Genomic DNA, 72089 nt, shown 5'->3' with positions numbered 1-72089 from the left:
GGCCGCTGGGAACGTCAGCAGTGCTCAACCGGACCGGGAGCGCGCGCGGCGGCTCGTGGCGGCCGCTCGCGGTGGCGGTTCCGCGGGGGCTCGCGGCAGCTCGCGGTGGCGGTTCGCGGAGGTTCACGGCAGCTCGCGGGCTCACGGCCGCGAGCGGCGGCTTGCGGTTCCCAAGTATATGGGCTGACTCACCGCGGGCGCACTCCCTGGCGGCTTGAATGAGCGTTGCTGCGGTAGCTTCCTCCACACCCTCGTCTCTCAGATTCAAGTGATAACAGTCCTTTTGCTTTCAGTTTGTGTGGAACTCCGGAATGCTCCGAGGATAAATTTTTCTGTTTCTAGTTGATAAATTTGTTGTGATTTAGGGGAGAGCTGTCAGACGCGCTTCTCACGGCGCCATTTCCGTGACGTCCAGGAATGTTTTTTATAGATCCTGCAGACAAATGTTTAAGCTTGTTAATGATTGATTATTGTGTCATGTTTCCCCTTCCTTTTCTGCCCAACCTGTATGTGATTAAGTGTATATAACTAGCCTCAGAGCTATATTTGAGACTACATGATTTGGGTTAGCTATACCCTGTGTAAATCATATGCAGCCCACTTATTAATAAAGCTCCTCTTAAAAATTAAAAAAATTAGGCCCTGGCCGGTTGGCTCAGCGGTAGAGCGTCGGCCTGGCGTGCGGGGGACCCGGGTTCGATTCCCGGCCAGGGCACATAGGAGAAGCGCCCATTTGCTTCTCCACCCCCCCTCCTTCCTCTCTGTCTCTCTCTTCCCCTCCCGCAGCCAAGGCTCCATTAGAGCAAAGATGGCCCAGGCGCTGGGGATGGCTTCTTGGCCTCTGCCCCAGGCGCTAGTGTGGCTCTGGTCGCGGCAGAGCGACGCCCCAGAGGGGCAGAGCATCGCCCCCTGGTGGGCAGAGTGCCCCTGGTGGGCGTGCCGGGTGGATCCTGGTCGGGCGCATGCGGGAGTCTGTCTGACTGTCTCTCCTTGTTTCCAGCTTCAGAAAAATACAAAAAAAAATTATATCTAATTATTCTTTTTTTATGACATTTCATAATTTTAGTACTTTTCATCATTTTTCATTAGCATATTCTGTTTTTATCTAGTCTTTATATTTATTAGTAATTTTTATTTTTAAAAACTGCTATTTTATTTTAAATAAATATAATTTCTTTGTATAACTATGTAATGTACTCTGTGTAACAATCTTTTTTGTCTTGTTTTATCTTATTTGCTATTATCCTATTTTAAGTTTTAATATTAATTTTAATACATTTTAATTACACATCACCTTTTACAGATAATTTTTACATTATATATTTATGTACTTGGGTAATTTTATTTATTCTTTGTTGGTAACTATAATGCCAATGGCCAAGGCCAGGCAGGTTTACATTGGATTCGAGCAGACAGTAGAAAATCTGCAGAGTCAGAAAGGGTTGACTATTCCATTTAATAAAGTCGCACAACAGCAGGCAAGCACATAGGGGAAACTGCCTCTCAGGCAAACAAGTAGCAAAATGGCCCCTTACAGTGGTGTGCAGGCAACCCGCCATCCACAATCACCAATCTTTCTCTAGTGCAAGCATCCATAGCCTTATATAGGCTATATACACATGATGCTGCTACATACCCACACACCAATCAGGCAAAGTGCTTGCAGCTGGTAGCTCCACAAGCAGGCCTAACACAGCTGCCCCATAGTACCTTAAAAGAGATTTTAAATTCTTATATACCTAAAATATATTGAAAGTTCTTAGAAATGATGGTGTGAGAAATACTCCTAATCTCTCTTCTTGGAATTTCAACAAACTCAACAACTACATGCAAAGAAAAAACCCTAGGAGCACCTGAAACATACACACATCAGATAAAGGTGTGATTTGATAAGAAGGTTGGCCAAAGATAGAATCCAGTCATGGAGGAAAAAAGCTGGAAGACAGAGTTTTTCTCTTTCTTCACTGATCTGAGGGAGGGAGGCACTTTAAGCATGGGTTTTGTTTTGGAGCCAAGAGAAGAGGATAGACTGAGGGGTAGAGGGGAAGGAGCTGAATTAAGGTGGGCATGCAAACAAGAGCAGGAACACTGCTGTTTCTGGGGTCTGCTTGCATTGCCAGGCTCCATCTGTGATCCCAGGCACTAGGCATGTACATATGTGCAGCGCCTTCTGAGATACACATGAGAATAGCCCCTGGATATTGGCCTGCAGGGCTGCAAGGCATGCTCCATCTGCCCACGTGGCCCACAGAGTTTGGCCTGCATGATTCAGGGGCTGCTTGATCTGAGATCTGCATCCCACCCACCCAGCTCCCAAAATTCAGATGCCAGCTCCAGCATGCAGCCCCTGTCCTGCCCAGGATCATACTTTGTGTGATATCCTAGGAAGGACTTAGCTCTGTCTCCCCGGGTATCCCAAGTCTGGCACTGCTCTCTTGATGTGTGAACAGTAGCGGTTGCAGACCCCCCAGAGCTGAGTATACATGCCACTAGCTCCCATGAGAAGCAGAGATGATGGGTGTTTGATCCCCTGCTCTGTTGGGACATGGGGAGAGGCACTGGAAGACCTGAGACAGTCATTCCTAGAAACAAAATTGCAAAGCCCTAAAAAACAAAATACCTTCCTACCAATGCAACTGTGGTTCTGCCTACATCACTACAACAATGATGCCTCAGGACAACTCTGCCCAAGAACCTCCCAGAGGCAAAACCTATAGTACAGCACCACCTGCCAAAAAAGGGGAAAAAATTACTTCTCAAAACTGAAAAATACATTTTTTTTCTTTTTCTCATTTTTCTTCTTTTCTTTTTCTTCTTTCTCTTTTTCCCACTTGAACTTCATTATCCTTAGTTGTTGTATATTTTATTCTTGTTTTTTTGTGAGGGTTTAATTTCTGACATTTTCTCTTTTACTTTTCTCTCTTTCCTTTTCTTCTCCTTCATTATTTTTCCCTCTCATCTAAATGTCATTTTTTGTCAAATTATTATGTTTTTGACTCATACTTTTTTTGTGGTGTTCTGCTTGTTTTTTACTTCATTTTTTTCTCTTTTTAAAATTTTTCCTCAGTAACTGCTCCTTGTTCTCTGTAGTTTTGTTTTTCTTATTATTTATAAAATTTTAATTTTTTTACTGTATTTTTTCTATTTTTATTAGTTATCTCTTGTTATTATTAACAATACCACTCTCAAATTCCATCAAGGAAAAAGAAATCAAATATCAAAAATACACAAGATAGAGACATAGCTCAGACAGATGATGAAAAATGTCCAAAAAAACCCTCAATTACATGAAAACCTTGGAACTAAATGACAGAGAATTTATAATTGAAGTTCTAAAAATACTCAATGAGATGCAATAAAACACTGAAAGGCAATTTAGAGTCCAAAAAATAATTTAATGAACAAAATGAGTACTTCACCAAGGAAACTGAAACTATAAATAAAGAACCAAACAGAAATGAAAAACTCAATACATGAACTGAAAAACGAAGTAGCAAGCTTAGCTAATAGAACAGGCCAGATAGAGAGAATTAGTGACATTGAAGACAGGCAACTAGAGATATTACAGAGAGAACAAGAGAGAGACTTATGACAAAAATTTGAGAAAGCCCTACTAGAATTGTCTAACTCCATCAGAAAGAGCAATATAAGAATAACTGGTATATCAGAACAAGAGGAGAGGGAAAAGGGAATGGAGAACATATTAAAACAAATAATTGATGAGAACTGCCCAAGCCTATGGAAAGAGTTAGAACCTCAAATCCAAGAAGCAAACAGAACACAGAGTTACCTCAACCATAACAGACCTACTCCAAGGCACATTATAATAAAAATATCACAAATCAATGACAAAGAAAAAATTCTCAAGGAAACTAGGGAAAAGAAGAATATAACATATAAAAGAAGGCCCATTAAGCTATCATAAGATTTCTCAGCAGAAACTCTATAAGCCAGAAGAGAGTGAATCCCAACATTTAAAGTACTAAAAGAGAGGAACTAGCAGCTAAGAATACTATAGCCATCAAAGCTATCCTTCAAATATGAAGAGAAAATAAAAACAGTTATAGACATAGAGAAGCTGAGGGAATTTGTCACCAGAAAACCCCCACTTCAGAAAATACTAACAGGGGTTATCTAACCAGATACAAAGAACAAAACAAAACTACAAGCAAAAGCTCCAACAAGACTGCAATAAAAATACAGATAATCTGTGACAACAATAACATAAAAGAAGAGAGGACAAAGATCAGCAGTAGCAAAAAGGATGGAATACAGAAGCATTCTTGATATAATGGACACTAATGAATACGATAATTTTTCTTTTAATAACCTAATGGTAACCACCCCTAAAAATGCAACTACTGAAACACATAGCTTAAAAAAAGAAGAAACAGAGGAAAGAAGTGTGGAATACCACCAAACAAAAACAAATGACAGAAAAAATAAAAGAGAAGAAGCAAACAAGACACAGAGCTATCAGAAAGCAATATATAAAATGGCAATATGAAACCCTCAACTGTCAATAATTACACTAAATGTAAATAGATTGAACTCACCAATAATAAAGAGGCACAGAGTAGCAGATTGGATCAAAAAGAAAAACCCAACTGTATGTTGCCTTCAAGAAACACATCTAAACTACAAGGATAAAAATAAGTTCAAAGTGAAAGGTTAGAAAAACGATTCTCCAAGCAAATATATCCAAGGAAAAGCAGGTATAGCCATACTCATATCTGACAAGTCTGACTGCAAGAAAACAAAGGTAACCAGAGACAAAGATGGTCATTTTATAATGATAAAGGGAACCATTGTATCAAAAAGACTTAACAGTTCTTAATGTATATGCACCAAACCTGGGAGCACCAAAATATATAAGACATCTACTAACTGATATAAAAATAGAAACTGACAAAAGTACAATCATACTTTGTATATATCAATATACCACTGATGATTCTAGATCATTCATTCAAACAGAAAATCAAGAAAGAAATATTGGCCTTAAATGAAACACTAATACAACAGATATAATAGAAATCTATAGGACATTTTAGCTCAGAGCATCAGAGTATACATTTTTCTCCAGTATACATGAAAGAGTCTCAAGAATAGACCATATATTAGGCCACAAAGCTAATATCAACAAATTCAGAAAGACTGAAATTATACCAAGCATATTCTCTGACCAGAAGACTTTGAAACTGGAATTCAACTGCAAAAAAGAAGTAAACAAACCCACAAAAATGTGGAAATTAAACAGCATACTTCTAAAAAATTACTGGGTCAATAAAGAAATAAAAGCAAGCAATCAAGAATTATATACAGGCTCTGGCCAGTTGGCTCAGTGGTAGAGCGTCGGCCTGGTGTGCAGGAGTCCCGGGTTTGATTTCTGGCCAGGGCACACAGGAGAAGAGCCCATCTGCTTCTCCACCCCTCCCCCTCTTCTTCCTTTCTGTCTCTCTCTTCCCCTCCCACAGCCAAGGCTCCATTGGAACAAAGTGGGCCAGGGCACTGAGGATGTCTCTGTGGCCTCTGCCTCAGGTACTAGAATAGCTCTGGTTGCAAGAGCATCGCCCCCTGGTGGGCGTGCCAGGTGGATCCTGGTCAGGCGCATGTGGGAGTCTGTCTGACTGCCTCCCTGTTTCCTACTTCAGAAAAATACAAATATATATATATATATATATATATATATATATATATTTATATATATATAGTATACAAATAAATATATATATACATATATATATACACAAACATAAATGACAACACGATATACCAGAATCTCTAGGATGCAGCAAAAGCTGTAATAAGAGGAAAATTCATATCATTACAAGCTTACATCAAAAAACAAAAAAGATCCTAAGTAAACAACTTAATGTCACATCTTAAAACTAAAAAAAAAAAAAAAGGAACAAAGGCAACCTGAAACCAGCAGAAGAAAGGAAATAATAAAAATTAGAGCAGAAACAAATGAAATAGAAAACAGAAAAACTAGAGGAAAAATTAATACAACAAAGAGCTGGTTCTTTGAACAAAGATCAACAAAATTGACCAACCCCTGGCTAGACTCACTAAGGAAAAATGAGAAAGGACCTCATATAAACAAAATCTAAAATGAAAGAGAAGAAATTACCACAGATATCATAAATATACAAAGGATCATTGTAGAATACTATGAAAAACTACATGCCACCAAATTCAAGAATCTAGAAGAAATGGATAAATTTCTAGAACTATACCATCTTCCTAGACTGAATCATAAAGAAGTGGAAAACCTAAATAGACCCATAAGCAGGGAGGAAATAGAACCAACTATCAAAATTGTCCCCCAAAATGAAAGTCTGAGGCCAGATGGCTACACTAGAGAATTCTGCCAAACATTTAAAGATTTGGTTCCTATTCTTTTCAGTCTTCCAAAAAGTTGAAGAAGAAGCAATACATCCAAACACATATTATGAGGACACCAGAACCCTCATACCCAAACCTGGCAAGGACAATGCAGAAAAAGAAACTACAGACCAATATCTCTAATGAATACAGATGCAAAAATCCTAAACAAAATACTAGCAAATCTAATACAACACACATTAAAAAATAATACATCATGATCAAGTGAGAATCATCCGACACAAGGATGGTTCAACATATGTAAAATGATTAATGTAATACACCATATCAACAAAACAAAGAACAAAATCCATATGATTGGGCCTATCAACAGTTGCAAAAAGGGCATGTGATAAAAGACAACATCCTTTTATGCTTAAAACACTTAATAAAATGGGTATAGAAGGAAAATACATCAATATAATAAAGTCCATATATAACAAACCATCAGCTAACATCATACTAAATGATAAAAAACTAAAAAATTTTCTTGTAAAATTAGGAACAAGACAAGACTACCCACTCTCTCCACTCCTATTCAACATAATGTTGGAAGTTCTAGCCAGAACAATCAGACAAGAGAAAGAAATAAAAGGCATTCATATCAGGAAAGAAGAAGGTATCACTTTTTGCAGATGACATGATGCTGTATATAGAAAACCCCAAAAACTCCAAGAAAGACTATTAGAAACAATAAACCAATAGAGTAAGGTCGCAGGATACATAATTGATATACAGAAATCTATTGCTTTCATATGCCAATAATAAAACATTGGAAAATAAACTAAAAAAATAATTCCTTTTATAATTGCAACAATAAAATAAAACACCTAGGAACAAACATAACAAAGAATGTAAAGGAACTATATACAGAAAACTACAAAGCATTTTTAAGGAAATAAAAAAAAGACACAATGAAATGGAAAAATAACCCATGTTCTTGGATAGAAAGAATAAATGTAGCTAAAATGACCACATTACCCAAAGCAATATACAAATTTAATGCAATTCCCATCAAAATTTCAATGTCATTTTTTTTAAAAAATGAAACAAATAATTATCAGGTTTATATAGAACCATAAAAAACCCCTGAATAACCAAAGTAATCTTGAGGGAAAAAAAAAATGAAGCTGGAGGCATTAAAATTCTGAATTCAAATTATATTACAGAGCCAAGATAATCAAAACAGTGTGGTATTGGCTGAAAAATAGACACACAGACCAATGGGACAGAACCGAGAGCTCAAATCACCTCTGACAAAGGAGCCAAAAAGACACAATGGAGAAAAGAAAGCCTCTTCAATAAATGGTGCTGGGAAAATTGGAAAGCCACATGCAAAAGAATGGAACTTGACTACTGTTTGTCCCCTTGCATAAATATTAATTCAAAATGGATCAAATACCTAAATATATTGATAAGACCTTAAACAATAAATTACATAGAAGAAAACATAGGGACTAAACCCATGGACCTTGACCATAAAGGTCATTTTATAAATCTGACTCCAAAGGCAAGGGAAGTGAAGGCAAATGAATGAATGGGACTACATCAGACTAAGAAGTTTTTGCACAGCAAAACAAACTGACAACAAAACAAACAGACAACTAACTAAATGGTAGATAATATTTGCAAACAACAGCTCAGATAAGGGGTTACTAACCAAAATATATAAAGAACTCATAAAACTCAGCAACAGACAAGCAAACAATCCAATATAAAAATTGGGAGAGGACATGAACAAACACTTCTCCCACGAAGAAATACAAATGGCCATTAGATATATGAAAAGATGCTCATCTTCACTAGCTATTAGAAATGCAAATCAAAACTACAATGAGATACCACCTGGCACCTGTTAGATTAGCTATTATCAACAAGATAGGTAATAACAAGTGTTAGAGAGGCTGTGGAGAAAAAGGAACCCTCATTCACTGTTGGTGGGAATGTAAAGTAGTACAACCACTATGGAAGAAAGTATGGTGGTTCCTAAAAAAATTAAGAATAGAACTATCATATGACCCAGCAATTCCTTTACTGGAATATATATATACCCTCATAACTCGAAAAAAATTGGTATGTAAAGACACACATTTATCCCCATGTTCATTGTAGTATTATTCACAGTGGCCAAGACATGGAAACAACCAAGGTGCCCTTCAACAGATGATGATTTGATACAGAAGAGGTGGTACATATATACAATGGAATACTACTCAGCCATAAAAAACGATGACATAGTATCATTTACAAAAACATGGATGGACCTTGATAACGTTATACTAAGTGAAATAAGTAAATCAGGAAAAGCTAAGAACTGTATGATTTCATACTTAGGTGGGACACAAATTTGAGACTCATGAACATAAATAGGAGTGCAGTGGTACCCAGGGGGAGGGGAAGAGGGGAGAGGGAGGAGGGGCTTGGGGGAGCGAGAGGGCTATAAAGAGGGTCAAATATAAAGTAATAGAGGATGATTTTACTTTGGGTGATGGGTATACAAAATAATCAACTGTGCAAATGATGTGGAGACATTTGCCCCAAATCTATGTACTTTAGTTGACCAATGTCATGCTGTTAAATTTAATCATCTAAATAAAAATTTATATATATACATATAATATATATTATATAAATATAGCTCAAAAATGTCAATTCTCCACTCACTTTCTTTAAACGTATAAGATTTATGTTATTGTGTTTATTTTTTATTTTAAACCTTTGGAAACTCATTGTATTGTTTACTTTTAGTTTTATTACTTTTATTTTTTATATTTATAGTACTTATTTTTAATCCCGTTATGACCTATTGGTATATGCAAATATGATAAATTATACAAATATATGAATAAAAATTGGGCTATGAACTAACTCTCTGCTCAGATAAACCCTGTTGACAAATATTCATTCAATATGAATATTAAAACATTGAAACTGTATAAAGATCTAGATAATGAGAAGTAAACACAATTCTCTGTCATTTCCACCCTCTTGCAAGAGCTGACCACAATTCTATCCCCTAAAACCTTTAATATTAGTTTTCTATCACTCCAGATGTCTATTTGCACAAACATAAACATAAGAACCGAGACAATTTCTTTTTTACTTGAATTTAATAGAAAAATATGCCAATGTGAAAGCTTCATATAAAATAATATTATTTTATAAAAGCTTCCCTTTTGGTTTAAGAAATAACATTATAAAATAAAATGAGAAAGCTGAAGTCATTACTAATTAGTTAATATCATGTTTAAGTTTGAGACAGTAGTATTTTTCTCCCTACTATAAAAGATAAGGAAATTAGAAAATTAGATAAGGAAATACCTTTTCCCAAGTTTCTCCCAAATTCCATGCATTATATGATTAGTTCTTTTTTAATGGTTTCAGAGGCAGATTTAAGGGCAGGTGCACTGGGTGCGTGACCTGGGCCCCGACTTCTGAAGGGCCCCACAAAAGCCCAACTTTACACTTTTTTCTAATGACATCAAGTTTGGTTTCATATGCACAATTTTAACATTAATAGTACATAATATTTTTATTTATTTAAAAATATGGTTAACATGTATTTTTATTTTCCCTCTCTCTTTGTTTTAAAGGGGCCTAATATTTTCTTCTGTGCCTGAGGCCTCAACTGACCTTAATCTGCATCTGAATGGTTTAGAATACTTTTTTTGTTCTACCTTTATTGACATATATTTGACAAATAAAATTTATATTTTAAGGTGTACAGAGTGATGTTTTGATATACACATTCCTTGTGAAATATCACAATGAAGTTAACTAATACATCCATCACCTCATGATCTCCTTTTGTGTGTGTATGGTGGGAACACTTATGATCTACTTTCTTCTCACTTCTAAGGACTCTCATTTTTATAGATAGACAGCTTTGGGCTCCTACAGTCCTTGAACTGATGCTCTGCATGCTTCTTTCTGTCACATATCCTTAGTTTCTTCATTTTGTTTTATCCATGAATTCGTTGGGGCCCAATCTTTTGCCTTAAATTCTTTCATTTAAAAATTATTCTCTAGTTAATTTTATTTTTTTTTACAAAAGTTATCTTTTTTACTTGTCTTTAGTTTTTCAGTTGGTTCAATAATACATTGAAAAAGATGCTAGAAGGTGAAATAGACCTAAGAAAGTTCCATGCTCTTAGAAAAGCTGAACACTATATATTAAACAAAGCAGCAGAAAATAGGACTATCAACACCCACAACAGAGATCTTTGAGGGAAGAATAAAAAACCTGACTATCAGGCAAGACATAGTAAAGTGGCCCTTGTACAAATGAGATCAGTTTATCTGCTTCTTGGAAGAAATACCCTAGGCTCGTCCACAGTGTCGTAGATGGGTCTGACGGCCCTGGGCACCTTCAGCCTTCAGTGGCAAATCCCCGCATTCTGGGCAAGGTTAGGTCATAGGTGGTTGGAGCAGGGCTAGAAGAGACTGAACCCTCCCTTAGGGCAGTGAGGGAGAAGCCTACCTTCCAGTGTCCCTGTTTCCTCATAGCAGAGGCATGTAAGTCTGGCATGCTTTAGCTCAATGACCTTCCTTTCCACTATTGAAGCAGGACCCAGATGGCATCCTATGAGACCCCTTTGGGGCGTTGGAGCCTTTAAGGGCATATCCTAAAAGCTGGTAGTTCCCCTGATCTCTATTGGGTTTTTTCTGCCTCTAGGTATCTTAAAAGCCATGCTCAGAAGATCTTGCTGAGGAGTTTGAGGATCCCCATCTGTCTATATAAATCTTTTCCATATATCTGGAGCTATTTGGAGAAAGACAAAACAGTTTTATTAGCTGGATCAAATAAAGAAGGTAGTAGTTTGCAGGCAAAAAAAATTTGGCATCTCCTGTTCATCAGGATTCAAAAGAAATTAAAAAAAAATTTTTTTAAGTAAAAAGCATGATATGGTAGACCCATAGGAGTTCCAGGATATGACTACCTCCTTTTAAATTTTTTTTTAATTGACCTTAAAATATTTGCTGGGTACACTTTAATAATACCTTAACTTTAAAGATTGTAAGAATGAAAAAATACAGTAGATGCTTTTGCTCCATATGCAGGAGCATTTTCAGTTTATCCCAACGGTTCTCAACCTGTGGGTTGTGACCCCGGCAGGGTCACCTAAAGCCACTGGAAAATACATAATGCATATCAGGTATTTACATTCGGAATCATAACTGTAGCAAAATTACAGTTATGAAGTAGCCACCAAAATTATTTTTTGGTTTGGGATCACCGCAACATGAGGAACTGTATTGCAGGGTCACGGCATTAGAAAGGTTGAGAACCACTGGTTTAACCAGTTTAGGAAATCCAATAATAGAACAATGCATAGAGACAGTGAGCTATAACATGCTTAGCAGCCTCTCCTGTTCTGACAGAGGTTACTATAAATCCAGAATATGTATCCACTGTAACGTGGACATACTGGACTCCTGCTCCTTGTGACAGCTCATAACAGACTGAACTGAGGTTGGGTTGCATTTTTCAGGGATTTGGTATGGTGTTGGGGCCAACTTGGACTTGGTGAACATGTTAAGGACACTACTCTTTTATGGATTCTTGCTGTATTGGCCAAGAGTTTGCTTAAAGGCTTTAATTACTGTAAAAAAAATAGAAGACTAGATAAAGAAGATGTGGCACATATACACCATGGTATACTATTCTGCCATAAGAAATGATGACATCGGATCATTTACAACAAAAGGGTGGGATCTTGATAACATTATACAGAGTGAAATAGGTAAATCAGAAAAAAACAAGAACTTCAGGATTCCATACATTGGTGGGACATAAAAATGAGACTAAGAGACATGGACAAGAGTGTGGTGGTTATGGGGGGTGGGGGAGGGAAGGAAGGAGAGGGAGAGGGAGAGGGGGAGGGGTACAAAGAAAACTAAAAAGAAGGTGATGGAGGACAATCTCTCTTTGGGTGATGGGTATGCAACAGAATTGAATGACAAGATAACCTGGACATGTTTTCTTTGAATATATGTACCCTGATTTATTGATGTCACCCCATTAAAATAAAAACTTATAATAAAAAAAGAAAACCTGAACAGAACTCTCTCTGTCCAGTAACAGCTACAGTGTATTATAGCATGGCTACATTTCTACAATGTGAGACAATTAATTAATTATCTGATCACCATATGAGGCAAAGCATGATTGCAAAAATAAAATTTTTACACTGTACATGGATTTAATTAATTACTGATGTTAACACTTAATTAATACTAAGTGCAGCAGGGTGTAGTTTATGGGGTATGGAGAACTGGCTAGGCCTAGGATCACCCAACAAATGACACACAGAATGAAAACAGCTGAATTTGGGGCAGATTGCTCTCATAGACAAAAGCAGAATTCTCCTTTGGCAAAATTTTCTTGCTTAGAATACCACATAACCCTAAGAACACCAACCTCATCCCTGACTCTGAGTTTTAATGTCCCACTAAGCATTATCTGTTTACAAGAATGACAAACTTTTGATGGCAGACTCTTGGGCCCCATTTGCCCACCTACTAAAGAGAGAATTTGATTCCATTTTGGGTTAGAGTGGAGTCCTTTAAAATAAGTTTGACAACAAATTAATAATACAAAACCTCATTTGATCAATATTTGTTTAAATAGCTCCTACTATGTGAAAGGTATTAATTACACTACATACTTGTATGATAATTATAACTACAGTTGACCACTGGACAATATGGGGATTAGTTGTACCAACACCTCATGCAGTAAAAAATCTGTGTATAACTTTTGAATCCCCAACACTACTTGTCCCTTGGCTTCTGTGGGAGATTGGTTCCAGGACCAAACCAAGTATGAGTATATTTCCACAGAAAGGATTTGTGTTTCCAAAGACAAGGTGAGATAGTCAGCTCAAGCTGCCATAACAAAATACCTTGGACTAGATGAATTAACCAACATAAATTTATGTTGTCAAAATTCTGAAAGCTAAGCATTCAAGTTCAGGGTGCCCACACAATTAAGATCTAGTGAAGAGGCCCTGGCCGGTTGGCTCAGTGGTAGAGCGTCGGCCTGGCGTGCAGGAGTCCCGGGTTCAATTCCTGGCCAGGGCACACAGGAGAAGCGCCCATCTGCTTCTCCACCCCTCCCCTCCTTCCTCTCTGTCTCTCTCTTCCCCTCCCACAGCTGAGGCTCCATTGGAGCAAAAAGATGGCCCGGGTGCTGGGGATGGCTCCTTGGCCTCTGCCCCAGGCGCTAGAGTGGCTCTGATCCCGACAGAGCGACACCCCTGGTGGGCGTGCGGGTGGATCCCGGTCGGGCACATGTGGGAGTCTGTCTGACTGCCTCCCCGTTTCCAGCGTCAGAAAAATTAAAAAAAAAAAAAAAGATCTGGTGAAGGTTCTTCTCCTGACTTGTAGATGTGTGCTCACATGGCCAATCCTCTTGGTATGTGCACATGGGGAGTGATTGAGAGGTGTCCCTCTTCTCTCCTCATAAGTCTACCAGTCTTACTAGATCTGGATCTCACTCTAACAAGCTCATTTGGCTATAATTACCTCCTCAAGGCCTATCTCAATACACAGCCTTAATGGGGTTAAGGCTTCAACATAAAAATTTGGGGACACACAGTTAAGCCCACATCATAAAGAAATAGAATAAAAGTAATATAATAAACAAGATTTCACGATGCTTTGAACACCTATGATTATTCAGTATCTCCAGGTCCTCAAATGAACACAACAGATATGGGTACTATCCAATGAGTGGTATTTCATTTGACTACTGACAGTTAAATATTGGTTCTTGTGATCATACTATTTCTTAATACATGTAAATGCATTGCTCTGGATTCTTACTAAATCTGTTAATGTTTCTTAATTGTGGTGAAATTATAAATAAGCTATTCAAATAGTCAGAAAACCATCAGCTTCTTGGCTTCCTTAATTTTTTCTACCAGTAAAGTGTTTAATGTTGAAGGCAACATAAGAACAATATCATCTATCAGCACTATAAAGCTATTTTTCCAGGTCTGACCAGGCAGTGGTGCAGTAGATAGAGCACTGGAATGGGATGCAGAGGACCCAGGTTTGAAGCCCCGAGGTCACCAGCTTGAGTGCGGGCTCACTAGATTGAATGTGGGGTCACTGGCTTGAGTGTGGGATCATAGACGTGACCCCATAGTTGCTGGCTTGAGCCCAGGGTTGCTGGCTTGAGCAAGGGGTCACTTCTCTGCTGCAGCCCCCTAGTCCAGGCACATATGAAAAAGCAATCAATGAACAACTAAGGAGACTAAGGAGCCACAACAAAGAATTGATGTTTCTTATCTCTCTCCTTCCTGTCTGTCTGTCCCTATCTGTCCTTCTCTCTGTCTCTGTCTCACACACACACACACACACACACACACACACACACACACACAAACTATTTTTCCTGGTTTACCTTAAAAAAAATAGAGAAAGAAAGGCTTTAAATTTTCCAAAAATTTTGGGTGAAAAAATTTTATATAATTTTATTATTGTGATTAATTCATCTCTCCTGAAACAAAAAGTCTATGCAACTAAAGTTCCTTCAAAAGTATTACCACCTCACACCTATCAGAATGGCTGTCATCAATAAGTCAACAAACGACACATGCTGATGCTACCAATGGTGTGGAGAAAAGGGAACCCACCTACACTGCTGGTGGGAATGCAGACTGGTGCAGCCACTGTGGAAAACAGTATAGAATTTCTTTAAAAATTAAAAATAGAACTGCCTTTTGACCCAGTGATCCCACTTCTGGGATCCCAACAAGCCCAAAACAGTAATTTGAAAGATTACATGCACCCCTATATTCACTGCAGCATTATTTACAATAATAGCCAAGATCTGGAAGCAGCCCAAGGACCCGTCACTAGACAAGTGGATTAAAAAGCTCTAGTACAGGCCCTGGCTGGTTGGCTCAGTGGTAGAGCATCGGTCTGGCATGTGGGAGTCCCAGGTTCAATTCCCGGCCAGGGCACACAGGAGATGTGCCCATCTGCTTCTCCACCCCTCCCTCTCCTTCCTCTCTGTCTCTCTCTTCCCCTCCCACAGCCAAGGCTCCATTGGAGCAAAGTTGGCCCGGGCACTGAGGATGGCTCTATGGCCTCTGCCTCAGGCACTAGAATGGCTCTGGTTGCAACAGAGCAACGCCCCAGATGGGCAGAGCATTGCCCCCGGGTGGGCATCTGGGTGGATCCTGGTCGGGCGCATGCGGGACTGACTGCCTCCCTGTTTCCAACTTCAGAAAAAAAAAAAGCTCTAGTACATATACACAGTGGATACTACCCAGCAATAAATACATACATACATACATACATACATACATACAACAAGGAGATCTTACCTTTCAAAACAGTGAAACCGTCCTGAGGTCCAGCTGTCACAGTGAAAGCCAAACTTGTGAGACAAGTGCTGGTGGGAAAGGAAAGGTTTAGGTGCCAGTGACCTGAGAAGATGGGGACCTCTCACCCCAAAGACCACCTCACATCTCTGGTCAAGCTGGCCAATTTAATAGGGTTAAAAGAGGGGAAGGCAAACTGCACATGTAGGACATGCGGAAAGCGCAGGAAGCTCAGGGTGTGCAGGCTATGTAGGATGTGCAGGATGGGCAGGGCGTGTGGGGCGTGCAGGATGCACCAGATGCGCAGGCTGTGTGGGACATCTCGGATGCATGACGTCTTCCCAAAGGCCTTGCCTGGTTCTTTATGGCCAGCGCCTATGAGTTGGCCATCTGGGTTTTGTCAGCTGAATCCCTGTGACTAGGTGTCGGACGTCAGGCAGGACTTTGGGATCAAGCTGCTCCTTAAGTTCATCTGGGAACTGAAACAGCTGATTCCTGTAAAGTATATTTCAAAATAGTTTCAAGAGAAAAGATCAGGTTATAGTAACAAGCTGGGTTTAACACCTACCAAGCTTAATATGGGTAGCTTTATATATATTCTTTAATAAGTTTGCTTTGTTAGTACATTCTTATTTTAGTTATATTCTGTAGTTAGTTAGACTGATCAAAGTAGGATAGTATATTCATCCTTGTTACAAAAGCATGGATGGACTTGCAGATTATAATGCTAAGTGAAATAAGCCAGGCAGAAAAAGACTAGTACCACATGATCTCACTTCTGTGTGGAACCTAATGAACACAATTAACAAGCAACAAAATAGGAACATGTCAGGTCATGGATACATGGAACAGACTGGCAGCTGACAGAGGGGAAGGTGGATGGGGACCTGAATGAAAGAAGGTGAAGGGATCAAGCAAAAACACACACATGCATATCACCACACACAGACAACAATGTGGTGACAGTCTGAGGGAAGAGGGGCTGAAGGGTAAATGAGATGGACAAAAGAGGGATGAAAGGGAACGGAAAAAGACTACTTTGCCTGATGGGTACATAATGCAGTGTGCATATGATGTTTTGTTGAGTTTTACACTTAAACCTGTGTGTGTGTACACTTAAACTATATGTCACATAGTAAATTCAATAAAATTAAGTTTTTAAACTCAGACCCTAAAAAAAGCATTACTATATCTGCATCTGCCTGTAGTACAAGTTATCATGTTCTCTTATCACTTACATTGGATTCACTCAGATTTGTAGCCTAAATCAAGAACTGATAAATTCTAGCATGGAATGTTGTGACCCTCCAGAATAAGTAACTATCCTTGATCACTAAAGTGAGTTATTTCAGGTAAAAGTGGGAGAAAATAAGTACTATAATTAAAATAATTTATTCATCAGAATCTAAAGAATGTAAAGCAGTGTTTCCCAAGTGGGGCCCACACCCCACAAGGGGGCAATTCGATAGTTAAGGGGGGGCAATTTGAAAATGGACTCGACAGGACTTTAACTCTTTCACCCTGGGCCATTTAAATGCAATGCTAGATATCGGTGCCAAATTTAACAAAAAATGCAATTCTTAAATAATTGCGGTAAATATTTATTAATATTTTGTTTGATGAGACCAAAATATCAACTGGGTGATTGGCGTCGTCAAGTAAACTTCATCCTGGGTTCACCGCGGAGTGTGCTGTCTGCCGCGAGGAACCCCAGACGTTTTAAAAACTCGCTAAACAACGCAGTTATTCTCACCTAATTGACCCATCGCAACTTCTGTAGTGTTTCACATCATTCAGTTGGTGTTAATTTGAAATAATTGTCAGTCAAAACTGTTGTAAAAGCACGTTGATTTAATAAATATACATATATATATTGTATAGATATAATTGGTAAGTATTTGATTTTATTTTTATCAATATTAAACTCTTTATTAAGTACTTCTTGCATCGGGGCTAGAAAGCAATAATATTTTATAAATATTATTGGGGCTATAATAGTGCATGCATGACAATTTTAATTTTAGAAGCATAACTTTCCAGAAAATTTTGTTAAGTGGAAAAAATATACATACCTTTTGATTTGCAGTGGTAGTGTAGTAAATGTGTTATATACATTTAAATAAATATGAATTTTTAGTATACATTTACTCTATGTCACATTGAATATATTTTAACACATATTTTAATATTAGTTTTTAATTGATCTTATTTTTATTATAGCCCATAGTAAAATGAGTGGTGCAAGCAAGAAAAAAACTTGTCAATATTCGGAGGAATATTTAAAATTTGTGTTCATACCCGCTGTTCACGATGAGAGGATTCCTTTTAGTCTTTTATGCCAGCAATGCTTGACCAACGAATCAATGAAACGAGGTCGTCTTGAGGCGCATTTGAAGGCGAAACATAGTGCTCATATTAATTCAGATTTGAGTTACTTTAAAACTTTAAAGAAAAATTTTGAAAAAAGAACAACATTAAAGTCTCTATTTACTGCTCATACTTCAACTAATAATCGTGTTCTTGAGGCTAGTTATCAAATTTCTTTATTCATCGCTAAAACTGGAGAAAATCACACTATAGGAGAGAATTTAATAAAACCATCAATATCAGCATTTCTTAAAACGGTTCTTGAAAAAGATGACAAAGATATAAAAGCTATGCCACTCAGTAACAATTCTGTTAGCAGAAGAATAGACGAAATGAGTGAGGATATTGAAAAACAACTTATTGAAAAGCTGAAAACAAGAAAATTCTCCTTGCAAATGGATGAATCAACTTTGAGAGACAGTGAGGCAGTATTGATAACTTATGTAAGATATATTGATAAGGAACATTTTGCTGAAGAAATGTTGTTCTGTAAAAGATTAGAAAGCACCACTACCTCCAAAGATATATATAATAAGCTAAAAAACTACTTAAATGTCAATGATATACCAATGAAAAATATAACATCTTGTGCTGCAGATGGTGCTCCCAATATGATGGGCAAGAAAAATGGCTGCTTAAAATTGATGAAAGATGCGAATCCAGAAATGATTCTTGTGCATTGTGTTATTCATAGGGAAAACTTGGTAGCTAAAAACATCTCGCCTGTTCTGAATGAAGTATTACATACAGTAATAAAGTGTTTTAATGCTATTAAAGCTAGTGCCAAATGTGAGCGTCTTTTCAAGCTATTTTGTGAAGAACAAAATGAAGACCATATGAGACTTTTACTTCATACTGAAGTAAGATGGCTATCTAAAGGAAACTGTTTGAAAAGATTTATGGAACTGTTTGATACTCTTAGTGATTTTTTAAGCGACAAACCTGAAATGAAGTATCTGTTAACAATAGATGGTAAAGCATTTGTGAGTTATTTAGCCGACATCTTTGAAAAACTAAATATATTAAATAAGCAACCTCAAGGAACAAATAAAACTCTTGTTGATGCAAAAGCAAAGATATTTGGTTTCATTACCAATATTGAGTTATGTTAGAAACATATTAACAACAAAAACTTTAAACAGTTTCATTGGCTCCAAAATGTGAAGTAACTGATACCACTTAACTTGTTATTGTCAATCATTTGAATATTCTATCGGCTGATTTAAAAGAAAGATTTTCTGATTTAAAACAAATTGATTTCCCAACATGGATGATACAGCCAATGTCAGTGGATTTGTCTGATATATCAAATATGCAGTATCAAGAAGAACTTGCAGAATTGCAAAATGATGAGTCAGTTAAAGCTTTATTTAATATCAAAGGAGCGATGGCATGGCTTTGTGAGGAAACAGAAATCAAATACCCAAATTCAACCAAATGTGCAAGAAAACTATTGCTACCGTTTCCATCTTCATTTTTAGCTGAACATGGATTTAGTGCTGTAAATGATTTACTGGTAAAAAAAAGAAATCGGCTGGATATAACACAATGTGGATACTTGAGACTAAAGCTAACCAAATTGGAACCTAATATAAAATCTCTGTGCAGCAAGCATCAAGCGCAAGGATCACACTAAATTAAAATAATAAATTAATATAGAAAAATCTGTATTAAAATTATTTGGAATTTAAATTTCTGTTTTTCATTATATGTTTTGAAATTTTACTTACTGTGTTTTGTTAACAATTTCATAGTGATTTCTTCCTAGAACCTATCATTTATGTTTATTAAGTGAACAAATCAATTTTTTAATGTTAAAAATTATGTATGTTACATAGGGGGGACATAAAAATTTTAGAAAGGTTAAGGTGGGGCATGGCACAAAAAAGGTTGGGAAACACTGTAGAGACTCTGTAACATAGGGTAGTGATGAAGTGCTAATGGTGGTACAGAGGTACTGTTTGTTGTTGTTGTTATTGTTACAAAATAACCCACTCTCAGGAAGTCATAGATGGGATCTATGACAAAGGCTGGTATCCTTATGGAATTATTTTTCAGGTGGGAAACCTAGCCTTGACAAAGACAACTTCATCCCTGACCTAATGTAATTCCAAGTCTAACTCAAAAGTGAACTTACACCCTATATTTGAAAACATAATACAGTGGTACCTTGAGATACGAATTTAATTTGTTCTGTAACCGAGCTCATAAGTCAGTCAACTCATATATCAAACTGCCGATACTGGACCTGTGCACCAACGTGCCAACTAGCGGCAGCTTCCCAAATCACAACTCGTATCTTGGAATTTCACTCGGATCTCGAACAAAAATACAGCCCAAGTCGCAGCTTGTATCTTAAAAAATTTTTATGTTGGTCTGTTCATTATCTCAAGGTACTACTGTATTCCCTCATGGGTCACAAAATATTATATGCCTTGTCCCACCAAAGTGCCTATATTTATTTGTTTAACTCTATGATATAAACTGTAAAATGATGTTGCTGATGATAAGGACTGTATCTTACTATTCTTTGCTATGGTGATAAGAATCAGGATATAAAGGTAGTCCCTGTATTAGTCCAAACATATATAATTTTCTGAAGTTATAGAATGAAGTTCAAAATGGGCATAAATTTCATGCAATGACCACAAGGTGAAAGTAGATAGAGGTAGGGTAGGGAGTCAGACCCCAAGCAAGGGATTGTAACTTCTCAATTGAGAACAGAGTTTAACATTGCTGATTCAACCCAGTAGATATAGCACCCTGGTGGTGATTCTAATAATATTTGAGTGGAGCTTTTATCTGTAAAGAGCAGTGAATGATAGGCTGATGCTCTATGGTTGGCAAAAGGATCTCATATATTTATAATAAGCTTTGTTCTTATGAGTCTTGGGCTATGTTCTCACCACTCTTCCCCACCCCACATCACCAGCTTTTAATAACATTGTCAGAAGTGAAGTACAGGTCTGAATAACCACTCCAGCCAAATATGTACACCCTTGAAAGTATACAATTAATTGAAGAATGTTCTTTTACTTTTCAAGGAACCTTTTTGGCCTCCTTTATGTATGTTATATTTTGCTAAGTTGTAATAAGGACATTGGTCCTTAGATATAAAATGGACTGACAAAGACTATTTGGCTGCCTTCCCACAACTCAGCAGGCCCACAAATGATTCCTTCTGTGCATTCACAGCAAAGATAATACCTGTTATCTCAAGCCTATGTGCTGTCACACCATTTGAGGTTTCTGATTTTATTAAAAGAACCAACCTTATTATTATTTTTTTTCTTTGCTTCAAAACTTCCATTGTCTTTGTAGTTGTTCCTCCTAGTTCTTTTCTGCTTAATTATATAGCCTTATCTCTGGTAAATCATAACTGAGACATAGTAAATACATCATTAGGTAAACAACCTGAGCTGAAAATTGGCTATATTTTCGAAATGCTGATGTATAGGAATTTAAAGTCTTACCTTACCTGACAGATGGCCAAAGAAAATTAAAGAAAACGGTCATAGCCTATCCCTTCCTCCACACTTCAGTGCTTTGTTAAATAAGAATAAGCCTATTTAATTAATATTGATTTAACACTGACTGTCCTTGAGGCATATTACCCTTTGACACATTTTTACCTTCAAAACTGCCAAAATTGCAAAATATATAATAACAACATTCAAATCATTTCTAAGCTCGGGGTTATTATGGTTTGTTATCACCAACTCCCAGCTACTCTAGGAAGGTGCTACATGTCACAAAAAGTGGCAATGTCTTTATTTGTGACCTTCAGTGATTTGTTAGCTATATGAGACTATCCTCAGAGGATGGACCAGGTCACCAAGAAATGGCACTGTAAGGTAGGTGGGATAAAAGATTCTGACTGTTATTTGGTTTATGATCCTGGCATTTGTTAAAACATGACAACTTCACTTTGATAGAAATATGAGGCAGTTATTTCTTTCTAAGTAAATGACACAAACAAAGCATTTGTTTATCAGCTGGGAGAAGGTGGGGGAAGTTTACTATTCTTGATACCTTCTCTCTGGTCTTTTGAATTATGAGTCAATAACCAGAAATCCTTATTTACCTAAGGTAAGACCTTTTCATCTGGAAGATTGTTTATTCAGTTCTCATGCTTTGATTTCATCTGCATTTCAGGGAAGGCCTTGCATAATAGCCCATTCTAGTAAAATCACAATGCTCTGTGAAAGAAGATGTACACATTATGAGATCTATGAAGCACCTCTGAGATACACCTTTCATGTTTAATTGCAGAGTAGTAGACAAACATTTCACATATGACTTATACTCGACAATCTTAAGTAACCAATCCCCTCCTTTCTGTCATGGTGCAAATCATAATATGCTTCTTAACTCTGTCTCCCATTATGAATGAATGACAAGAAAGAAAACCAAATATCTGTTGAACTTTCCAAGTAGACACTGGTGGGGGAAGGAGATAGGAAGCACCCTTTCAGCCCTCCACCACCCTGGGAGTCATTTACCTGTGGAAGTTCTCTACTCAGATCCAGACAAAACCATTTTCAATAGGATTCCTCAACAGTGTGATCAGAGGCTCTCTTCTTAGGCAACGTAGAGCCCAAAGTTAGAACCCTAATGGTGAAGCATCTCAGCTGCAGTTTTCATTTACTTTCTTCTTTGGTAATAATGGGGTGCATTTGTAAGTAATAAGACAAGAAACATAAAAAATCCCAGCCCTAGGGTGAGCCATTGCTTCATCTAGTTTAAAGGAAGATGTGTGGTCACTCAGAAGGGTGTAATATTCTTGGTACTGTTTAGGCTAAATGCTAGGGCATGAAGAAGATTCAAGACAAAACCAGGTGACAGGACAGAATGATCTGAGCTAAGGTGCTGAAGTTAGGACTGGTGAAAATGAGAAGGGCCTCTCTGGAGCAATCCTGGCCAGAAACATCAGGGTCAGTCTCCCTAATCATTATTACCATGAGAACGTGATTTTGCAGAAACTGTGCCTCATTTTTCTTTCTGGAATATTTTATTTTTGCTCTTCTTTTCTACTTTACTTGTATAACAAGTCCTTTTCTCTGAGTCATGACCCTGTCCCACCTCTAGGCCTGACATCCATTGCTATAAGTCATTTCCACAGTCCCTTAAATTATAGCAGAGATTGTGTGTTGGGATACATTGAGGACAGAGAACTATTGTCCAATATGCCTCTGTCTAAAAACTAGTAGATTACTCAAGCAACTGGAAGAGTTTTATAATGATCTCAGGCAATTCCCTCTTCCCATTCCAAACCCAGTGGCAGCCTGTCCCATTGTTACCTTCCTCTAGAAACACAGGGAGCCACACTGTAGAAAAGACTTCTACCAATGCAGAGATCACATACACATATATAAAAGCTTTAATGGAATCTCTCATTTACATCTCAACACTATCTTCAGCCATTAAACAGTAATTGTTATCATTTCATATGTGAAATCTCTCACGAGTCCCTTGGGCAAATGCTCCATCATAGTCCTGAAGGCTCTGACTCTTGCTATATACTTCCAAAAACAGCAGGGAAAAAATTGTTTGGGGAAAATTGGAAATAATTTGTGACTGTTAACTATTATTCTCACATAAATCACCTCAAGATATGCACGCTTCTTTTTCCAGAATAATTTTTATATTATTTCTACAAACACAACATGTGCTTCCAAAGTTCACATTAGAAATATCTGCTTATAAAACTGAGCTAAGTCACTGTTTAACCTTTCTATGAAAGAATGGAAAGAAGGACTGCACCTGAATCTACCTCAAGTGACACTTGCAGTTCTCATTGCACATCATCATGCCAATCATTTCAGCTCAGAGGAACTATTGAAAGGATTTTTAAAAACTCCCAACTTCGATGTGTTCTATAGTTATATTCAAAATTTCTACTTTGATTCTTCCTAAACTGTAAATATTTGAGACAAAAGAATCTTGCAAATATAGGGAGGACTAAAACCATTATTGTGATGTTGAGATTGTTAGTGATATTGGCTGCACTAAAAAATGCAAAGGCAACTGTCTAAAAATTTGACTAAACTCTTGTCTCTTGTTATCTTACATATTGTGCCTCATTGTTCATTGTATATAAAAAATAGACCAAGGTGAAAATTTTGGAAAATACCTAAAATAGGGAATAAGCCCCAGACCAGGAAAGAATTATCTCAAAATTCTGGAATCTACTGATGGCCCTTATATTTCTTTATTTGCCAACCTGCAAATATCTTAGCCTTCAGAGAATTCCTATATACAAATTGTTATATTTCTCCCATTATGTAACAAAATATAATGATTCAGTAAGAGATATGCGCCCATGAACAATGATCAGATGAACTCAAGCATCCCTGAGCGTTTCATTAGGCATCCCTGTGTTCAGATTGATTTATGGGCCTCAAGTCCATTGTTTCCCCACCATTAGCTATCATTACTCCATTATGACTCCCCGCAGTCCCTCAGCTTACTGCTTTTAGGGAGGAGGTGCAATCTTGCCCAGCTGTGCTAAGCTAGTTTTCACTACCACTAATTTTCTGCCAGATCTATGAGTAATGTCACATTTCATGCTATTCCAATAAAAATATTTGCTCCTTCACAGGGCTAGTAAAGAGCTTGATGGAGAACCTATAGAAAGTCCCCAATGGGGTCAAAAGGTGACAGAGGGACTTTGTCATGAGAAAAATTGAGTACCTCCCTAAGTTGACACAGCAGATCAAAACAAAGACAAAAGAGTGAGGTAATCAGGTCATGACGCAAGAACTCCTGGACATTATTCATTTACTCTACAGTATGAGCACCTACAAAATTCCAGACATTGTAAAAATAGAATTGTCATATCTGTTGGACACAATCCCATGAAACCAGAGGTCTGGGATCAGTTCCATGTTTCTACTTTACTGAGCTGTGCAACCTAATAAAAATTGCTTAAATTCATGAGGCTCCTGGCTTCTAATCCTATAATCTATTTCATAATATATCTATATAATACTCTATAATGTAGTTTATATAATAAGCTTCCAAGTCTCAATTTACTGATAGAAATTCATGGAGAACGATATTATACTAGGAGGTTTAGAAAAACATGATGATGATGATGATAGATGATAGATAGATAGATAGATAGATAGATAGATAGATAGATAGATAGATACATAGATACATAGATACATAGATACATAGATACATAGATACATACATAGATACATAGACAGACTCTTAAGAGAAGGACATTCTCCTGCATAAACACTCATCTCTCCACTATAAAGAAAGTCAGGTTCTCAAAGCATCCAGCTAACAAGTAAGTGTTATCTCCACACTTCTACCTGCTCATAGACCAAACACAAAAGCCAAATGAGCACCATAGAGAGTCATGGGAGTATATAACTCTGTAGCGATGTTCTTTAGCATCATGGTCAGGGGATACTGAGACATCAGGAAACATGTCTGACGCATAGACTCTAGGATGAGACACTATCAGATTATCAGTTTCTCCCTTTCATAGTCTCTGAGAAAATTTGAACATATTTATAGGAATATACTTTCTCTTATACTGGTGCTTTGCTGAAGTAACCCTTCCCTCCTGCACTAGCTCCAAAGTGTTATCACAGCTGCCTGAGGTTGCTGACTTAGTTTGTATGAAAGCTCCAAGAACATCAGGTAAAATAATCATAGGGCTTACTTATTCTACTCCGTACACGTTGTTCCATACCCACTCATAGAACCTACTAAGAATATCTCAAAGTGGAAACAGGATTCCTAGGACCCTAATACCCTCAATTATTCAATGGCCACTGTGAGGTAATCTACCCTTACTACCCAAAATATACACTGGACAAAGCTGCTTTTAGCCATTGACTAGTGCTCTGTTTTCAAGTGTCAGTCTGTTCCCCAACATGGGTCCCAAAACTGTATGACCTTCACGGTTCTTCTAGTTTATGTTATGTCACAGCCAAGAAGCTATCCAAGCAGCTTGCCTAATAATCCTTTTCCCAGACCCTATTCCAGTTACTTCTTGATTTGGGTTTTGGGTTCATTTTGAGATGTAGGCATCCAGAGGCTCATTTCATAGGGAAACAAGCACACCCTGATGAAGAGTAAGTAGAAAACATTTTCAGAATAAGTAGATCCAAAAATTAAAAGAAGAATAGTAGAGTTTTTCCAGCTCAGTTCCCCATGCCATCTTCCACCAAAGCCCCTCTGTGGGCTCAGGAACTCCATATGTTCCTGAGAACATGTCAGTACTCTCTTATTGAAAACAAAGGATTGGCCGTGGTTGGTTGGCTTAGTGGATAATGTCGACGTGGTATGTGGAAGTCCTGGTTCAATCCCTGGCCAGGTCACACATGAGAAGCAAGCATCTGTTTCTTTCACCCTTCCTCTCCCCCTTCTCTACCTCTTCCACTATCACAGCCAGTGGCTCAATTGGTCCAAGTGTTGGCTTCAAGTGCTGAAGATAGCTCGGTTGGTTCAAGCATTCGCCCTGGGCATTGAGGATAGCTTGGTTGATTCAAGCATTGGCCCCAAATGGGGTTGCCAGGTAGACCCCAGTCAGGGTGCATGCAGGAGTCTGTCTCTCTATCTCCCCTCCTCTCACTTAAAAAAAAAAAAGAATAAAGGATAAATGAATGATGAAAAAAATTAATGAAGGGTGATATAGGTAAAGGTGGTTAAAAGGCACACATATCCAGTTATAAGTTAAATAAGTCCTGGAGATGTAACATACAACATGACGACTACAGTTAACAATACTCTATTGTATCTTTGAAAGATGCTAAGAAGATAAATCTTAAAAGTTCTTATTGCAAGAAAAAAATTAAAATTATGTATAGTTATGCATGTTAACTAAACTTAGCAAGGTAATTCTTTTGCAATATATACCTACCATATTTTTTGCTCCAAAAGACGCTCCCTCCCCCCCACCACTGCCAAAAGTAGAGGGGAAAATGCCTGTACGTCTTATGGAGCAAATGTTCTTTTTTACTTAGCTGCTTCAGGGTGCTGTGCTGGTAAACAAATGTAGAATGAGCGCCAGTGGGAGCATAATCATACCCGCCATGGCAGTGTATGGAACCCTGACAGCTGCTGAGTGATCTGGTTCTGGTTTCCACAGTTGCATGCAGCGCAGGAGGGAAGGCAAGCGACGTTGTGTGGGTGCATTCATCTGGCATCATCGAGGGCAGACATGAGAGGCACGCTGCAGCAGTGGAGGGCTGTGCTGCAGCTGCTGGAGCTCTGCTGATGTCACTTGCTGCCTTATTAGCGCTTGACCAGTTTAGGGCACATATTAGCAAAACCACACACACACACACACACACACACACACACACACAAAAAAAAAAAAAAAAAAAAAAAAAAAAAAAAAAAAAAAAAAAAAAAAAACTTTAAAGAAGTGAAGACTCATCTAGCTGTAATTCCTGGCGGTCTTACCAGCCAGTTGCAACCTCTCGATGTTTTCATCAACAAACCATTTAAAGTCTTTATGCAAGAAGAGTGGAACAAATGGATGGCTGCTGGTAATCATGACCTGACACCAACTGGATAAATGAAGAGATCACCCATTATCACTCAAGTCTGTGAATGGGTAAAAACATCATGGTAGTCAGTGAAGAATGAAACCATGCTACAGTCATTCAAAAAAAATGTGGCATTAGCAATACCTATGGCACTGAAGATGGTATCATATATGAAAATAGTGAAAAAAGTGATATCAGTGATTATGAGCAACTGAGCTTCTTAAATTCTGACACTAGTAATGATGAGTTCCTGGGATTCCTGGACAACTAGAAGAGTATTTGAACATTAAAGTCTCTTCTCACTTGTTAATACTGGTGTTAATGGTTGTTAATACTGCTGTTGAGTTTACATTGTTGAAGTAATATTGTGGTATATTTTATTAAATATTTTGAGTGAAATAAGTAAATCAGAAAAAAACTAAGAACTGTATGATTTCACACATAGATGGGACACAAAATTGAGACTCATGTACATGGACAAGAGTGTGGTGGTTACCAGGGGGAGTGAAAGGGAGGAGAAGGAAGGGATGGGGGAAGGAAAGGGGAGGGCCACAAAGAAAACCAAATAGAAGGTGACGGAAGACAATTTGACTTTGGGTGATGGTTATACAACATAATCAAATGTCAAAATGACCTGAAGATATTTTCTCTAAATCTATGTACCCTAAGTAATCAATGTCACCCTGTTAAAATTAATTGTCTAAATAAAAAATATTTTAACACACCATTTGATTCAGAATATGTTTCTTCTTATGTTATACATCTAAAACTAACCCAGTGTTATATGTCAATTACATCTCAATAAAAAAATGAAGTGATGGGATTTTTAGTTCCTCCAATATTGCCTATTGCTACCAATATTGCCTATCCACCTCTATCTCACCTCACCCTCAGCCTCACAGTTCTTCAAAGTTGAGGACTGAGGATCATTTCTGTCTAGAGGGTAATTATGCTATAGAGTAGAGATACTTCAGATTGCTTTGGAAGCCTCTATGTGGAGCAGGGGGGAATTTTTGATAACAGGTACTCCTGTAGAGCCATCTAAACTGGTGAGGGCTAGGAGAAGGTAAAATTCAATATTATCTCATTCTTCCCAATAAAATTACCACCTTACTCTGTAATTTCAATACACAACACACACACATCTGTTTTCTTGACAAGACCACTCCCTTTTCAAAAATCTGCTGATGCATGGTCTAATTTTGCAGAGCTCATCCTTGAGCATGGTTCACAATTATTAGTTTCTTCCTGTGGTTAAGCACAGCACACTTGCTCCACACAATCTCCACTCTTTCCATCAGCACCCTCAGCCCCAGTCTATCAGTCCCTTCGCACTCCTTCAGGCCAACAATGAAGTCAGAAGCACACACAGAAAGTGTCAATCTTTTCAGTAAGGACAGAATTTCTCTTCCCATCTCAGACTTATCCTTGACCTCATTATGCCAGTCTGGTGTTCTAAATGGCCATTGTATTTACAAGGACAGAAGGTTTGTAAAAGAAATGACCACTTTTAACCTCCGTTTCAGGCTCATCTCCAAAGAATAAGCTAATTATTATCTAGTCAGGAATAAAATCCCACAGGGAAAGAACAAAGTTTTACATAGGCAACATATTGCCATTTAGCAATACTGATTTGCGGCAATGCTTCTTTAACTTTTAGCTGGCATAGGAATTATCAGGGGAGATTGTTACAAGTGAAGAATCCTTGACTTTGCCCTGAAAATCTCTGAAGTCTCAGGTAGTCCTCAAAATATGGGCATAACAGAAATTTCAGACAAAGGTGGTCTATGGACCACACTTTGAATAATACTGGATTATAATTAAGAGAAAAGTTTGAGTTCATGATTTTTCTTATTAACTGAAATAATTTATCCTAAATCCATATGTCCTGTGGTTATATGACACACAGATTTTATTGAACAAAACTAAAAAAAAGAGAGAGAAAAGTATTTGTCCTTACCTAAAATAATATGACTGTCTTTTCAAAGGCCATTTGAAACCCTTTAGATGAAGGTTTAGATTTCAGTAGGCAACTGAATGTGATGACAATCCCTCTGGGATTAAAAATAATCCCAGTGGAGATTTGAGAAGATGGCAGTGGAGTAGGCAGATGCACAGAGACCCAGCTCACACCACCGAACTGGATTATAAACTAATTAATGAACAATCAGGGTGAAAAACCAAATCTGGACTACAAGAACAGCTCTCAAAAACCAAGGAGCAAAGAAGAAGCACAACAAACCTGGTAAGGAATGCCTGAATCTCCCCTGCTTACAGGAACAGAGAGGGGGTGAGGCTGAGAGCCCAGAAGGGATCTCACTCCAAGGAAAAGAGTAGTAAATACTGCTCACAGCCACATGCCTGGTGACCGGGGAATGAGATGTGTTGAAAGGGCTGGCTTGTCTTCCAAAAGAAAGGGGAGAGAGAGAGACAGATGGTGAGGGGCAGATAAATGCAGGGGATGATCTGAAAAGCTGACTCATTCAGTGCTGGAGGTGGCCATATCTGGGAGAGGAGCTGATCCTTCCACAAAACAAAAGTTAAAGTACTTCCAGGTCACAGATCTCCAGACATCTCTCCAGCTCCAATCAGCACAACAAGACACAGCTGAAAACAAGAAGTGGGGAGGAGGGGCAGTAACTCAGGTCTCCATGGAGATCTGAGATAAAGCTCCCCCTACTGAAGCTGAGAGAGCAACCCGCCCCCAGAGAGATTAACTGGCAGAAGAAGATTTCAGAGTCTCAGGTCACACCCACTGCATTCCTGCATACAGTCTCAAATAAGCCCACTGCTGAGATTAGCAAACAAGACAATCACCTGTTAAGAAAAAAAACAAATCAAGACTTCAAAGCAGACCAAATCAAGAGTGGATTACAAATAATAGCTAATGCCAACCCAAGAAGACCTAGAAATAACACAGTTGAAAACTGGAAGCAGAAAACACCAAGCCTAGACTCAACCAGCTTTACAAACAAAACACCCAAACACACAGATATAATGAGAAGACAGAGAAGTGCAATCCAAATGAAACCACAAGAAAAACATCGACAAAATGAACTGAGTAATATGGAAATAACCAAACTTCCAGATGCAGAGTTCAAAATAATGATTGTAAGGATGCTTAGGGATCTTAGAACAAAAATGAATGGTCATTATGAACACCTAAGTAAAGAAATAGCAAGTATAAAAAAGGATATTGAAATATTAAAAAAGAATCAGTCGGAGATGACAATACAATATCAGAAATGAAGACAACAATGGAAGAAATTAAAAAGAGGATGGACAGAACTGAGGATCGAATCAGCGAGTTGGAGGACAACTGGAATGAAGGCAGAGAAGAATAAAGAAAAGAGACTCAAAAAGTCTGAGGAAATTCTTAAAGAGCCCTGTGACAACATAAAGAGAAATAACATCTGCATCATAGAGGATCCTGAAGAAGAAGAGAATGAACAAGGGATAGAGACTTTGTTAAATCATATCATAGCTGAAAACTTCCCTAAATTAATGCAGGAGAAACTCTCATAAGTTCAAGCACAGAGAATTTCATTAAAGAGAAACCCAAAGAAACCTACACCAAGACACATAATAATTAAAATACCAAAGCTAAGTGATAAAGAGAAAATATTAAAAGCTGCTAGAGAATAAAAGACTATCACCTACAAAGAAGTCCCCATAAGGATGACATCCGACTTCTCAACAGAAACACTTGATGCCAGAGGAAGGGCAAGAAATATTCAAAGAAATGCAGAAAAAGAACATACAACCAAGACTACTTTATCCAGCAAAGCTATCATTTAAAATTGAAGGAGAAATAAAAAGCTTCCCAGACAGAAAAAACTCAGGGAATTCATTACAATCAAACCAATGCTGCAGAAAATGTAAAGGGGCCTGTTGTAAACAGATTAAAGTGGGAAGAGAATACAGGAAAAGCAGAATACAGCTTTAAAGAATAAAATAGTAATAAAAACTACATATCAATAATAACCTTAAATGTAAATGAATTAAATGATCTAATCAAAAGACATAGGGTAGCTGCAAAGATAAGAAAACAGGACCCATACATATGCTGTCTATAAGACACACACCTTAAAACAAAAAATGCACACAGACTAAAGGTAAAGAATGAAAAATAACTTTTCATGGAAATATAAATGAAAAAAAAAGCTGGGGTAGCAATACTTATATCAGACAAAATGGACTTTAAAACAAAGAATACAGTAAGAGATAAAGAAGGCCACTACATAATGATAAAAGGAGGAATCCAACAGGAAGATATGGCTATTATAAATATCTATGCACCTAATATAGGAGTACCTAAATATATAAAGCAGACTTTGATAGATAGAAAGGGTGAGATCAACAGAAATACTCTAATAGTAGGGAATTTTTAATATGCCACTGATATCAATAGATATATCCTCAAGAAAGAAAATTAACAAAGAAACAGCAGACTTAAAGAACACACTAGATCAACTCGATTTAATAGATATCTTCAGAACCTTTCACCCTAAAGCAGCAGAATATACATTCTTTTCAAGTGCTCATGATACATTATCTAGGATAGAACACATGTTAGGGTACAAAAATGGTCTCAACACATTTAAGAAGATGGAAATCATATCAAGCACTTTCTCTGATCACAATGGCATGAAACTAGAAATCAACCAAAACAGAAAAGCTCAAAAATTCTCAAACACATGGAAACTAAATAGCAGGTTGTTAAATAACGAATGGATTAAGAATGAGATCAAGGAAGAAATAAAAAAAATTCCTAGAAACGAATGATAATGAACATACAACTCAAAATTTATGGGACACAGCAAAAGCAGTACTGAGAAGGAAGTTCATAGCCCTACAGGCATACTTTAAGAAGCTAGAAAAAACTCAAATACACAACTTAACCCTGCATCTAAAAGAACTAGAAAAAGAACAGCAAGTAAAACCCAAATGTAGTAGAAGGAAGGAAAAAATAAAGATCAGAGCAGAAAAAATTACATAGAGGCTAAAGAAACAATACAGAGGATCAGTGAAACTAGGAGCTAGTTCCTTGAAAAAGTAACCAAGATCAATGAACCTTTAACTAGACTCACCAAGAAAAAAAGAGAGAGGACTCAAGGAAATAAAATTATAAATGACAGTGGAGAAATAAAAACTGACACAACAAAAATACAAATAAATTGTAAGAAAATACTATGAATAACTGTGTGTCAAAAAACTAGATAACCTAGATGAAATGGACAAATTCCTTGAAACATACAATCTTCCAAAAATCAATCTGGAAAAATCAGAAAACCTAAACCGATAGATTACACCAAATGAGATTGAAACAGTTATCAAAAAACTCCCAACAAAGAAAAGTCCTAGGCCAGATGGCTTCACAAGTGAATTCTACCAAATATTCAAAGATGAACTAACTCCTATCCTTCTCAAGCTATTTCAAAAAATTCAAGAGGAAGAAAGACTTCCAAGCTCCTTTTATGAGGCAAGCATAATTCTGATTCCAAAACCAGGCAAAGACAACACAAAGAAAGAAAATTATAGGCCAGTATCCCTAATGAATATAGATGCTAAAATCCTCAACAAAGTATTAGCAAACCGGATCCAACAATATATAGAAAAAATCATACACCATGATCAAGTGGGATTTATTCCTGGGAGGCAAGGCTGGTACAATATTTGCAAATCAATCAATGTGATTTATCACATAAACAAAAGGAAGGAGAAAAACCACAAGATAATTTTAATAGATGCAGAGAAAGCATTTGATAAAATCCAGCACCCATTCATGATTAAAATTCTCTGCAAAGTGGGAATACAGGGAACATACCTCAACATGATAAAAGCCATCTATGACAAACCCACAGCCAACATCATACTCAATGAGCAAAAATTAAAAGCAATTTTTTTAAGATCAGGAAGAAGGCAGGGGTGCCCCCTTTCACCACTCTTATTCAACATAGTCCTGGAAGTCCTAGCCACAGCAATCAGACAAAAAGAAGAAATAAAAGGCATTCAGTTGAAAAAGAAGAAGTAAAACTATCATTATTTGCAGATGATATGATATTATATATAGAAAATCCTAAAGTCTCAGTCAGAAAACTACTGGACCTGATAAATGAATTCAGCAAAGTGGCAGGATATAATATTAATACTCAGAAGTCAGAGGCATTTTTATACACAAGCAATAAAGAGTCAGAAAGAGAAATTAAGGAAACAATCCCCTTCACTACTACAACCAAAAAAATAAAGTATCTAGGAGTAAATTTAGCCAATGAAACTGAAGACTTGTACTGAAAAAATTATAAAACATTGATAAAAGAAATCAAGGAAGATACAAGTGGAAGCATATACCATGCTCATGGTTAGGAAGAATTAACATCATTAAAAGGTCTATATTACCCAAAGCAATTTATAAATTCAATGCAATACCAATTAAAATACCAATGACATACTTTAAAAATATAGATCACATATTTCAAAAATTTATATGAAACCAAAAAAGAACATGAATTGCCTCAGCAATCTTAAAAAAGAAGAATAAAGGGGGGGTATTACACTTCTTGATATCAAGTTATACTACAAAGCCATTGTACTCAAAACAGCGTGGTACTGGCATAAGAACAGGCATATAAATCAATGGAACAGAACAGAGAACCCAGAAATAAACCCACAGCTATATGGACATCTAATATTTGCCAAAAGATGTAAGGGCATACAATGGAGTAAAGACAGCCTCTTTAATAAATGGTGTTGGGAAAATTGGACAGCTACCTGCAAAAAAAAATGAAACTAGACCACCAACTTACACCATTCACAAAAATAAACTCAAAATGGATAAAAGACTTAAATGTAAGCTGTGAACCCATAAGCATCTTAGAAGAAAACATAGGCAGTAAGCTCTCCGACATCTCTTGCAGTGATATATTTGCTGATTTATCTCCACAGGCAAGGGAAATAAAAGAAAGGATAAACAAATGGAACTATATCAAATTAAAAAGCTTTTTCACAGCCAAAGACAATAAGAACAGAATATAAAAAAGTACACAATGGGAGAACATATTTGATAGTATGTTTCATAAGGGGTTAAAAACCAAAATTTATAAAGAACTTGTACATCTCAACACCAGAAAGACAAACAATCCAATAAAAAAATGGGCAAAAGAGATGAATAGACAGTTCTCCAAAGAAGACATACAGATGGCCAATAGGCATATGAAAAAATGCTCAACATCGCTAATCATTAGAAAAATGCAAATTAAAACCACAATGAGGTATCACCTCACCCCAGTCAGAATGGCGCTCATCAACAAAACAACACAGAATAAGTGTTGGCAAGGATGTGGAGAAAAGGGAATTCTGCATTTCTGGTGGGAATCCAGACTGGTGCAGCCACTGTGGAAAACAGTATGGAGATTCCTCAAAAATTGAAAATCAAACTGCCTTTTGACCCAGCTATACCACTTTTAGGAATATACCCCAAGAACACCATAGAACTGTTCCAGAAGGAGAAATGCACCCCCATGTTTATGGCAGCATTGTTCACAATAGCGAAGATCTGGAAACAGCCCAAGTGTCCGTCAGAGGACGAATGGATTAAAAAGCTTTGGTACATATATACTATGGAATACTACTCAGCCATAAGAAATGATGACATCGGATCATTTACAATAATATGGATGGACCTTGATAACATTATACGGAGTGAAATAAGTAAATCAGAAAAACTAAGAACTATATGAACCCATACATAGATGGGACATAAAAATGAGACTCAGAGACATGGACAAGAATGTGATGGTGACAGAGGTTGAGGTGGGGGGATAGGAGGGGGTGAAGATAGAGAGAAAGGGTGTGAAGGGAGGGGAGGGGCTCAAAGAAAACCAGATAGAAGGTAATGGAGGACAATTTGACTTTGAGTGAGGGGTATGCAACATAATCAAATGTGAAATAATCTGGAGATGTTTTCTCAGAACATATGTACCCTGATTTATCAATGTCACTGAATTAAAATTAATAAAAATAAATAAATAAATCCCAGTGGACACCCTGATCCTGCTGCTACTTTTCAGAACTTTACTATCTATAATCCTAGACCCTGATTTAAAAGTAAAATAATATTACAACTTAAAAAAGAAATTTTTATTTTTAATACTCTATATAGGTTCCCTCTAAAAGAGGAATATTAATCAATATAGAAGGTGCCTCAAAAGTTCTTAAATTTAAAACAATCTATGGCCATGATTACAGGTACTATTTTCTAAGTATGCTACTAGATAAGTATTTTTTAACTATAAAATGCATGTGCACATATAAAATACATATGCTGTGATAGTTCTTCCACTGACTCGTTCACACACACCACACTCGTTCACGTTCCCGACCCAGGATTGCACACAGATTTTTCCTTGGTGTTCCATTTCTTGAAAAGTATAACTTGAAGCATTTTTACCTGAGCTCCTTTGTGAGTATGTCCCTTGGAAACTTGACATTTTCATAGGAAACTGTTCTTAATCCCCAGTCATGAGGTTGCAATAATTTTGCTGTCTCCTTTGGACACTCCTGGCCACTTTGCTTCTGCATTTGCCTCTAACTTCTCAAACTCCAAGAAACTATAAGAATGCATACAGACATATAAACTTGGGTATTCATGGAGCAGAAATAGCACCAAGATGTGTGACTAATTCTAGCGAGTCAATAAATAGAAAGCCAGGTAGAAAGGAAGCCGAGTGGATAAATGTGAGGAAAGGTGATTTAAAGGGAAGAGAGGCTTCATGTGATGTGGAGGAGTTTAGAAAGGTGGGTCAATGTACTGTGAGGGATGGCTGCAATTTGTAATAAAGGTCGTTGCATTTTTACACCAATACATTTTTACTATTTGACTTTACTTCCTAACTTGAGTGTAGACATTATTTGGAAAGGCGAAATTCAGGGGAATATCATTTAATTGTTCATCAGATTAGGCCAGTTTCCAAAACAAACATCATGTGCTGCTGTATCTTGCCAAGCAGATGAAGTGTCACACCCAGGGGACTTTAGTACCAGGTCCCAGGAAGATTGGCACCTCCCAAGATCTGAAGTGGCTCAAAGGGGATTGTTCTCCATGACACATGAACTTTATCGGTTAACCTGCCTCTCTGTCCTCAAATACAGACACCACCTGGACAATTTGCCTTTCTGCTGCTTCAAGCTTCAGCCTCAATGCAAATTGAACAGATAAACCAATAAAGGTTTGAGCTGAATTTCAGCAGCATTTCCAGAGAAATCTTTCAGTGTTTATTCTATGCTGGCTGTGTTTATAATATAGCTTCTTTTTTTTTCCTTCTCCTGTTTAGTTTCCAGGTAATCTTAGATTTAATAATGGCCTAGGGACTTAACACCACACTTGTTCTTTGTGTATAAATCACAGCCATGAGCTCCCTCATCCTTCTGTTACTCCTGCCTTATAACAAGCTAAGTAGATGTAATCTTCATACTCTTTCATGCTGTGACACATCAGTTGAAAGTGACATCCAGAAAAATATTGTGTTCTGATTATAATAAATTTGCTATAGAAGGAAGATAAAGCTACAGTCATATGTATTTTCAGCAAAGTGTAAATTTAACTTGTTTTCTGCAATCACTAGGATTTTTGTTAATGTATTTCATTTATTTGCTTTCCTGAGCAAAGGAAGCTGAAGTGTTTAAATCCAAATTAATGCAAAATGTTTAAGCAATTTTTTGAAGAGCCAGTGTCCTGAAAATATTGATTAACTCATCACCACCAAGTATTCCCCAGGCACTGAGACAGCAGATTTGACCTTGAGTATTTGCAAAAAGCTTTTCAGATGTGGCTTCTTCCATCAGTTATCTTAGAGTCCAAGAGTTATAGTACTGGTACTATATTAAAATAGAGTAAATGGAAACCTGTTACAAATAGATAAAAGGAGAGGAGAGATGATAGATACATGATAGATAGATGATAGATAGATAGATAGATAGATAGATAGATAGATAGATAGATAGATGATAGATAGATACAGAGATATACTTAACTTAAAATACATTCAAGTAACTGACATATAGTCAGTAGATAGACTCAAGAAAATCTTGCAGAGTATGCAAAGCAAGAGGCTGTACTGATAAATTAAGAAGTCTTGAGCTGAATTTGTAGACATAAAAACTTGGGTAAGCTTTATTGCTTATCTTGTTGAGTTCAGCAAAAATTTGTGGAAGAATTATTATTCCAGAATTTTCTTGAAAGCATTGTAATAGAACAGAAGTCATGTTTAGGATAAGTTGCCAAATAAAGGAAGCATCTGTAAATTTATTTATAAGACTTGAAAGGGTTGCGATGAATTGTGGTTTAAGAGTCATGAGGATTAGGTGAAGATCTTGACCATGAATCATAAATGTACAAGACTCAGTGAATATCCAGAGAATATGGTTAAAAACTTGTGGGGGGAAAGGGTATTACTTTATCTTACAAGAAGCTTTGGAGATTACCTCACAGCATTCAAAGTCTCTATGTTTAGCTATTTTCAGAGTCTATCATTCATGGAATGAAGGCATAGAAAGATGAATCTCTGGTTTATTGATCAGTTATTCATCATCTGACAAGCCCAGCTGGACTTGCATAGAAGGCCAGGATCAGGAGTAAGTGTTTGGGTGTCATTCAAGTCATTCATGGTCTGTTGAGAATCTTTTGGAAGCAAAATGGTGAAAATAAAAGACTTGGAGTCTGGGGTTTAGATTCTAATCTCTCTCTGTTGATTAACAGATATGTGTCTTTGGGAAAATCATTCTATACATAAGATTCTGTACCCTAATTTAGAAAATGTGAAGTTTGTTCTACATTCACATTTCCTAAACAGTCTTCTAAAAACTGTTTAGTGGCTTATAGATTATATTCAAAAATCACCACAATAATTCCTTCTTCTTCCACTGCACTTGCCCTTTGACAATGTGACAGCTCTTCCATCAACAGTGGATATTAATTTATATCCCCCTTGAAACTAGTCCAGCCTTGTGACTTGATATGTTTCATATTATATATTAGAAGTGATGTTGTTTGACTTTCAACGGTAGGCCTTTGGAAGCCTTTAGTTTCCGTTGTTTGCCCTGTTGAAACATTACCCTGAGCCCACTGTGCAAGGTCATCTTTTGGAAAATGAGAAACCATATGGAAGAGAAATGAGGCAAAAGCACCAACTTCCCAACCATCTTGTACCTTCCAGCACAAGAAATCCACAGAATTGTGAAAAAATAATCCTTTGTTGTTGCTTTAAGCCACTAAATCTGAGGGTGCTTCATTATGCAGCAATAAATAACTCAAACGGTATTCAATAAGAAATGTGACTTTATTATCAAATAAGTTTTGGTGATGATCAGCTAAACAATAAAACTTTCTCAAATTGTAGAATGTCGGAGCTTTTAATATGCTAACATTGATTTAAATCTCCAATATTGCGAGATGTGTATGCCAGAGTTACATAATCACAGAATATAGTTTTCCCTAGTAAACTATTTAATTACTTTAAATCACATTTTGAGAACTGCTAATGTAATTGACCCCAAAGGTCCTGCTAGTCCTAATATTCTAAAAATCTGCATGGAGCAAGGTGTGTTTTGGTCACTACTTCTTCTTGATTACTTTGATGATAAGAAAACTCAGTCCATAGTTGGTTGCTACCAAATTTTATTATTCATTTTCACTGAAACTTTTTAATCAATTAACAGAAGAAGGCAGTATAGAAATTACTAATGGGCAATTAAATAGAGATTAAGGAGCTATGAACCTGCAGCTTGGTGGTGGAGATTTGGTTGGTTGTCTGGTAGTGTGAGAGCCTGATGTATGTAGACCCATGAAAAGCTGTCAACATGATGAAGCAAAGAGTAGAGTAATAGATTTATCTATTCCTTTTTGGCAGATTGTAATAGGATATGCAGTTGTCCTGCTGATCTAGGGATCTATAGAAAGTGCCTCATGAAAAGAATGTGATTAGAATAGCAGCTGCACTCTATACACTCCTAACTATCACAGACTAGTATCATGGTTAAAGCATGTGAACTTGATGTTTCTGTGCAAATGTGCACATGTATGTGTGAGGGTAGGTATGGGCAAGTGTGCTTGCAGGTATCATTTTTCTTATTGAGTAAATGTGGCATTCCTGTGTGCACATATGTACATCAGAGGATTTCTGATTTAGTCAATGTGTGTTTGTATGGGTACCCATTATATGCATGTCTACATGTATTCATGTGGAGGCAAACATGCATGCACATGCATATGGCTGGAAAAGTGTATGATTTACAATGATCCATGGCTTCTGTGCACCTGGAGGACATAAGACCAGGTGACAGGAATAAACCATAGCCAGAGGGAAGAGAAAGGGATGAGTATGGCACAGCAGTTTTATGAAACCAGAACATACCTTTAGTGGCTCCACTGAAGGAAAGCTCTGCCATTGCTTGGGGATGAGTGAACGGGTTTTCTGTCTTGGTGAGTTCATCCTCCATGGTGGTGAGGAAGACCATGGAGACAGCAAATGAAAATGAATCAGTGAGGAAATAAAAGCTTAGAAATAAGATCTTAAAATTCAATCAACTCTGGCTAAGACGAGCCTAATGATTCATTCGAATAAAAAGTTGAGAAGTATAATATAGAAAGCATTTTTAAGGCTTAACTTTGAATAAAAAATTTCTCAGTTTTCTCCCTACTAATTATCGTTAGCTCCAGGCAAATTATTACTATTTTTTTTTGTTTTATTTTGGTAAATCAATCCAATCCAAACTCATTTGGATTCATGCCATTCAGTAGTTTTCTGAAATCTGGAATTTACAGTGTGGCATAGAGTTTCTCACTCTTAAGCAGATTTTTCAGCTTTTATTGAGCAGTATCAAACACTTCACTAATGTTTTACATGCATAGTTTTATTTAATCTTAATAACAGTTAAATCAGGTTCTATTACTATGCCCATTGAATAGAGGGGGCAAGTGAGGTATTGAGAAGTTCATGGCCTGGTCCATGGCCACACACCTACACAGATTTCAGACTCACAGCTACAGACAACTGACCCTAAAACCAATACCTTCCACAACTCTACTATATTGGTTCTCTTAAGAGGAGAATTGCCCAAGCTTGCTTTCCATCATCTCTGTCTGGTTGGGGTCAGAATATGGACATGAAATGGCTTTAGTTTGGTTCCCTAGAGCCCATGAAAAAATATTCTTACTTCACAACCATCATTCTTATTTCCCAAGATTCTTTTTAAAATTAAAAGCAAACAAAACAACAACAACAACTGGGGACACCTATACACACATATGGAGGTAGTTTCCTTAGTGTAAATGGTTCCCTTTACTCTGCCAAGCCCAACTGCCAAAGAGGAGGTGCCTTGCTACAGAAGTGATGTTGAGAGGTATCTGAGAAACAGATACTTAGAGTAGATCACAGGAGGCCAGCCAGGGCTTGCAGCCCAAACACGTAAATGCAGTCCCACCCACAGGGTGGGGCAAAGGCTGGGGCCAGTCAGGGCTTGCAGCTCAAGCACATAAGAGTAGTCCTGCCCTTGGGGGAGGTGCATAGGCCAGCTGGCCAATGCTTGAAGCCAGGGCATGCGAACACAGTTCTGCCTGCAGAAGGAGGGTGAAAACCACAGCAACCACTGCAGTGGGCTGGCACCAGCAATGCCTGTGCCCGAATGCCAAAGGCAGAAGCAGAGAGGGTGGCAGGCCTGCAGACAGACCACACCTAGGGAACAAAGAGGGCACACCCATCAGACTCTTGTGACCACACCCTTCTTATACACAGACAAAAAAGGAAGGCAAAGAAATGCAATCAAGAGAATCAAGAGAATACAAATGAATCAAGAGAAATCCTAAGAAAAAGATTTGAATGAGTCAGAAATAACCAAATTACCAGATGCAGAGTTTAAAATAATGATTATTAGGATGCTCAAAGATCTTAAAGTAACAATGGATGGACATAATGAGCACCTAAATAAAGAGATAGCAAGTATAAAAAAGGACATTGAAATAATAAAAAAGAATAAGTCAGAAATGACAAATATAATATCAGAAATGAAGGCCACAATGAAAGGAATTAAAGCAAGATGGATAAAGCTGAGGATCAAAACAGTGAGAGAGGACAAGATAAATGAATCACGGAAGCAGAACAGCAAAAAGAAAAGAGGCTCAAAAAGTCAGAGGTAACTCTAAGAGAGCTCTGTGACAACATGAAGAGAAATAAAATTTGCATCATAGGGGTTCCTGAAGGAGAAAAAAAAGAAGGGATAGAGAATCTGATTGAAGACATTATAGCTGAAAACTTCCCTAAATCAATGAAGGAAAAGTCACAAAAGTTCAAGAAGAACAGAGTTCCATTAGAGATGAACCCAAAAGGGCCAACACCAAGACACATCATAATTAAAATACAAAAATTAAGAGATAAAGAAAGAATACTAAAAGCTGTAGGAGAAAAGTAGTCTATTACCTACAGAGGAGCCCCCATATGGATGACATCTGACTTCTCAGCAGAAACATTAGAAGACAGAAGGAAATGGCAAGAAATATTCAAAGTAATGCAAAACAAGAACCTACAATCAAGACTTCTCTATCCAGAAAAGTTATCACTTAAAATTGAAAAAGAAATAAAAAGCTTCCCAGACAAAAACAAAAAACTCTAGGAATTTATTACAACCAAACCAATGCTACAAGAAATGTTAAGGGGCCTGCTGTCAACCGAACAAAGGGGGGAAATCTAGTAAAAGAGGAATGTAGATTTAAAGAACAAAATGGCAATAAACAACTACATATCAATAATAACTTTAAATGTAAATGGATTAAATGCTCCAATTAAAAGACATTGGGTAGCTACATGGATAAGAAAACAGGACCGATACATATGCTGTCTACAAGAGACCCACCTCAAAACAAAAGATACATATTGACTGAAAGTAAAAGAAAGGAAAAAAATATTTAATACAAATGGAAATGAAAAAAAAGCTGGGGTAGCAAAACTTATATCAGACAAAATAGACTTTAAAACAAAGGCTACACTAAGGGATAAAGAAGGACACTATATAATGATAAAGGAGCAATCCAACAGGAAGACATAACCATTATAAATATCAATGCACCTAATATAGGAGCACCTAGATACAATAAAGCAGACTTTGATGGACTTAAAGGGTGAGGTCAACAGCAATACTATAATAGTAGGGGATTTCAATACCACACTAACATCACTAGATAGATCATCAAAAAAAATTAACAAAGAAATAGCAGACTTAGAGGACACACTAGATCAACTGGATTTAATAGATATCTTCAGAACCTCTCACCCTAAAGCAGCAGAATGTACATTCTTTTCAAGTGCTTATGGTACATTCTCTAGGATAGACCACATGTAAGGGCACAAAAGTGCTCTCAACAAATTTAAGAAGATTGAAATCATATCAAGCATTTTTTTCTCATCACATGGCATGGAACTAGAAATCAACCACACAGAAAAACTGAAAAATACTCAAACACATGGAAACTAAATAACATGTTATTAAATAACAAATGGGTTAACAATGAGATCAAGGAAAAAATCAAAAATTTCCTTGAAATAAATGAAAATGAACATACAACAACTCAAAATTTATAGAACACAATAAAAGCAGTCCTGACAGGGAAGTTCTTAGTATTCCAGGCATACCTTAAGAAGCTAAAAAAAAAGTTCAAATAAACAATTTAACCCTGCATCTAAAAGAACTAGAAAAGGAACAGCAAGTAAAACCCAGAGGAAATAAAAGAAAAAAATAATAAAGATCAGAGTGGAAATAAATGACATATAGGCTAAAAAAATGATACAGAGGATCAATGAAACCAAGAGTTGGTTCTTTGAAAAGGTAAACAAAATTTATGAACCTTTAACTAGACTCACCAAGAAAAAAAGAAAGAAGACTCAAATAAATAAAATTAGAAATGAGAGAGGAGAATTAATAACTGACACAGCAGAAATATAAAAGATTGTAAGAAAATACTATGAAGAACTGGATGCCATAAAATTAGACAACTTGGCAAAATGGAAAAATTCCTCAAAACATATAATCTTTCAAAAATCAATATAAAAGAATCAAAAAACCTAAACAGACCGATTTTATCAAATGAGATTGAAACACAGTTATCAAAAAATTCCCAACAAACAAAAGTCCTGGGCCAGATGGCTTCACCAGTGAATTTTACCAAATATTTAAAGAAGAACTAAGTCCTATCCTTCTCAAACTATTTCAAAAAATTCAAGAGGAGGGAAGTCTTCCAAACTCCTTTTATGAGGCAAGCATAATACTGATTCCAAAACCAGGCAAAGACACTATAAAGAAAGAAAACTGTAGACCAATATCCCTGATGAACTTAGATACTAAAATTCTCAACAAAATATTAGCAAACCAGATCCAGCAATACATGAAAAAAATCATACATCATGATCAGGTGGAATTTATTCTAGGGAGACAAAGTTGTTACAATATGCGCAAATCAATCAATGTGATTCAACACCTAAACAAAGGAAAGGATATAAATCACATGATAATATCAATAGATGCAGAAAAAGCATTTGATAAAATCCAGCACCCATTCATGATCAAAACTCTCAGCAAAGTGGGGATACAGGGATCGTACCTCAACATGATAAAGGTCATCTATGGCAAACCCAAAGGCAATATCATACTCAATGGGCAAAAATGAAAAGCAATCCCCTTAAGATCAGGAACAAGGCAGGGGTGCCCCCTTTTACCACTCTTATTCAACATAGTTCTAGAAGTCTTAGCCACAGCAATCAGACAAGAAGAAGGGATAAAAGGCATCTATCTAAATTGGAAAAGAAGAAGTAAAACTATCGTTATTTGCTGATGATATAATACTGTACATAGAAAACCCTAAAGTCTCAGTCAGAAAACTACTGGACCTGATAAATGAATTTAGAAAGGTGGCAGGATATCAAATCAATATTCAGAAATCAGTGGCATTTTTATACACCAACAATGAACTGTCTGAAAGAGAAATTAAGAAAACAATTTCCTTCAATATTGCAACAAAAAAATAAAGTACCTAGGAGTAAATTTAACCAAAGAGGTTAAAGGCTTGTATTAGGAAAATTATAAAACATTGTTAAAGGAAATCAAGGAAGATACAAACAAATGGAAGCATATACTGTGTTCATGGACAGGAAGAATAAACATCATTAAAATGTCTACATTACCCAAAGCAATCTATAAATTCAATGCAGTTCCTATTAAAATACCAGTGAGATTCTTAAAAGGTATAGAACAAATATTCCAAAAATTTATATGAAACCAAAAAAGAACACGAATAGCCTCAGCAATCTTGAAAAAGAAGAATAAAGTGGGTCGTATCATACTACCTGATAACAAGTTACACTACAAGGCCATTGTACTCAAAACAGCTTGGTACTGGCATAAGAACAGGCATACAGATCAATGGAACAGAACTGAGAACCCAGAAATATATAAACCCACACCTATATGTACAATTGATATTTGACAAAGGAGGTAAGAGCATATAATGGAGTAAAGACAGCCTCTTTAACAAATGGTGTTGGGAAAATTGGACAGGTACTTGAAAAAAAATGAAATTGGATCACCAACTTACACCACTCACAAAAGTAAACTCAAAATGGATAAAAGACTTAAATGTAAGTCGTGAAACCATAAACATCTTGGAAGAAAACATAGGTAGTAAACTCTCCGATATTTCTCATAGCATTATTTTTGCTGATTTATCTCCACGGGCAAGTGAAATAAAGGACAGGATGAACAAATGGGACTATACGAAACTAAAAAACTTTTGCACAGCAAAAGACACCATTAACAAAATAAAAAGACAACCCACACAATGGAAGAATATATTCGCCAACACATCTGATAAGAGGTTAATAACCAAAATTTATAAAGAACTTAAAAAACTCAACACCAGGAAGATTAACAACCCAATCAGAAAATAGGCAAAAGAAATGAATAGACACTTCTCCAAAGAGGACATACAGATGGCCAATAGGCATATGGAAAAAAGTTCAACATCATTAATCATTAAAAAAAATGCAAATTAAAACCACAATGAGATACCACCTCACACCTGTCAGAATGGTGCTTATTAAAAGAGAACACATAATAAGTGCTGGCGAGGATGTAGAGAAAGGGGAACCCTCCTGCACTGCTGGTGGGAATGCAGACTGGTGAAGCCACTGTGGAAAACAGTATGAAGATTCCTCAAAAAATTAAAAAATAGGACTGTTTTTTTGACCCAGCTATCCCACTTTTAGGAATATATTGTATGAATACCAAATCACTGATTCAAAAGAAGAAATGCACCCCCATGTTTATTGCAACATTGTTTACAATAGCCAAGATCTGAAAACAGCCCAAGCATCTGTCAGCGGACAAGTGGATTTAAAAAGGGTGGTACATATACACAATAGAATACTACGTGGCTGTGAAGAAGAAGAAAACCTTACCTTCTGCGACAATATGGATGGACCTGAAAACTATTATGCTAACTGAAATAAACCAGGCAGAGAAAGAAAAATACCATATGACCTCACTCATTTGAGGAATCTAATGAACAATGTGAACTGAGCAATGGAACAGAGGCAGAGGCGGGATCACAGAGACCAGAGGGAAAGGGTCAGAGGGAAAGTAGAAGAGAAGATGGGATCAGAGAAGGGAAAGAGATTAGTGAAATTATATATACATAACACAGCATTATAGAGAGCAGGATAGCAAATACTGGAGGGAAGGGGGGGAGGAATTGGGGGGAGGGGACATTGGGAGCCTGAGGGGGAATAAGGAAGTAGGGGGAGATATATTCGGTGGGACACTTGAATCTATGTAAACACAAATTAAAATCATAAATAAAAAATTAAAAAGGAGAGTAGATCACTGGGTTTGTGAGCCCAAATAAGTGTGTTGAGTCCTCTAATACCTGTGTCAATCACAACAATGTCTCTATTTTACCGAAAAAAATCCTATAAGCTTCTTTCTGGAAAAATGTGCACAATATTCCATGGAGCAAAATAAGCTGTTATGATTTTCTGAGCAACTTGGAACATATTATACCAGGTTTGAGCTTGTCAGATAGGCAGGTACTAAGTAGGCTAGGAAGGTGCCAAGAGCATCAGAGTTATAAAAAAATTCACTTCTGCAGAAAGTTTGGAATTGGATCTTGAAAGTATTCTTTCTTTTGATTATAGAAAGTGATGCGATAACAAAATCAGCCTGAGCCTTTGGTTCTGAGTTCCTAGGCTTCTCTCATGAGAAACTGACTTGTAGTCAAATAGGAAAAGCATATTTTTGGGTTACCTTCCATTAGAGAAAAGAAGAGCACCAATGTGTATCATGCAATTACTGTCCTATGACCTCCGCACACATTATCTTATTGATGCTCATAACAGCCCAAGGTGGGAGATATGATCATCTCTATTTTACAGTTGAAACTGAGGTGTTAAGAAAAGTTCCCAGTGTATTACAGTGGATTAGAGGCAAAACCTTACACCAACATTCACATTTTGTTGTTGTTGTCTACTCTAGGTCTAATCCAGATCATAATATTATTGTTGAAATAATTGATTTTAGATTATTAGAAGAAAGAAGAAATAATAAAGAAGAAATTTCCCCCACACACATATATGCCTTCTATGACCTCATTACCAAAGGAGAACCTTGAAATCGGCACACTAAGGAACATAGAGTCACCCAGTCTGGTCCAGCGAGTAGGAATTTTCTATGGAAAAAGTGAAAGGATTGTAAACAGAACTAGGTGACAGAATAGTCTTCCTTTTTGTGGGGAGCAAAGGTGGGGGTGTTGTCTTCTGCATCCAGTAAGAGAGGACCCATGATTTCCTTCTTCCTTTGTCTTGGTAAAGCTAATGGGGAGCCAGGAGCTTTACAGAAAAGATGTGCAGGCAGCAAGCCCATGAAGCATGCCTTCAAGCATAGATCCTGGACCAATAAAACAGCTACTCTGTTTCATCCATATGAGAGACAACCAAGTCATGAAGAAGAGGAGTCATACAGGCATTTGGAACTAGAGCTCCAGCTGGTAGTCAAGACTGTGCCTGGCATTCCTCAATGCATACATCTTTCTCCCACGTTGTGGGAGGTGTCATAGCAGAAATCAAGTACTCAGACATCTGCATTCTGATATTGTGTTTTTCTCATTGCCTGTTTATAACCCTTTTTTACAAAGGAGGAAATGCAGGGTTCTGAAAGATAAGTAACATGAAACCAGTAAGTGATTGGACCAGGACTGCACCAAGTCTATCTGAATCTAAAGATTATTATCTTCCTGTCATCCCCTCAGCTTCAGTCCAGGACAGGGGTTGGGAACCTTTTTGGCTGAGAGAGCCATGAACGCCACATATTTTAAAATGTAATTCCATGAGAGCCATACAACGACCCATATATGTTATGCATTATCCAATAAAAATTTGGTGTTGTCCTGGAGGACAGCTGTGATTGGCTCCAGCAACCCACAACCATGAATATGAACAGTAGGAAATGAATGGACTGTAATACATGAGAATGTTTTATATTTTTAACGTTATTACTTTTTTATTAAAGATTTGTCTGTGAGCCAGATGCAGCCATCAAAAGAGCCACATCTGGCTCGTGAGCCATAGGTTCCCGACCACTGGTCCAGGAAGTTGTTAGAGAAGGACCTGCCAGTGGGTTATCCTTACAGCCTTAAAATATGAATTGAACCATTCTGCCCAAGCCAGATATTGTGGTTTGCATAGCAAGATACAAAATCAGGTATTGCCACTGCCCTCTGGAAGCTCCTGATCTAGTGGGAAAGACTTCCTAAAGTAAAAAGCCCAGCATGACAACAGGTACAATAAGGGCTCACAGCAAAGATCTGTGAGCATGAAAGCATCAATTTTATATTCTCCTGGGAGGCATAACAGAAAGTTTTACTGTGAAAACTGGTCTCTACAGAAAGAGCAGTTTCAAGAAATGGTTGTATGTAGGACCTTCCAAGCAGGAAGAATAATAGGAACAATGACAAGGGGCTGGAAGCCTGAAGGACATAGTCAGGGGTATGCAAGTATTTGAGGGTCATTGTTGCAGAGGAAAAAGAAAAGTTGAAGAGGAGCTGAACTAGAAAAAAATAGCTTTGAGTTTGAAAACAGAATTAGCTGATAATAAAGAGGCTTACACTGTAAGTAGTCTTGGAGTGCATTCTTTACTTAAGACTGTATTATTTGCATAATAGAGAGACCCAGAAGTTCCCTGAAAAAAAAAATAGGGAGCTTTAGGAACCTTCCCTAGTGTTCATGTAGGGAGGAAATGGAGGCGTGAAAGCAGGCGTGAGTATTCACTTATATAGTAGTAAATGTCTTGTTCTGATCTTTGTGCCTTCTTGCCACTATGTGAGGCCCAGACCTGGAACCCTAGTGCCTCTCACCAGCAGCGGTCCATAGCTGGGAGGTGTTGCTTTTGCTAAGCATCCACATTAAAGATTTAAGGCCTGATTATTGGGTAATGTGTCAGAGATTAAAATATCGAGTAGCACAAACAATTTTCTATGTCTTCTGGGTCACAGTAAGGAACCCACAGAGGGCCCCAAATACAGAGGTTATGGCATAGCAAAAGGAAATTATTCTCTTTTTCTAAATAATTCTAAAGAGAGAATCCAAAGAAAATTGGTTCATTTTGCAGAAAGGGAATCCAAACACTGGAGCAGTGGCCAGCCAGGGGTGTAACCTGCAAGGAGAACCAGGGCTCTGCCTAAGTTCTCAGTGTTTGGGTACTGGCACTACAGTCTATCATACATTCCTTTGCCAGGAAGCTAAGTTTTAGATCTAATTGGTCATAATAAATTTCTCCTAACCAATAACAAGTGGACTAGCCATGAGTCTTCAGTGGACCACAACACAGACAGACATTCTTCAGGCCAGACATTCAGGTGTGTCCAAGCCAGGTCTGTGCCCAGATATTATCTGATCCTAGACTCTTGCCATGAGCATTTGCCCAAGTCATGTTTGCTTTCATTCCTCATCCCTCCAACTCACATGAAGGAAAGGTCTGGATTGATTTGCCCCTGATAGAAGCAGATTTAGCAGAGACATGCCACTGCACCATTCTGTCTATCACCCACACACTTCCAGGATCCTGATGTATCACCCATACCTACTACGTCAGACCCCTTGCTCACAACACCAGCCATGCTAGCCCAACGATTGCTAAACTAAGTATATTTGAGACTATAGGCTTTCCCACCAGTTCTTGGTCTACCTTAGGATTTCAGTCTACTCTTGGACCTATTAGACCCTGCATAGTCCCACCCCTCCCACACACAGAAGTTAAAGTCATTTGGAGGCAGTGTGACTTTGGGTAAGTTAACAAACTGCTCACTGTCTCAGTTTCTTCATCTGTAAGGTGAGTAAAATTATAACTCCTTCAGAGCACTGTTGAGAGGATTACATAATATCGTTTATGATGCTGTTAAACAGAATGGCTGACATTAACACTGGCTATCCTCAGATAATGGGAGATAGAATGAAAAATGGTAATTCTTGGGGGAAGAGATCAGAATGTGTGGTGAGAGTAAAAAATATGGGGGATTTATTTTCTCTTTTGAGCATTAGTTCCCTGCAAAATATTTAGTTTCAATACTCTGGACTGTGACCTTCTTCAGAGACAATGATAGCTCAGGTGGTCCATACCAGCTCAACAATGCACCCAACTCTAGTTGGAGAGGGATGGTCATGTTTTCAGTAGTCATTTACCCTTATCAATTCCACCAATGTTCAAGGTAAGGATAAGAGCTATGCTCCCAAACATAAGTATCTTAATAATTGTGGCTGTGCTGATGCCCCTTCCATCTGCATCCACAAACCCTGTACCTGCCTCACCACAGGACTTGTTTCGTTGCAAGAAATCCACATCCCTGCAAGACTGTGGCCTTCATGAGGGCAGGAGGCATATTTTTTTCCCTGTTGCCCCTCCTGGGGTAAAGCCTGGCACTTAATAGGGACTCAATGTACCCTTGTAGAAATGACTGCATGATGGAGTTAATGCAAAAGGTTCCATGAATCCCACAGGCAGGGAACTCCATTACCGATGGAGGGCAGAGTAACAAGAAAAGCAAACTTAAGTTTCTGGTATCTTTTCTCGGAGTTTTCAGAGAGTAGGCTAGGGTTTAGAGCAGACAAGATTTCCCAGTATTTTTTCACAAGCAAACTCTGGAGTATATTATTGACCTTCTATGGGACCTGGGGAGAAATGCTGGACTGATCCAATCAGCTCCAGCTCTGACAATGTTTCTTTACTGCGTGTGGGTACGACCAAGGTACTTTAACCTCAAGCATCATTTCTGTGAACTGCAGCTAAGAGAGCCCCTGTGCCTGGCCAAATGGCCCTAGTAGGGCAAGGTGATGTCAAACCTGGTGGGCAGATGAAGGTAAAGACAGATAGCAAGTGGGACTAAGACAAGAGCACACATTGTATTCTTCCTCATTGCCTGAGTTAATTTTTAATAAGGCAAACAATGTATGTTTGAGCTTCCTTCCTAAAATATTTTGACTAGCAATTTCATGAGTGAGAAGGTTTTAACCAGGCTGTCTCCAAAATTGTGAGTAAAGAAAACAAAGTCAAATATATTAATATTGAAGAAAACTGAATTATGACCTGGATGATATAAAGCGATTTGGGAAAATAATAAGGTGTGTGTGTGTGTGTGTGTGTGTGTGTGTGTAAGAGAGAGAGAGAGAAAATAGTTTCTTAAACTCATCCTATTGGGATCCTACCCTACCACCTAGGACTTGGGCCCATTTAACAATCTTGTGTGCTAGGTTGTATCCTGTAGAATAAGCATGATTTCATCAACATGTCAACAGTGAGGAGCCGCTGAGCCATTTCACCCGCAGGTGTTGTAAAGTACCAAAGGCTACAGAATTAATATTAATATTTTAGGAGGCTTGGAGAACATTTTATTAATTTGGGTTAAGGTGTGCAGAGAAATTGTGAGAAATAGTCTCTGTACTGTGTGATTGGCATAACCAGGATGGCTCTTGCCATTGTATTGTAAATGAAAAGGGAAGGAAAACATGGATTCCCTGACATTCCACCACACCTGTGGGGAAAGGGGTGAATGGCTAGCCAGGTGCAGGAAGAGAAAAGCCAAAATAAACCTTTTCTTATAACTATGAGCCATTTGTGGGCATTTGTCCCCACAGAAACTACCTCTCTTATGTAAATGCATGTGGTTAATACGTCTGACTCTGGACAGAGAGATGGCAGATGAACACTAGAAATTATAGGAAGGCCTTTTAATATGTAAAGAGATATCTTTCTACCATTGTGTTGATTTGTTTTCTCCAAAAGAATGTATGGCTTGCAAATTGAACATGGTCCTATCATGTTAAAGGACATATGACTATAACCAATAGTGGTAAAAGGCTCCTAAATACAATTTTTGCTTCCGTACTTCCCATTTTCAAAACTATAAAAACTAGGTAGAACAAAGGTCCAGCGCACTCTCCCTCAGATTTCTGTTGGAGCTGCAGCTGCTTGGCCAAGCTAGACAACAAAGCTTTGATGTGTAAACAACAGACATTGTTCCTGTCTTTCATGTTTTGGGTCCCTCCGAATTTGGCTTAACAACAGCAAGACCAAGCAGCCCCAAAGCCAAAAGGCTCTGATCATTACTGGGTCTCAACCCTACTTCCTCCCTCACCCAGTTTATCTGCACTAAACTTCTTTATTCCACAATGTCAAGTCCATCAACAGTCCTCTGTTTTTTCTTTTATGTTAATTTCTATCCTTTCCTTTTGCTTCATTGCACAAAAAAGACCAAGCCTAGAGTTTAGAGGATCACAGACCCTCTGGGCTGTGACTGCTGAAGGCAGCACACTGCTTTGGATGCTAACTACCCCCTCCTCCAGCCTGAAGGACCAGGCTGTGATACATGTGGCTCAGAGCTCTCCAAGCTCTTCCTCAACCAAGCAAGATACTGTTCTTTCCAGTGCTTTTGTTCTATATTTGAAAGTTTCAGCTAATATATCTACATAGATGCTAAGATGCTGATCTTACAATTACTGTGTTGTCTCCAACTTTTCTATGAGAATTAAAATATTCAAAGCAAACTCTTAAGGCAGTGTGTATGATGACTCTACACAAATGTAAGCTTCCCCTGCCCGGGACAAACAGAATGTGTTTCCAATGCACTCGCTGGGGATCCTTGGCACCCCAACATGGACAATCCCAGGCAAGCATGCTGGAAAACAAGTATGTGACCCAATCATCCTCACACTCACTCAACAGCCATTTAATCTCCAGAATTGAAAGTAAGCCTATCCTAGACCAGCCAATCCTCTGCTTCTCCATCAGCTGATCAAGATACCTAAGTAAACTCAGCAGACATCAGAGGAGAGCTAGGCCAGATCAACAGGACTGCTCATTCTTAGCGCTCTGATGAATAATAACAAACACATTGTTTTAACCCACTAAGTGCTGGGTGGTTTGTTATGCAGCAACAGATAACTAATGTAGTAAAATCTATAGGTATCTCATCTCTTTTCCTGCATTTTGTCTGACTCAGTCATTCAGAGAACCCGTGAGCATGTGAACTCCAGCCTGGTACAATCTGGAGGAGCAGCTCAGCAGGTTCCAATGAAACAGCTTTGCAGCACAGGTGGTACTGTAACACAGATTTTTTTTTTTTTTTTGGTCACTGCCTCCACATACTTGTTGAGGTTGTCATGAAGACCACACAATCTTTCTCAGTTTTCTGGATACATGTGATCATTTCTAATGGTTTTTATCATTTGTAATTTTAGCTTCAGAAAATATAGTAATCAGTTTAAACAATAGTGATCAGAAAGGCTTCTTGGAGGATGTGGAAGGTATCTAAGTTATGAAAATGGGTTAGGCTTACTTAGATATTGAGAGGAAATCTCCTGTCCAGGGAAGAGGGCATCAGGCAAGAAAAGGCATTGATTGATTCATCCAAGTTATAACTGAGCAGCTACTCAGAGCCAAGTCCTATTCTAGAATATACAGATAAAAACAGTGTACAAAACAGACAAATTTCCTGCAGTGTGGGGAAGCTGGATCTGGTAATGAAGGAATAAATAAACTATTATCAGATGGTGATTAATAGCTAGAGAAAGGTAACAATAGAGATTTTTAGGGATTGGAGAGTGAGTTATAATTTTAAAAAGCATGGTAAGAGAAGATCTCACCCAGATGATATTTGATGTGTGTCCTAAGGAAACAAAACTGTAAGTTTTGTAAATGTACCAGGAAACAACTTCCCAGGCAGAAGGAAGCAGCAAGTGTACACGTCCCCAGGAAGGAACACGTCTAGGATTTTCAGGGGAAAGCAAGGAAGTAAATATAGCTGAAACAGGTTGATGGAAGTGGGGGGTAGAAGGCCATAGAAGATGAGATCAGAGAGGACATGGGAGGGGAGCTTTGAGCAAAGAATGGCATGTTACAAGCTAGCTCTCAGGAGAATCACCCTGCCGGCAATGTTGGGCATAGGCTGTTGGGAAGCAAAGGTGGAAGCAAATCCCCCCATTCAGAGACCATTGGCATAAGAGATGGTGGCCTATGCTACAGTGGTAGCCTTGGGGGTGATATGGAATAGAGCAGTCAGAACTATGGTATACTTTATGACAATCTGAAAGGTAATGCTGACAATCTGGATGTGCTCTGTGACATAAAAGGAGAAGTAAGAATAAATTCTATTGTTTCTCCATTTGCCACAATCAGTTTTAAGGTGAGAAGATGAGTTTTGTTTAGGACAGGAATGTATAATTATATTATGATGCAGTTCAGATATTATACTTTGGTCAATTTGGCCTGGAAAATATGTTATAGATGGCATACACGTTGAGGGAATTTCAGTTGAGATAAAGGAAGTTTCCTGAATATCCAAAATAACAGAGTCACCAATCAGAGCACTTTCTCACTGTGGGGATGGAGTCATATGAGACCAATAAAACACTGAGAAATGGGTCATCCACTAACCTCTCACAGAGTGTTGGTGTGAAGGGAGCAAATGATAAAAATCAGGGGCTACACACTAAATAGCTCAGAGCAGCAAGAGAATAGAAATGAGAAAAGCAGGATGTAAGTAAAGCAAACGGAGAAGCTCTTGAATAAATGCGACCAACTTCCAGTTTGCACAGCTGGAGAATGCTGAGGCGGCCATGGTGATTGAGACTGTCCCTGCCCATTTATAAAGGGACGTTGCTATCTGCCTCCCAGGAACTGTGGCCACATAAAAAAGTGGTCCCAGCATTGCCAGATCTACCAGGTGTTTTCTTTTTCTTTTTTTTTCTTTTTAATGAAATCTAGAAATCAAACATTTTTTATGTGAACTCTCTAGATTAGATTAATGTGGCAAGAACTTTATTTAAACACATATTCTACAGACAAAATAAAATGCAACTTGAGGAGGATGAAGCCCAGGGGCTGCTGGTTCCAACCTCTGATACAGATGTACTCTATTCCTTGCTTTGGGGGAGATTTGATCCAGACTTGGAGTCCTAAAGCCAGACTCTCAGGCCCTTCCGAGCATCCTGCTTTTACTTGCCTCTCCTTTCCCCTCAGTCACCTTCAGAAGATAAACTGTTGGCCCATTCCTGGGCCATGGTCCTCATAATACTGACAGGATGATATATGCTCAGGGTCTGATAAAATCACCAGATCTTTGATCTTCCCCTCCTATCAGGACTGGTGCTTGTTGCCATAAGGTGGGCAGTCGTCTTGTGTACCTTCTGCACACACTTCCTACTGTGAGCCCTGTACTTTTCTGCTGCAAAGTTGTCTCTGTAAACAATAGAGCCCTCAGCTAGAAGGCTGTGGAATCTGAACCCCTGGGAAAAACCCACCACCCATGACAAAGGCAGTTGGTGCAGATATATTGTAGCTTTATCACTTTTGGGGTTGGACAACTCTGAAGTATGTTCCACACATAATTTCTTAGAAATTCCAGGCAAACTATGCCCCCACAGTGTACAATAATAGCCTACACATTAATGCATCCTTCATCAACTTTCTTCCCATCCTCCTCTCATTTCCTCCCTCCCTTACTAATGTATGCTGGCACAGATGCTTGTACTAGAGTCCTTGTTCCAGGGTTTCCTGGGACAAAGCCTCCCACATCTCCCCCCCGCAGTTGAGTGGCCAGCACAAGAGTCTTATTAGGATTAGTCCAGCATTTGCAAACTCCTCCATTGGGGCTGGATGCTTAAGCATGTGGGGACTTGGTGACAAACAGGCTGATTTTTGCCCTTTCCAATCCTGGTTTTATTGACAAATGCATAAAACTCTGCTTGAAACAAAATGTTTTTAGCTCTGTTGTAAACAAGCTCATCCACAAACAAAGCATTCCCTCTGCTTCTGCTCCCCTTTACTCCACGCTGATTTGCTCAGGATCCTTGGTTGACCTTTTAATTGTATCTCGGCAGAGGACAAAGAGAAAAATAAAAAGCCTTACATCTGTATTCATACAAGAAAATGGCTACAGCTTCAGACAGAGTGTGAGATCAGAAAAAAGGCACAAGACACTACAGCTGTGGCCTGGTCAGCCAGCGACCTTTGGGCCCTCACAGCATTGAGCTTTTAGGATCTCCTTTATGGGGCTAATTGGGTGCTACTCACATCTAATTATTGGGATTAAGAAGAAAGAGGAGGAAACAGGAGACAAAACAGCTTAGACAAGTACTGGACTCAGTGCGGCCCCTGTCCAGATACCTGGGGGCTTTCCCAGGACTGCAGAGCCCCCGCACCCTTGCCTTTTTCTTGTTTTTTTTTTTCCCTTGTGCTTAAATGCTGAATTTTGTCTCAATACTATAGCAGGTGCAGACAAAATAAAGGTAAGGTGCAAAGACTATGAAGGCAGAGAATATGTGTATCTTGTTTTTTGAAGTATCCTCAGGGCCTAGCACAGGATCTGCAAATAGCAGCATTTAATCAATATATGCTAAACAGCTGAGAAAGAATAAAATGAATAAATAAAATCCTGGGGAAATGAACTTAGTTAATATAAAAAGAAATATAAATAAAAATATAAAAAAACATATAATAGCAAAACAAACTAGTTATCATGTTAATCACTAATAGATTTAAACAAACAAATACAGACAGACACACACACAGAGTTCTGGGTGCAGGAAACACATAGCCACACTCCAGATACTGCAGAAGTTTTAAGCAACGTATTTTCAGTTTGACAGGGATATTGCTCCTCATTTTTCTTTTCAGCTCATTCTTAACAGTTGTAAAGAAGTTCCCAGCATTTAAAAACAGTGTTCAAACATTTTTCCTATTTGCTAAATTGGTCAGCCACATTTGCCTCTGACATGCTGGCTCAGGGAAGCTTAAATCCTCTGTAACTCAATCTCCTCACCTGTAAAAGTTGTTATAATAATAACCTTCATTTTAAGAGGTTCTTAGGAGGATTGAGTAAATTATTTCAGGAAAATTGCATAGAACAGTATCTGGCATGTGGTGAACTGTTAAAACTATTGGCTATTATAGATAACTGACCTCTCAGCAATGGGAGAGTGAACAAGATAACACGGACCTTTCTCTGATCTAAAATCCATCATGTTATTCTTTACACCTTACAAAACAAAGTCATTTCTCAATTGTATGTGTGATAAAAGCTGGTGACAATAACTTGACACATTTTATATCCACACTTCTTCATATCAGAGAAACCAAACTAACGAGCCTCTCTCACTGACTCACTAGCTCACCTCCACTCCACCCAGCAGTACCTCACCCTCTCTACTGAGAAATAAACTCCCTCGGATGCAGACTTGCAGAGGAGCCAGCCTGTGCAGCAGCCTCCTGTGCAGTCCCATGGTCCATCTGACAGGGGTGAGCAGGCCTGGGAGCCAATTTCATCCCACATAGCACTTGGAGAAAGCTGCTCAGAGCGCTGTATTCTCGGACCACATTTCTTAGGTCTCTAAAGTTCCTTAGATGGCAGCCTCCAAACCTTGGGCTGGAAATGCAGCCCTCTGATAAGAAAGAGGGGTATAAAGATGCATAACCCCCAGCACTCCCTAATACAGTCCCCTGAGGGTGTATTACCCTCAGCTCGTGCCACCGACTGTATTAAAAACCTGTGTGTGGGGGGCAGCATCTGTGTTCTCATTTGTTCCCTGGCCACAGAAACAAGTACCATTAAGCAGGCCAGCAGACCAACCCAAACCAAAATTCATAGAGAGTACAAAGACTTCAGTTCTGGCTTTTGGAACATACAGAGGGATGAAAAATAAAGAGTCATTGAAGAGCATTCTGACTGTGACTAGCCTTCTGTGATCTCCCAGTCACCTGGTGGGCTCTGCTCCAACTGGGCCTTGAGAAAGTTCTCACCAATAGCCTACCAATCAATTTTTGTTGGAAACAATCCTGTCTGATCCATGTTCCATAAAATCTGTACTTTACTGTTATAGCTCTCTTAGAGAGAGAGAGAGAGAGAGAGAGAGAGAGAGAGAGAGTAGGACAGAGGTAATGACAAAGATTAAAACACATAAATAAAGGCAGAGAGAGAAACTTGGTTAGTTGTGTTAGCAAGGTAGCTTGCCAAATGAAACATAGAATGAGCTACTTAGCAATTCATGAACATAAAATTTAAATATAAATAAAAATAAAAACAAAACAAAAACTTGATTAAAACTAATTCTAGAGGGGAGCCTTGGCATGAGCCTTTAGGAATAATAATTAAAAGGCCCTGCAAACAGAGCTGCCCATAATAATATTGTTTGGAAAGAAAAAGCTATGGTGTACAAATTCTCATTAAAGCATGTGTCTTCATTTTTTACTACTGCTCAGACAAGGCCACTACTGGTTGGCTTAAACAACATGCATGCCTTGTGTCAATGTTCTGGAGACTGGAAGTCTAAGAACAAAGTGGCCAAGTTGATTCCTTCCAAGGGCTGAGAGGGAGAATCTGCTCCATGCTTCCTTGAGAGCTGCTGGTATTGCTGGCAGTCTGGTGTTTCGCAGTATGTGGCATAACCCCTATGTCTGCCTCCATCTTCCCGTCATTCTCCCCATGTCCATGTCTGCCATGTGCCCAAATTTTCCCTTCTGATAGGACAAGCACCATATCAGAGTAGGACACATCTTAATGACCTCATCTTTATCATCTGCAATGATCCTACTTCCAAATAAGGTCACATTTACAGTACTGGGGGTTAGGACTGCAACATCTGTTTGGTGAACACCAGTCAACCCACAGCAGGCTGAAGACCTCCATTCATAGTTTTCAACACAGACCATTTCCTCAGGTGAGTGGTACCTAAAACCCACTTAGTTCATTCAGAAACTCAATCAAATATTGCCCATTGAATAAATTTTGTGATGATTTTTATTTATTTATTTTTTTTCTGCAGAGCAGAGTCTTCAAATCTGTAGGTTGATTTAGAAATTTTAAAAACTTTCTCAAGTACCTTCTGTATTTGTTCCCAAGTTACCACAAACTTGGGAACTTAAAACAATATAAATGAATTTTCTTAGTGTTCTAGAACAGAAGACTGAAATGAGTTTCAATGGGGCTGAAATCAGGGTCCTGGCAGGATCCCATTCCCTCCAGAAGCTCCAGGAGAGGATCGCTTTCCCTGATTTTTACAGACGTCAGCAGCAGCTATATTCCCTGGCTTATGGCCCCTTCACAATCATGCATCACTGCCTTCTCCTCTATAGTAAGTTCTTATACATCTGCTCTGCCTTATTTTTATAAGGGTACATGGGATTATATCTAGGGCACAATGAGATAATTCAGAACAATCTTCCCAACTTAAAATTCTTAATTCAGACAAATAATAGCTGATGCGAACCCAAGAAGACCTAGAAATAACACAATTGAAAACTGGAGGCAGACAACACCAAGCCTACATTCAACCAGCTCTACAAACAAAACACCCAAATACACAGATACAATGAGAAGACAGAGAAGTGCAATCCAAATGAAACCACAAGAGAAACATTCAGGAAATGAATTGAGTGATATGGAAATAACCAAACTTACAGATGTGGAGTTCAAAATAATGATGGTAAGGATGCTTAGGGATCTTAGAACAACAATGAATGGTCATTATGAACACCTAAATAAAGAAATAGCAAGTATAAAAAAGGATATTAAAATATTAAAAAAGAATCAGTCAGAGATGACAAATCAAATATCAGAAATGAAGACCACAATAAAAGGAATTAAAAACAGGATGGATAGAGCTGAGGATCAAATCAGCGAGCTGGAGGACAACTGGAATGAAGCAGAGAAGAAAAAAGAAAAGAGACTCAAAAAGTCTGAGGAAACTCTTAGAGAGCTATGTGACAACAAGAGAAATAACATCCACATTATAGGGCTTCCTGAAGAAGAAGAGAAAGAACAAGGGATAGAGACTTTGTTCAATCATATCATAGCTGAAAACTTCCCTAAATTAATGCAGGAGTAACTCTCACAAGTTCTAGAAGCACAGAGAACTCCATTAAAGAGAAACCCAAAAAACTTACACCAAGACACATCATAATTAAAATACCAAGCTAAGTGATAAAGAGAAAATATTAAAAGCTGCTAGAGGAAAAAAGGCTATTACCTACAAAGAAGCCCCCATAAGGATGACTTCCAACTTCTCAATAGAAACAATTAAGGCCAAAAGGGAATGGCAAGAAATATTCAAAGTAATGCAGAACAAGAACCTACAACCAAGATGACTTTATCTAGCAAGGCTATCATTTAAAATTGAAGGAGAAATAAAAAGTTTCCCAGACAAAAAAAAAAAACTTAAGGAACTCATTACAACCAAACCAATGCTGCAGGAAATATTAAGGGGCATGGTGTAAACAGATCAAAATGGGAAAAGAATATGGCAAAAGAGGAATACAGCTTTAAAGAATAAAATGGCAATTAACAACTACATATCAATAATAACCTTAAATGTAAATGGATTAAATGATCCTATCAAAAGACATAGGGTAGCTGCATGGATGAGAAAACAGGATTCGTACATATGCTGTCTACAAGACACACAATTTAAAACAAAAGATGCATATAGGCTGAAGGTAAAAGGATGAAAAAAATATTTTATGCAAATGGAAATGAAAAAAAAGCTGGGGTAGCAAACTTATATCAGACAAAATGGACTTTAAAACAAAGACAAAGATAAAGAAGGTCACTACATAATGATAAAGGGAGCAATACAACAGGAAGATATAATCGTTATAAATATCTACCCACCTAATATAGGAGCACCTAAATATATAGAGCAGACTTTGATGGATATAAAGAGTGAGACCAACAGCAATACTATAATAGTAGAAAATTTCAATACCCTACTAACGTCCCTAGATAGATCCTCAAAAAAAAAATTAACAAAAAAAAGGCAGATTTAAAGGACACACTAGATCAACTCGATTTAATAGATATCTTCAGAACCTTTCACCCTAAAGCAGCAGAAATTACATTCTTTTCAAGTGCTCATGGTACATTCTCTAGGATAGATCACATGTTAAGGCACAAAAGTGGTCTCAAGAAATTTAAGAAGATTGAAATCATATCAATCAATTTCTCTGATCACAATGGCATGAAACTAAAAATTAACCACAACAGCAGAGCTCAAAAATTCTCAAACACATGGAAACTAAATAGCATGTTATTAAATAACGAGTGGATTAAGGATGAGATCAAAGAAGAAATTTAAAAAATTCCTAGAAACGAATGATAATGAACATACAACAACTCAAAATTTATGGGATACAGCAAAAGCAGTACTGAGAGGGAAGTTCATAGCACTACAGGCCCACTTTAAGAAGCTAGAAAAAGCTCAAATAAACAACTTAACCCTGCATCTAAAAGAACTAGAAAAAGAACAGCAAGTAAAGCCTAAGTGTAGTAGAAGGAAGGAAATAATAAAGATCAGAGCAGAAATAAATGACATAGAGACTGAAGAAACAATACAGAGGATCAATGAAACTAGGAGCTGGTTCTTTGAAAAGATAACCAAGATCAATGAACCTTTAACTAGACTCACCAAGAAAAAGAGAGAGAGGACTCAAATAAATAAAATTAGAAATGAGAGGGGAGAAATAACAACTGACACAACAGAAATACAATAATTATAAGATAATATTATGAAGAACTGTATGCCAAAAAACTAGACAACCTAAATGAAATGGACAAATTCCTTGAAACATACAATCTTCCAAAAATCAATCTTGAAGAATCAGAAAACCTAAACAGACCGATTACACCAAATGAGATCAAAACAGTTATCAAAAAACTCCCAACAAAGAAAAGTCCTGGGCCAGATGGCTTCACAAGTGAATTCTACCAAATATTCAAAGAGAACTAACTCCTATCCTTCTCAAGCTATTTCAAAAAAATTCAAGAGGGAGGAAGACTTCCACGCTTTTTTTATTAGGAGAGCATAATTCTGATTCCAAAACCAGGCAAAGACAACACAAAGAAAGAAAATTATAGGCTAATATTTCTGATGAATATAGATGCTAAAATTCTCAACAAAATATTAGCAAATCGGATCCAACAGTATATGGAAAAAATCACACACCATGATCAAGTGGCATTTATTCTGAGGAGGCAAGACTGGTACAATATTTGCAAATCAATCAATGTGATTCATCACATAAATTTAATGAAGGAGAAAAACCACATGATAATTTCAATAGATACAGAAAAAGCATTTGGTAAAATCCAGCACCCGTTCATGGTCAAAACTCTCAGCAAAGTGGGAATACAGGGAACATACCACAACATGATAAAGGCCATCTATGACAAACCCACAGCCAACATCATACTCAATGGGAAAAAATTAAAAGCAATCCCCTTAAGATCAGGAACAAGGCTGTGGTGCCCCCTTTCACCACTCTTATTCAACATAGTCCTGGAAGTCCTAGCCACAGCAATCAGACAAGAAGAAGAAATAAAAGGCATTCAAGTTGAAAAAGAAGTAAAACTATCATTATTTGCAGATGATATTATATTGTATATAATAAACCCTAAAGGCTCAGTCAAAAAACTACTGGACCTGATAAATGAATTCAGCAAAGTGGCAGGATATAAAATTAATACTCAGAATTCAGAGGCATTTTTATACAGCAACAATGAACAGTCAAAAAGAGAAATGAAGGAAACAATCCCCTTCACTATTACAACCAAAAAAAATAAAGTACCTAGGAGTACATTTATCCAAGGAGACTAAAGAATTGTACTCAGAAAATTATAAAATATTGATAAAAGAAATCAAGGAAGATACAAACAAGTGGAAGCATATATCATGCTGATGGTTAGGAAAAATAAACATCATTAAAATGTCTATATTACCCAAAGCAATTTATAAATTCAATGCAATACCAATTAAAATACCAATGACATACTTTAAAGATATAGATCACATATTTCAAAAATTTATATGGAACCAAAAGAGAACATGAATAATCTCAGCAAACTTAAAAAAGAAGAATAAAGGGGGAGGTATCCCACTTCCCGATATTCAGCTTACTACAAGGCCATTGTACTCAAAACAGCATGGTACTGGCATAAGAACAGGCATATAGATCAATGGAACAGAACAGAGAACCCAGATGTAAACCCACAGCTCTATGGACAACTGATATTTGACAAAGGAGGTAAGGGCATGCAATGGAATAAAAACAGCCTTTTCAACAAATGGTGTTGGGAAAATTGGACAGCAACCTGCAAAAAAATGAAACTAGACCACAAACTTACACCATTCACAAAAATGAGCTCACGCCCTGGCCGGTTGGCTCAGCGGTAGAGCATCAGCCTGGCGTGCAGGGGACCCGGGTTAGATTCCCAGCCAGGGCACATAGGAGAAGCGCCCATTTGCTTCTCCAACCCCCCCTCCTTCCTCTCTGTCTCTCTCTTCCCCTCCCGCAGCCAAGGCTCCATTGGAGCAAAGATGGCCCGGGCGCTGGGGATGGCTCCTTGGCCTCTGCCCCAGGTGCTAGAGTGACTCTGGTCATGGCAGAGTGACACCCTGGAGGGGCAGAGCATCGCCCCCTGGTGGGCAGAGCGTCACCCCTCGTGGGCGTGCGGGGTGGATCCTGGTCGGGCGCATGCGGGAGTCTGTCTGTCTCTCCCCGTTTCCAGCTTCAGAAAAAAAAAAAAAAAAACGAGCTCAAAATAAGCATCTTAGAAGAAAACATAGGCAGTAAGCTCCCTGACATCTCTCCAGCAATATATTTGCTGATTTATCTCCAGGGGCAAGGGAAATAAAAGACAGGGTAAACAAATGGGACTATATCAAACTAAAAAGCTTTCGCACAGCGAAAGACAATAAGAATAGAATAAAAAGACAAACTACCCAGTGGGCGAACATATTTGACAGTACGTCTGATAAGAGGTTAATAACCAAAATTTATAAAGAACTTGTAAATCTCAACACCAGAAAGACAAATAGTCCAATCAAAAAAATGGAAAAAAAAATGAATAGACACTTCTCCAAAGAGGACATACAGATTGCCAATAGGCATATGAAAAAATGTTCAACATCATTAATCATTAGAGAAATGCAAATTAAAACCACAATGAGATATCATCTCACACAGGTCAGAATGGCGCTCATCAACAAAACAACACAGAATAAGTGTTGGTGAGGATGTGGAGAAAAGGGAACCCTCCTGCACTGCTGGTGGGAATGCAGACTGGTGCAGCCACTGTGGAAAACAGTATGGAGATTCCTCAAAAAATTAAAAATCGAACCACCTTTTGACCCAGCCATCCAACTTGTAGGAATATACCCCAAGAACACCATAGAACTTTTCCAGAAGGAGAAATGCACCCCCACGTTTATAGCAGCATTGTTCATAATAGCAAAGATCTGGAAATGGCCCAAGTGTCCGTCAGAGGACGAGTAGATTAAAAAGCTTTGGTTCATATATATTATGGAATACTACTTTGCCATAAGAAATGATGACATCGGATCATTTACAATAACATGGATGGACCTTGATAACATTATACGTGAAATAAGTAAATCAGAAAAACTAAGAACTATATGAACCCATACATAGATGGGACATAAAAATGAGACTCAGAGACATGGACAAGAATGTGATGGTAACAGAGGGTGGGGTGTAGGGGTGGGGAGGGGGCAATGAAGGAAAGCGAGGGCGTAGGGGGAGGGGAGGGGCACAAAGAAAACTGGATAGAAAGTGACAGAAGACAATCTGAATTTGGGTGATGGGTATGCTGCATAATCAAATGTCAAAATAATCTGGAGATGTTTTCTTGGAACATATGTACCCTGATTTATCAATGTCACTGCATTAAAAGTAATAAAAATAAGATAAAAATTTTTTTAATTTAATCACACCTGTGAAGTCCCTTTTTTCCATATCAGATAAATTCACAAGTTTCAGGAATTAAGACCTGGTTAACTTTGGGGGATATTTTTCAGCTTACCACACTACACATCACAGATTGACTCAAATAGCAATCCACTACATTTTCACAAAAGAACAGTTTTCATTTAGCATTAGCTTGTTAGATATGTTCTCAGGTATAGGTCCTCTCTATTCAGCATCTTGTCAAAAAAGAGTCTGATTTCAAGCACAGCAATGCCCCATTGATCAATGCCCCATAGAGAGATCTGAACCATAAAAATATTTGCAACTATTATCAACATTCAATTCTACAGACACATAATTTCTAAGTATTACCATTTTTATAAAGTCTGCACTATATGTTTTCTGCAGTATTCTGGGAATATGACAGATTTTGGTCAATCAAATATTTCAAGTATTATAAATTGAGAATGTTGAACACCTCTTCATCTAAATTTATTCTGTAATAATTTTAAGCCAGTTTTACATGAACTGAGATCATATTTCTGACATAATGAAAAGGGGAAAAAAAGAATGTCACATTTGCCACTGGAGAGGAAAGATTATTGTTTAGAAAACATTACTCTCTCATCTTCTGTGGAGAAAGTCTACTTTGTACCCATTGATGTTGAACTTTACCATGCGGTCTCTTTTCAATATAGATATGAATAGGAGTGAAAGTGTATCCATTCTGAGTTAAGCTTTTTAAATGCTTGTTGTTGCAAGCTACTGAGTATATGTTTACACAGCATTTTATGGCAATAGTAGACAAACATGCCCACTGATTATTTTTTAATGTTATAGACTAAGAGTCACTTCAAAATGCAATTGAGCCTAATACTTGATTTTTAAATTAATATATAGATAAGAACTATAACATCAGAACTATTCACTTTAACTTCAATTAGCACAATATAAATATTCTTTAAATTATGGTTCTAATTTTTTTATTCATTTAATATGAGATGACATTGGTTTGTAAAACCATACAGGTTTCAAGTGCACAACTCAATAAAACACCATTTTTACACTGTATAATGTACCTTCTGCCCCAGACAAAGTCATTTTCATCCCCATTTCCCCTCCTTTGCCTTACTTCACCTAACCTCCACCCCTCTTTCCCTCTGACTACCACCACACTGTTTTCTATGTCTATGTATTTGTATATGTGTTTTTCGGTTTATCCCATCACCTTCTTTTTTCCAGTCCCCCTTACCCACCTTCCCTTTGACAGCTGTCTATTCCATGTATCCAAGCCTCTAAGTTATGCTGACCAGTAGTTTTTTGTTTTTGTTTTGTATTTTTCTGAAGTAAGAAGAAGCGGGGAGGTAGAGAGACAAAATCCCACATGTGCCCGACTGGGATCCACCTAGAAAGCCCACTAGGGGGCGATGCTCTGCCCATCTGGGGTGTTGCTCTGTTGAAACTGGAGCCATTCTAGCACCTGAGGCGAAGGCCATCGAGCCATCCTCAGCACTCAGGCCAACTTTGCTCCACTGGAGCCTTGGCTGCAGGAGGGGAAGAGAGAGATAGAAAGGAAAGGGGAAAGGATAGAGAAGCAGATGGACACTTCTCCTGTGTGCCCTGGCCGGGAATTGAACCCAGGGCTTCCACACGCCAGGCTGATGCTTTACCACTGAGCCAAACGGCCAGGGCTGGACCAGTAGTTTTACTGCTAGTTTACCCAGTGGCCAGATAAGTTTCTATTGAATAAATACAAAAAACATTTACATAAATGTTAAAGGCACGCTTTAAAATAAAATATCCATTGCATTTTGAAGTTATTTATTGCATGTTCTTATAAGCTAATATCTTTTGAAAGTACGATATTTGAAAAACTGTGTAATATGAAAACACAAGAATTCTCATGCTCCATCTGCAATGTGTTAAGCTATCAAGCAAATAGGATATGATCTCAACTATGTAAAAAAATTCATAGAAAAAATAATAAATTAAGATATAGTTTTTTTGTTGAGTACTTTGTTGTTCACTAAATATAACCTACATATTTAGATATTTACTATATGTTATTCTATATTATATTTGTGATGTAGCTAAAATACATAATGATTTATGTTTCTGAGAATAAGACCCCAGACATTCCTTTAGGAAATTGATCCATGGATCAAATTGCAAAGTTATGGTAAGGATTATGATGGGGAGCAGATAGAGATGAACCCAAGGGAGATATTAATTTTGCATAGATTGGTGAGGTTGAAGGTTTTCATTTCTTTCTCTGAAATATGTTAGCTAATTGGGAACACTGTGTTTTTATTTTTCTAAATTAAATGTTTTATTCTTTCCTTCTAAACTAAAAGATGATGTACAACAAACTTTCAAATAATAAAAATAAGAGCTTCCCAGATATGTCTCCACAAATTGAACTGTGACTTGGCTTTTATTATTAAATAACTTATTTTTAGCATTTATTATAATACACCCACAGACAATCAAAAGCTGATTTATCAATCTTGATTAGTTATATGAATTTTGTTTTCTTTTAGAGGCAGGAAGTGAAAAACTCCTACGTATTTCTATGGAGAAGATCGAGGCTCTGAAGTTGGCATACCATATTCAGAAAAGGAAAGAACTATGTGTTCTGAACATCCAGGAGCAGGGGGCCCATTAAGGGAGAAAGGAGGTAAATCATCAGTAAGCTAACTTTTCAAAATAATGTTGGAAAATAATAATTTTCATTTATGAAATTATATATGCATTCATTCAGCAAGAACTGAGTTGTACCAACAGACAAGATATTAGGGTTTTTACCTTTGTAAAATTTACATTTTTAGTAAAAGATGGTTGTCTTCTTGAGAGATGAAAAGGAAAAGGAAATTCTCATTCCAATGTTGACAATTTTTTATTTTTTGTTGTTTTCCATTTGAAAGAATAAAAAACCAACTAAAACATTTGGCAAGCACTTAAAAGCAAGTTTTTCTAAGGGTGGGCAATCATCTACTTTAAATCAAAATTTTCTGAAATTTTATTAAAACTAGATTTCTTGGCCCTACCTAAGTCAACTAAATCTTTAAGAAGGGCCAGAGCTGACGGAGCAGACCCTCCCAGGGCATCTTCATCCTGAGGCAGAGAGAAAGAGAAGATGGTGGGCCATATTAGGGCCTTTAAGTCTCTGGTTCAGATGAGACACACATCGATTCGACTCACATTTTACAACCCAAAGCCTATCAAATCTCCAAGCCTGATCACATCAGGTGAAGCAGAATCTAATTGCAGGAAACAAAATCCAGACTGACCCTGCAAAGAGGACAGTGAGACTGTTTGGCAGGACAGCAATAATATGGCATATTAGACTTACAGTTCTCAATTCATGTTTTTTATTCATTTTTCTTTGTTATGCAATACTATCTCTGCTGAAATTTTAGTGTAGTTGAACAAACTTTTTAAAATCTATTATTTTTTTCTAGTTCTCAGGTTCTTTTTAATGCTTTTATCTTTAAAACTTACTGATACTGTTTAAAAAAATAATGTTTCCTTGGGGAGGTCATTGTACAGACTTATAGTTGATGTCATCTATTGATAGTAAAAATAGGCTCATTCAGAGGACATTTATGTTGGGTTTAATTAATCCACTTCCTGGCACATATTAGTGGAGGTGTGGTGAAACAAGGTAGAATCCTGTCCTTTCCTCCCTTCGTGGGCTCTAATTTCCCCCTTTCCCTCCTCTAATACCTCTACTTTGCATGTGTAAATACAGTAAATGTAAAAAAAATGTAAATTGGATATATGAACTAAATTTATTACAGAATATTTTATGTATTTTGGTGTGTTTTGTCACTCTTTTTGTCTTTTCTTGACTGTATAGGATTTTCCCCTGTTATACTGACTGAGTGATTTCAGTGGGAAGTAAGAGGGAGAAGTGTTAAGTATGGTCACAGTATTGATTATCATCTTAGAGAATAAATACAATGAACTCTCAACTCAAGAAGAAGAAGTATCTTCAAAGTGAAGCAAAACTGGTAGAAACAAAACATTACAACTGGTTTAAAAAATGGTATTTTTCTTTGCTGAGACTTATACAATAAAATGTATAAGTCTGCTAAAGGAAAAACAAAAGAAAAGAAATATACACCTTATTTTAGAATAATAAAATAGGTATATTCACAGATGGATAAAACATTTTAATTCTACACTATTCACAGTATTTAATAATAATTGGAAAGATGAAAATCATTTCAATTTGTTTTACTAGGCTAGTATAACCCTGATAATGAAATTTGTCAAAGAGAGTAAGTACTAAGAAATAATCTAAGATGAATCCTTCCACTAAATATAAAGATCCATGAAATGATCAAAATTTAGTGTTGGAAGTTAAGTAGGTATGTATTTAAATACTTCCTCTATTTTACAATAGAGTATTCAAGTTACAAAAAGAGAAATATTTTGTAACTTGGATACTTACCTATTTTATTTTTATTATAATATTCTATTTTTGAACTTATTAGGGTAACACTAGTTAACATAATTATACAGGTTTCATACTGGGATACTTAATTATTCTAAATCCTTTTTCTAAAGTGAGATTATAATACCAATCTTAAGAATAACTAATGATTAGCCTGACCAGGCGGTGGTGCAGTGGATACAGCGTCGGACTGAGATGCAGAGAACCCAGGTTTGAAACCTTGAGGGCGCCAGCTTGAGCGCAGGCTCATCTGGTTTGAGCAAAGCTCACCAGCTTGAGCCCAAGGTCACTGGCTTGAATAAGGGGTCACTTGGTCTGCTGTAGCTCCCCCATCAAGTCACAGATGAGAAAGCAATCAATAAACAATTAAGGGGCCACAATGAAGAATTGATGCTTCTTAGCTCTCTCTCTTCCTGTCTGTCTGTCCCTATTTGTCCCTCTCTCTGTCCTTTTCTGTCTCTGTTATACACACACAAAAATAACAGTAACAATTAAATATCTTACAATTTTATTTGTCATTGGTAGCTCAATAACTCTGAAAACTTAAAATTGAAAGAAGAATAACTGTGATGATTAGAAAGTGGTATAAAGAAGTTCTGAGACACTGCAAGCACTCAGATTCTGGCTGATACTGCCAGTCACTGTGTGGTGGTCATAGAACTGGTAAAATTGCTGCAACATTAAAAATAAAATTTTAGGAAACTGAACACAGGGGTATATTATAAAAGAGGCTCAGAGTCACACAAAGCTTATTCCAAAAATGCAAAGAGAGCTCCACATTTAGAAACACATTTATTTAGTTCACCACACTATAACTAGTTGAAAAAAAATAAATGAACATATCAGTAAATGCTGAAAGCATTTGATAAATGTCAAAATTTCCTTCTAAATTTTTTAAATTATGAAAATTCAGAACAAAAAGCTTATTTTTGTACATTTATGAAATAGCTGTCTGAAATTAATAGACAAAGTTGTCCACATCTTAAAGCATTCCCACTGAAGTCAGAAAAAAAGGGAAAATTCAGAATCACTGTAATTGTTTTGCATTTTTCTAGAACTTCTAGGTAATGCTATAAAGAAAAAAGTAATAAAATGATAGTGCCAAAATCATCATGGTTTTCAAATAGTATGACTGATCACCTAGAAAACACTAAAAACATCTGATTGAAATGTATTAGACTAAATACAAATATTATATTAAGGGCATATTTGGGCAAATTCACAAAAATATATGTTCAAGAGACTCAAAATTTAACAAGTAGCAAAATAATTTATCTAACCTAAAAGTTTATTAATAAAGGACTGGCTAAATAAATTACTGTCTTACTATGTAGTATTTTTTGCCTTAAAAATAATGGTGCAGAACCAACCTTGTCAAAAACATATTTGGTTTTTCAGAATTTTCAAATGATGTTGCAATAAGCATGTAAATTATACTTTTAGAATTAGAAAACCAAAAGTTAACTAGTTATTTATGCTAATTTTTGTGGAAACATAGGAAAGCATGCCCTTCCGTTAAAGGGTGAATTTACTAAGCCATTCTGAGAGCAAGATCATCAGTTAGTTATTAGAAGTTTTTTAAAATGTTCCTACTTGAAAGAATAATAGTTCCCAAAAATTATCTTAAAGAAATAGTATGAGATATGAAAAAATGCACCAGCAAGGATGTTCAACATGTATTTAGTGAAAAATTTAAATACTAAGAATAGTTTATGTATCCAGGTCTACCAGAAAGTTCTGTCCGTTTCTATCACAACAAGTTTCGACACATAAGCACATGTTTATTTGGCGCATGTGTGCTTCTCTATTTTTATCACTTAATGTATACATACTGACTGACGTAGCAAATTAACTAAAACAAAGTTGATTCACGTTAGTCTTATGTGTGAAGCCATAGTGTACCCATGGCTACTGATAAAGTGTATTTATGCCACTGTATTTAATACGAATTTCAACAAGGAAGAAATGCTACAGAAGCATGTAGAAATTTATTGAAAGTGTTTGGTGAAGGTACAGTTTCTGATAGGACATGCAGAAGATGGTTCAAAACATTTGAAACAGGTGATTTCGACCTTTCTGATAGCCACATTCTTTTTTTTTTTTTTCATTTTTCCGAAGCTGGAAATGGGGAGGCAGACAGACTCCCGCATGCGCCCGACCGGGATCCACCCAGCATGCCCACAAGGGGGCGATGTTCTGCCCCTCTGGGGCGTCACTCTGTTGCATCCAGAGCCATTCTAGCACCTGAGGCAGAGGCCACAGAGCCGTCCTCAGTGCCCGGGCCATCTTTGCTCCAATGGAGCCTTGGCTGCGGGAAGGGAAGAGAGAGACAGAGAGGAAGGAGGGGGGGAGGGGTGGAGAAGCAGATGGGCGCTTCTCCTGTGTGCCCTGGCCGGGAATTGAACTTGGGACTCCTGCATGCCAGGCCGACGCTCTACCACTGAGCCAACCTGCCAGGGCTAATGAGCCACATTCTGGGAGACCATCTTTGATCGATGACGATGTTAAGACCATGTTGGAGCAAGATCCTTTTCTGGCAACATCGAAGATCGCAGAAAGGCTTAATTCAGCTCAGCAAACCATTTCAGACCATATTCGGAAAATAGGATTGGTGTGGAAATATTCAAGATGGGTGCCACATGAATTAAGTCAGAAGAATTTGGATGATCGAGTCGTCATATGCACATCTCT

This window comes from Saccopteryx bilineata, chromosome 9 (assembly GCF_036850765.1).
Source record: "Saccopteryx bilineata isolate mSacBil1 chromosome 9, mSacBil1_pri_phased_curated, whole genome shotgun sequence".
Lineage (NCBI taxonomy): Eukaryota > Metazoa > Chordata > Mammalia > Chiroptera > Emballonuridae > Saccopteryx > Saccopteryx bilineata.
This window is presented reverse-complemented; position numbering follows the sequence as displayed.